General features: G+C 44.1%; 3 protein-coding genes across 8 annotated transcripts; 1 reads left to right on the forward strand and 2 right to left on the reverse strand.

The window, feature by feature from the left end:
- The first annotated feature begins 6,810 nt into the window (after positions 1 to 6,810).
- On the forward strand, positions 6,811 to 50,224 carry ATP2A2 (ATPase sarcoplasmic/endoplasmic reticulum Ca2+ transporting 2). 3 transcript variants are annotated; one of them, XR_005629294.1, is made up of 21 exons: positions 6,811 to 7,128; positions 8,211 to 8,228; positions 8,320 to 8,402; positions 15,211 to 15,315; positions 18,747 to 18,885; positions 29,233 to 29,313; positions 30,744 to 30,829; positions 31,773 to 32,237; positions 34,556 to 34,644; positions 37,826 to 37,928; positions 38,437 to 38,568; positions 38,655 to 38,777; positions 38,951 to 39,169; positions 39,920 to 40,255; positions 40,480 to 40,700; positions 41,678 to 41,880; positions 42,049 to 42,134; positions 42,529 to 42,662; positions 43,624 to 43,741; positions 43,853 to 45,350; positions 49,121 to 50,224. XR_005629294.1 is itself a non-coding variant. In XM_039724330.1 (21 exons), the coding sequence occupies exons 1-21, from the start codon at positions 7,011 to 7,013 to the stop codon at positions 49,132 to 49,134; spliced, it is 2,994 nt and encodes a 997-aa protein (XP_039580264.1). In that variant the 5' UTR covers positions 6,813 to 7,010; the 3' UTR covers positions 49,135 to 49,910. The 3 variants fall into 3 exon arrangements, 2 of the variants coding, with proteins under 2 accessions (XP_039580263.1, XP_039580264.1); XM_039724330.1 differs by having other exon boundaries at positions 6,813 to 7,128; positions 43,853 to 43,973; positions 49,121 to 49,910; XM_039724329.1 differs by lacking the exon at positions 49,121 to 50,224 and having other exon boundaries at positions 43,853 to 45,447.
- Positions 50,225 to 52,148: 1,924 nt separating this feature from the next.
- ANAPC7 (anaphase promoting complex subunit 7) lies at positions 52,149 to 63,372 on the reverse strand. Of its 4 annotated transcripts, none has more exons than XR_005629319.1 (12): positions 63,154 to 63,372; positions 61,574 to 61,760; positions 60,990 to 61,109; positions 59,811 to 59,922; positions 59,429 to 59,582; positions 59,180 to 59,322; positions 58,828 to 58,945; positions 58,268 to 58,464; positions 57,390 to 57,614; positions 56,853 to 57,003; positions 55,529 to 55,987; positions 52,149 to 53,689 (listed from the first exon to the last, which is right to left on the reverse strand). XR_005629319.1 is itself a non-coding variant. In XM_039724651.1 (11 exons), the coding sequence occupies exons 1-11, from the start codon at positions 63,252 to 63,254 to the stop codon at positions 55,798 to 55,800; spliced, it is 1,698 nt and encodes a 565-aa protein (XP_039580585.1). In that variant the 5' UTR covers positions 63,255 to 63,372; the 3' UTR covers positions 52,149 to 55,797. The 4 variants fall into 4 exon arrangements, 2 of the variants coding, with proteins under 2 accessions (XP_039580585.1, XP_039580586.1); XR_005629318.1 differs by having other exon boundaries at positions 52,149 to 52,547; positions 53,501 to 55,987; XM_039724651.1 differs by having other exon boundaries at positions 52,149 to 55,987.
- A 558-nt stretch (positions 63,373 to 63,930) lies between these two features.
- ARPC3 (actin related protein 2/3 complex subunit 3) lies at positions 63,931 to 68,539 on the reverse strand. Its single transcript, XM_039724821.1, has 7 exons — positions 68,387 to 68,539; positions 67,330 to 67,429; positions 66,354 to 66,430; positions 66,014 to 66,082; positions 65,614 to 65,740; positions 65,201 to 65,295; positions 63,931 to 64,440 (listed from the first exon to the last, which is right to left on the reverse strand). Exons 1-7 carry the CDS (start codon positions 68,390 to 68,392, stop codon positions 64,378 to 64,380), a joined length of 537 nt encoding a protein of 178 aa, XP_039580755.1. The 5' UTR covers positions 68,393 to 68,539; the 3' UTR covers positions 63,931 to 64,377.
- Between the last annotated feature and the right edge of the window lie 565 nt (positions 68,540 to 69,104).

Consider the following 69,104-nt stretch of genomic DNA (forward strand, 5'->3'; position numbering starts at 1 on the left):
CACATGCAACATCATTGACATATAATAAATCTATGCATAAAAAAGCAGATGTCTTCTATTGGAAGCTTCTCTTGAGTTCTGACAGACAAAGTGTAAGAATTTCTGTTCTGTGAGTGACCAAAAGCTACCTCAGGTAATTTGGGAGCTCAAACCCCTTCGAAATCCTGTCATTTCTGTGAAATACCTAGATAGATTGTATTAAGTGGTAGAAATGAGGTGAGGAAATGGAAGCATAGGAGATCAATATAACATTTATTCCACTAAAGGAAAACATGTTCAGGTTTGGTTAGAGTCACATTAATAGAGGATGAAGGCAGTCCAGCAGGTTTTTTTCCTCCTGAATAGCCCATGTTAGGAAGCATTTGTGAAAACCTTAGAAAGGTAGGGAAAGGTGACAGACACACTGTAATTGTACCCACTAATCTTACCACAAAAATATTGCCTTTTAAAAAACAAAACCCATGTGGATTGTGGGTTACACAGATTTCTGAGGGCTCAGACTGGAAGACTTTAACTGGTAAACCAAAAAGATCATTTGGTTTCAATCCCTCTTTTTGTCTATTTCACAACAGAGAGAAAAAAATCACCTCAGAAGAATTTTATATTAAACAGAATTTTGGAAATTCTATTTAATATACCCCATAACCAATAAAGGAGCTGGTTTAATGGCATACAAGAATTTTATCAGTGTCTGAAAACTGAAGTGTTCACTGTATTACTAATAACTACCTATGAGTTTGGAGGAAATCCCCACCAGAAACACAGAAACTTCAGCTTGTGTCATACCACAAAGTGTCAGAAATCTAAGAAAAGTGGTACTCATGTGCCATTAGTCCCAAACAATGCCTGAAAATGGAGTCATCTCCATGAGTAAGAAAAGCTGTTCAGTCTTACATTGTTGCTACTCACCTACATGGAGTGCACCTACATCTCTTCCTTTCAATCTTGAAAAGTCAGAGAGAGTGTGACTTCTTGTGATTCAGCAAATACAGGGAATGGCAGAAGCCATGGTGGAACTGTTCATGGCACTGGGCAAGAGCTCTGGAAAAAGGGAAATATTTATTGTTGTACAAACACCTTGATTAATGGCTTTGAAAAGATCAAGAGATTAAAAAATGGAAGTTGTAAAACCAAGTAATTCAGAGTAAAACCAGTCTTACTGCAGAAAGCCTGAGTAACTCCTTAGCTCAGGAATTGGTGGCCCATGACCACCAGTAAAGTAATTCAACTTTCTATTGCACTATTGAGTGCACTCTCAGTTTGAAGTTCTGCAGGGAAGTACCAACAACATGATCACAGCTGTGACACCCTCACTGTGCCACAGACAGAAAACACAGGGCAGTTCTGTAACACCCTACAAACAACAAACCACCATCTTCTGAACATTGTGCCTGGCCATGCAGCCCCCTGGAAGCTCCCAACCCCATCTACAGAGAGCAAAACTGAGATCCAGAAGCCTACAAGGAATATTTACCAAAAAAAAAAAAAAAAAAAAAAAAAAAAGGCAGCAAGCTGCCAAATTAATCAGAATTAGACCGTAATTATATGGAAAAATCAGGTCAGGATGAGATAAGAATTCAAATCATGTGGGCACCAACCAGTGCTTTATTTCTAAAGTTGCTGTGCATTTTTTAAAATAACAGTCCAGCTGATTTCTTTTCCAGGCAACTGACTCACCATCAAAATAAGGAGAAATTATTTTTTCAGATATGTATGATGGACGTTGGTTCTGATAAAATGTTTCTCCCTCCCATACACTTAAATCTCCTACTGACACCAGTATGGGATACACTGATTTTTCCAAGCAGGGAAATGGAGATTTTTGTGGCAAATTCACCAGTGGAGTCTTCGGAGAGGAACCAAATGACTGTGAATAAGATATAGAAATAAAATAAGAAATCTACCAAGCCAAACTGTGATCTCTCATAGTTACTGTCACTGAGATCAGACTCTGTCTGGCTGCCTCTTTACACTTCCAAGGCAGCAAGGAGCTGCTTTGTGCAGGAGCAGAGATCCAGTTCCAGAACTCTCCCAGCAGCAACACCGTTCTTTGTGTTCACAGTCTCTCAGTCTCCGTGGAAGTCAAATTCTACCTGCTGCTGACACAGGAACACACAGTGCCTAGGAATAAAAATTATTCAGAAAAAACTCAGATTATGTTAATTATCAGCATTCAACCTCATATTTTATCACTTATTCCTCTGCTGGGTTTGTGTAACTGTTTCATCTCAGTATTTTTTGCATTTTGCTGTTGAAGCTATAAGCTTCTTAAAGGGGGAGAGAGGGAAAAAACCCCCTTGACATAATACCATGAATTCAAAAAGCAAGCTGACTGGAAAAAATAGTTACTATATTTAAACTGCATTATCCTATGACAGAACTGCAGATTTGAAACCTTTCCACTTTGATACAGCACTTTTGCAGCATTTTAATATGCCTTAGTAGATTTCAACTGGCTGAAACATTTTAATAACTGTAATTTCAGAGGAATAAAATAGTGCTGTGGGAGGAAGAAACAATGCCCCCATTTGTCACTCACAAAGACTTGTATTTGAAATCAGCCAGGGTGATGAGAGCAGTGAGTTTGGTGGTCTCAACATAAGCCCCATTAGGCAATTAGCCAGTCTGCAAAAATCATGACATAATTTGGCACAATTAAGCAGAATATTCTCACTTTGTCTCTGATCACTGAAAGAGATCCTATTGCAGGTCAGCATTCATGTGTTTTGGCTCAACAACTGGCATTTTATGTTGTGCTCTTCCATTCTGAGTTTAGCTCCACTCAAAACTATTAATCTTGTTTGAAAATTGAGCTACAAAACATGTGTTTGTGTACAGCAAGAGACAATTCACATTACGACCAGTAACTCTGCTGTGAATCTGCTTTGCAGCAGTAGGGATGACTTAATGTTATTGCAATTTGAAGGAAAGCATCCTGCAGTCCTCTCTCAGGCCAAATTCCCATTTACTTCAATTAGTAAGCATTACAGGAACTGTTTTAATGCTGCTGCCTGATGTGTTGGCTGCTTCTTCTTAATATATTACAGTGAAAAGAGATAGTAGGCCAAATGTACAAATATACAATTCCATTACGTGCACGGAATCTCAGCAAGGCCAAAACTGCCCCATTTTGTTGTGGTTCTTCCCCAGGTACCACTCTAAGGGGTTCCACTCTAATGACAAACTGCAACTTTGCAGCAGCAAAATGAATTGATTTCCTTCCTTAAAAGTGGAGAATGCAAAGCTGTCTGCACCTGCTGGAAGCCTGGAAGCTTTCATGGGCTTGTTTGATTCAGGCAGAGCTGAGGTGCTGTCATATTGATTTGGGTCAAAATAGCCATCTTTAGCTAACCATGTCCTTTAGATAACCATCTTCTCTAAGAGACAAGACAAATGTCAAGGAAAGCTTTATGAATCCTTGCAGAGTGATGGGAAACAACACTGATTTCAAGTCACAATTCTAAATTTGTATGATCTCAAGCGATGCCAAATTTAGCAGGTACTGCTTCTGCTGCAGTGTCTACATGGGTATTTGTAGCTCCTTCTGCACTGTGCTGTCTAGACCATGAATTGTATCTGCAAATGCTTCTCAAATGTGTAGCTGCCAGAGGATTTGGAAGGCATCACCTGCAAAGGAATCCTCAGCAATGGTCCTGCACTTCCAGGGAAAGGCAGGGAAAGGACGGTGAAGGAAATGCAGAGGTTATTCTGCCCTGAAGAGAAAGAACTGAGAACAGCCCTTAATTCAGTAATTCTTCCCTCAAAATTCACTGAGCCATAAGAAAACACGTGACAGAAATAAACACAGGCAGAGGACTGTGCTTCCAGGTTCTTTCCAGATTTTATCTAGGGTGGAAAAAGGGGGAAGAATCAAGTTCTCTGTACTGAGTGGCTGAGAGAGAAACAACAAACGGGAGCTGTCAGACTGCAGCTGAACTAGTGAACCCCAGAGAATGCCAGGAGTTCTCCAGGATTTGCTAGAATTCAGGCTCTGCCTTCCTAGCACCATTTCCTCCTGTTAACAAGTTAGATAGAAAGAACACAGTAACTACTTTATTCTCCCCTCTGCCAAGATCTAATTGCATGTGCCATGCCTCTGGTATGCTTAAAATAATTTTCCATAAGGACTTTAGGAAACAGGCACAAAAAGGAAACCAAGAATGACATAGGATACAACACAGAAATACAAATAATATGAAATATGACCAGGGTTTCTTTCTAGTGTCATTTTGCTTTGAGAATAGTTAAGTACTTTAAAATAGTAAGAAAATGAAGGCAGGACTTTCAAGTCCATTACATGTGCACTTGTATATGAAGGCTAGTAAATATACTCATGTGTAAAAATAATGCTTGGTAAATGTATTTTAAAAAAAAACAACTTATATACAATCCAGGTTTTATTAATGTGGTAGAATGGAAAAAACTAGTCATAGAGATACATTGAGCTGTCAGTGGAATACATTAATTCAAGTAGCTGGCATTATTGCATATGGAATTATTGTGGAAATTGTGTATTTTTAATGTTGCATATGCACATGTACATGTTTTGGGGATGGTGGCATCACAGGTTCATGCCATATCAAGAAAATTATTAAAACTGGTTAAAAAATTACAGTAAATGGTATAGATTATATGCACCTGTCATGTTGACATTCTTCACCTCTGTAACAGGCTAAGTCTATTTAAGTGTAGTGTGATGTATGAAAAGCAACATAACTGAACTGATGCAACATTTGGCCATGCTGATTAATCCTGCTGATAAGCAAGATGAAATTAATATGGGCATGGCATGGAATGATTGCCTTACCTGAACTAGGTCATCAGATCTAGCTCAGGAATTTTCATTCAGAACTGCCCTGTGAAGTGTAGGCTGTCAAGTTATCCTTCCTTGGACCTTGGCCATTCACAAAGGAGCCTTTTTGAGCAGTTTAACTTTTGTTAGAAAGGATATAGGGCCACACCTACCTTAGAACACCATAATTTTACATGGGCTGTCCCCTCTCCATCCCTTTCCTAGCAGAGAGGTAAGACTTAGATATTTCATTCCAGATCAGGCATGCAGCTTCTTATAGCGTGGTGCTGTGGGTGGTTTGTAAATGGTGGAAATGCAGATTGTAGGTAGGATCTGCATTTATGTAAGCCAGCACACATTGAGGGATCAGCTTTGGTATTTGCACGGGCATATGTACACAGGAACATCGCTTGGAACCAAGTTTTCAAGGTGTTTATGCCAGTCTGCTCGCTGTGTTCTGCGTGTGTGTTGCAGGTGTATTAATGTCACCTGGCAGTGATTTCTCTCTGTGTTCACTGAAGTTCCCGGGTGGGATTGGGTGGATCAGTCAGTTTTCTGTGCTCTCTGTCGGCTCCTGTGCCTGACACGGTGCTGAGGAAAGCCGGTCCCTCACCGCACACCCGCGCTGGAATCACAGCGCGCAGTTCATTCCCCCTCACGTTATCGCCGGGGCTGAGTGTGCTGTCACCGGCATGTGTGCGACGGCAGCTGGGGACACTGCTCCGTGCCAGCGCAGGGCACGACCTCGGGGGAGTGACCCCGGCCCTCACCTCTGCACACCCGCGATGCGTGAGGCTCCTGTCGCGACAGAGCCCGGTGCAGCCCCACAGAATCACAGGGTGCAGCCCCCGTGCAACATCAGGGTTGTACGGGGCCCCCGTACAACGAGATCACCCAGTCCAACCCTCTGCCAAGGCAGGGTGACACAGGAATGTGCCCAGGTGGGTTTGGAATGTCTCCAGAGAGGGAGAATCCACGGCCTTCCCCTCACGCTCTGACCGGATGATGCTCCTGTGGCGACAGAGCGCGCCAGCCTCACAGTCACCCTTTGACCGGATGATGCTCCTGAGGCGGGGGCCAACCCCACACTCACCCCTGGACTGGATGAGGCTGCTATCACGACAGGGCGAGGGCAGTGCCCACAGGACGGCTGGCGCTCCTGTCGCGACACACGCCGGTGCAGCCCCGCGCCAAGACCCCAATGGCGGGCAGCTCCCCTCAGGCCGCCCCGCTCCCCCTCACCGCGGGCTGAGGCCGGGACAGGGGAGGTTCCCGCCGGGGCAGCAGCGGCGGCGGGAAAGCGACCACCGCCCCTGCGGGGCTGTCCCCGTGCGCAGCCGAAGCGGCTGCACCGCGGCGTGAGGCACGGCCGCCGCCGGGCCCCGGGCGGGAGCACGAACGACACTGGGACGGAGCTGCGCAGGGGCCGCGCCGCAGCCATCGCCTCCGCCCCACGGGCGGGGCCGCCAGGCTGCCCGCCCCGCACCCCGGCGCCGCCAATGAGCGGCGTCCACATGCCGCGGCGGCGAGAGAGCGCCGGGCGGCCCCCGAGTTACATTAGAGCCGCCGCCGCCGCTGTGCGACCGGAGCGAGCGGAGGCAGCGGCGGGCGCGGGGGAGCCCGAGCCGTGACGGCGACAGCGGCCTGGGCCGGCCGGGGGGGAACGGGCTGCTAGAGAAGGAAGGAAGGGGGCGAGCCTGACCCTTCGCGGGCGGCGGGGCAACTGCGGCTTTTCCTCCCCCGCGCCGTTACCGCCCTCCGTTACCGGGGGCGGTTCGGAGCCGCTGAGGCGAGCGGAGAGGCCGCTCGGCCACCTGGACGCGGCCCATCCCTGCAGGGACCCGCCGCGGCTCCGAGGCGACCGCAGCTCCGGGAGCCCGCGCTCTCCCAGCCCGAAGTCCCTCGTCCCCGCCGGAGGGGCGGCTCGGCTCCCTCAGAGGCGTGAGGGGTGGGAGGGGGGGTGGGGGCTTTATTTTTTAAATTTTTTTTTTTTAAAGGGCGACTTTTTTTTAAATTTTTTTGCTGCCCCCCCCGGCCTCCTCCGCGAAGAGAGAGGTGTGCTCGGGCTCCTCTGCTGCGGGAGAGGGTCTATGGTGGTAGCACGGGGGTGGTGAGGGCTGAGGAGGGGTCTCGCCGCCGCCCCCGCCGCTGCTGAGGAGGAGGAGAGGGAGGAGGAAGAGGCGAGGCACGGCACCATTTGCTGCTCCCTGCCCCAGCCATGGAGAACGCGCACACAAAGACTGTGGAGGAAGTTTTGGCTTATTTCGGCGTCAACGAGAGCACCGGGCTCAGCCTCGAGCAAGTGAAGAAGCTGAAGGAGAAATGGGGCTCCAACGGTAGGTGAGGCGGCCCCGCCGCGGGGATGCTGCCGCCGGCGCTCGCCCTCTTCCCCCCTGCTCCCTTCCCAGCCCTCTCTCCTCTCCCTCATCCCTGCCGGGGCCCTGTGCGAGGCCTAACGCGTGTGCTCTGGCGAAGCCGGCATCTCTTCCAGGACCCGGAATAGGAGCGAGGGAGAGAAGATGGCTGACTTGAACTCCACCTCGTGGGTTTCTTTCAATCCCGAGCTCGCAGGGCTGCTCTGGGGAGGCGGGTGTCACCTCCGTTCCCTTTCACCGTAACGGTGGGAAACCTTCTGCCATTCTGAAATGAAGCGCTTTGGGGTTTAGGATTTACCTGTTTTTTTCTTTTTTTTTTTTTCCTCCCCGTCTTGACCTTCATTTTCCCCAGCTTTTTAGCGCCTTTCAGCCCCTTATTTTATATTCCTCTCTCCAGTCGGGCCACAAAATTCAGTCGATTTTTTTAAAATCCTCACTGCTTGGGTGTCCTAGTCCCTTCAGAACTCCCTTGCCGCTGTGTAAAAATGGAAATCTATGAAAAGATTACACGGTGAAGGTGATTTTTTTTAGCTTTAACACTAGTTTTATGCCTCTTGGGTTACTAAATCTAGTTGCAGGAACATAAAGGAGACAGCAGAAATAAGGACATACCCTTAAAATGGAGGAAGGAATCTGAAATATTTTTAACCAAGTTTGATGGTTTGTGTTTTTTTTTGAAGTGAATGTGGAAGAAAAGCTTTGTCAGAAAGCATTTGAAAAGCGTTTTAAGCCTTTGACCCTTTGTGTGCAGCAACAGCAGAAGTCCCACAGCTGGCTGGAGTGATGACTTGGCTGAATTATAACCCTTGGCACATTCCCGCGAACCTTTATGTGTCTTAAAATGCAGAACTCTCAGACCCATTCACATACTCTGGTGGAAAGAGCAGCCTTAGTGGGGATTTCAGTGTGTCTGTCAAATCCAACCCAGCTGAGCGTGCAATTCAGGAAGAATATCTGGTGTGGATGCCTGATAATGCTCTAATGTGTTTCTTCGATGATTTCTTTTCTTTCACATGCTTCCTGGAAAAATCTCCCACTGACAGAGCTGCCGGCAGAGGAAGGTGAGCATGGTTATGAAATCATCTGCTAATTCTTGTTGATAATTCATTTTTGTAAATGTGCGTGACTCAATGGCTTTGTTACATATTGCAGGAAAAACCTTACTCGAGCTTGTGATTGAACAATTTGAAGACTTACTAGTTAGAATTTTGTTGCTGGCCGCTTGCATATCTTTTGTAAGTATGATTTATTAATTTTTTTATTTCCTAGGGTTCTGTATGGCAGAGTGACATATTCCAATGTATATGATCTGTACATGCTGAAATTATTCTTTCTTGCTGGATAGATGCAAGATTGCTGTCTCTTAAATTAGTTCCTTGTGACGAGGTTTCTGTGTGCCAGCCAACAAAAATTTTGGGGAGTCTTTCATTGCATGAGTCATAAGTACATAACTACACCAGACAAGTATTTTAAAAAGTGCTTCTCATTCAGTCCAGTTTGCTTATTTGAGGTGGGATTTCCCAATGCTGCTGTTGGCTTTGGAAACTAACCTTGAGTAAGTAAGCGTTTAACTGGACATTCTTCTTGCCTTTGGGTTAATCTTTATCAAGCTCGATGTCTAATCGTTGGAAGACATTTTTGGATGCAATGCAGACTGTAAATAGAATCTACATGGCGAATATTCCAGTTGCCTTCCCTTTCTGATAATAGCAAGGTGACAGTTGCTGCTTTTGACAGTGACAAGAATGTTGACGGCTGTGATGGCACCATTGTTGACCAAATTTGGTAACTGACCTTTGGATAGTCAAGTCATTAAATGGGCATCTTGCTTTGCATACAGGACTAAAAGAAGAAGAACATTTTAAACATTTTTTTTCTAAAAAAGAATGATTAGGCAATCTTCTTACATTATGTGTAAATGGTATGTGCTTGCTGAAAAGCTGGAAAACGGAGTGAAGACTCAGAGAAGGAAGGTGAAGGCTGTGTTTCTTGGGGAGCTGGACAACAGAAACAAAAGCTTGCAGAATATTAAATTGTTTAGGTATGGAGTAAAAGTTTACAGTAGACTTTGCCCTGGAGTTGTAATTAACCACTTGAAAAAAAATAAATGCTGCAGCTCTTGGGGGGAGTGGAAATTGTGGTGACTCTTTAGCTAAGGGCAAGCTAATTAGGATGGGCAGAGGAGAATGTGCTCTGGAGCTGTTGTGTGCTGGGGGAAGGGTTGCCCTGGTGCTGCAGTTTGTGCTGTGCTGGATCTGCTCTCCCCACACCAACACCTTCCAGAGGACTCTGGCTTTGGGTCTGTAATTCACCAGTACCAGCTGAGCAGTGCCTGGTGACATCAGTCCTGACCATGGAGACAGATGTGCTTCACTCACTCCTCTGTTTCCTGGAGAGGAAATCAGGCTGGCTATTGAAAATTGAATAAACAGTCATTCAAAAGCTTTTTTTTTTTTTCCTCCCTCTTCTTTCCCCTTTTCCTCACAGAGGGTGAGAAGGGGATGTCTTTTTGTTCCTGAAAAGTCAGGAGTGTTTGCCATCTCATGAGACAAATGACAGCACAGAAGTTTGTTAGCATTCCGTGCCAAAGTAAATTAGTTGTTTTTATTATAAACAAGTAAGTGAAAAATCACATTTCCCAAACTAGAGCTTTGATTACTGAGTCTGAGTAAGTAGGAGACCAGACTGACAGAGGTCATAGAACGTACACTGCTGCGTCCTCTTGGAAAACTTGATTAGTAGCTGAATTCAGTTGCTTTTTTCAGTATGGTTAATTTTCCTATCTAATTAAGAGGAGACTGTAGTCTAATGGAGTGTGGGATAGATCTGGGTTCTCTGCTTCTGTTCAGCTGACATGGTACATGACCTTGGGCTACTGCTCTGCCTTTTCTGCCTTCTATTTTGTAGTTACAGAGGCACACTAAATTGATGTTAGAAGTAAAGATTTTTCTCTGGTGAAAAGTAAAACCTCTCTAGATATATTATAATTTTGGTACTTTAGAAGTTCTTCCTCTTTGTGTTTGTTTCTGGTATTTTCTTTGCTCAGAAGGTGATCATGTTATGTTTTTCTTGGATTTTAACACTTCTTCTTGATGAAAGCATAATACAGACTTTTGTAGTAGCTGTAAAGCACCATTGGATATGTTGATACAAGGATTGCATTACTGCAAAAATAGGATGTAATTACATCACCTAAGTTCTGGTGTTCTTGACCAGCTGTACATTGTCCGTTTAGAAAAATTAGAATTCAGATATAAGAGAGAAGATCTCAAAGTATATAGGTAATTTTTTGTGTGTGTGTTGAGGGAGTTTTTATGGTGATTGTGTTGCAATCATAAATCATATTAGTTTATTGCTGTTAGAACTGCCTGCCCAGTAACACACATCTGTAACACTGAGACCTGCATTGGATTTTATGCAGAAACATCCCTTCTTATGCAGAGCATAAACTTGTGCTCAGAGTGCCTTTTGTGCCCTCTGCTCCCACACCCCTGTCAGGTCCGTGTCAGTGCAATAACTCGAGCAGCAGCTCAATCTGTGCCAGCCAGGCTGAGTGCCGGGGTCAGATGCTGCGTGTTTGTGGGCTGTGGATCCTGTGTCCTACATTCCAGGTCAGAACTGGTTAGTGAAAGCCTTAAGTATGGCTTTGGAAGAGAAACAGTATAAATAATTTCCGATGGTGAGTAAATGGATCAGTGAATAGACTTGTCTCGGTCTTCTGTTGGATCCGTGAAGCCTCTGCAGAAATAAACCTGTGGAGTGCATTCATGGCTTTTAATTCTTATACTTGTGTAGCATGTGCTCAGATCTACAGTGTCTACTGAAAAGAACAGCTTGCTTTGCTGGATAAGTGATTTTGACAGGTTGCAAAACGTTAACTGCATCTGATGTAGAATAATTCCTTGGTGAAGTGTGGCTGCTTCAAGCAGTGGTGTGTGCTGAACTCTGCAGTCTAAGCTCTGCATCACACAGTGGATTTCCTCCTACAAGGTGCAGTGTAGGCTATAAACTCTACCAAACCTTGAAGTATTTGTACAGCATCCGAAGAGCATTCCCTCCCCTCAATTATTCCTTTGATTCCTAAGCTGACTTAGAAGTGAATGTCCTGAGAATATTTTCTAATAGTGGATATCTGTGTTTAGATTAAAACAATACACTGTGCTTTATCCCAGAGATTGTAATAGCCTGTAAATTAGCATGACTATAACCTAGCTTGTAGTAAAAGGTGAGCAAAGGTCCCCTTGGAAAAGTAGGATGTGTCAGTGTTGCAAGCTTTACCCTGAAGTTACCCCAAAAGCTACCTGTTAAGGTCAGCAGCAGTGAGTGTGTGGCACAAGATAAGGGTTGCTGTAAAACGTGACACTGACATGCTTTTAGTTAAACTTGGGTTGCTCATTAGCATGAGGGTAGGGGTGATAAAATGTGAGAAGTCATTGTGATTCTATTTTATCTTGTAAAAATTAAACTGTGGGTCACAGGTATCTTTTTTCCCTCCTTATTGTTATAATAATAGATTTATTTTCAGAAATACGGCGTAACACTGATGGGTGCTTACAGTCTGTGAACTCAGTAAAATTCTTAATTTTGTGCTTATACACGTGTTGGTTTGTGTTTGAGATTTTTTCCCCTGATCTTGTGTAACAGATAAAAATCTCTACTGAATCATGGAACTAAATTTGGGAGGTTTTTCTTTAATGTTACCTGGTGTTCAGCATAGCTGACATGGATGGAACAGGACTACTGAAATCGTTTGCATCTGCTTATTTTTAATCTAATTTGTATTGAAAGGAGAAATCACTAAAATAGGGGTTTCTGAGCAGTAGTTGATACTCTGTCCAAAATATACTAAAACTGAAATCACATTATCCTGTGAGAAGAAAACTCTTAAAAGCAGCCCATGAGTTTTGTATGACCTGCTTTAATTAATCCAGGACTTCTTTTTGTTGGGATGAGATCTTACCTCTCCCAGCCTGCTTCTAAGTTTCCGTTGTCAAAATGAAAACCAAACAAAAATCCCTGTTTGGTTGCTGACAACAAAGTATTTGCTTTTCCTCTGCTAGTGGAGAGCGGGTACAGCCTGCTGGGCAACACAATTCTGTCTCCACACTCCCATTCTCCAGTTGAATTGTTGTTAATCATACATACTCATCTGAGGTAACTTGGCTCCAGAACTTCCCTGACAATAGAGATCCTTGTAGAAATGGAAAAAAGCTGCAAGGGCACTTGTGCTGTTTCAGCCACTTCCATCACGCTCACCTCATCGCTGCCTGACTTTGGCGTTGTTCCTCTGTCCCCTTTTTGCAAATAACCAAGTGCTGTTTGCCTGTCGTTGTGTGTCTTTTGCCTCAGAGTCCTGCAGGTCCACCCCATTAGGCTTTGTTTAAAATAGGCTCTGCAAGCCAGAGCTCTGGCAGCCCTGAAGCAGATATGCTGAATGGAAGTTGTCCTTTAAGCTGCTTGTGTTGGCTGTTGATATGAGGCTTTCATGTCTTGCTATTATTTCACTTATATTTTTAGACATTTCTCTTGAGCAATTGTCTTACTCTTTTCTTATTCTTCCTACTCTTTCTTAAATACATAGTGATTTTAGCTATTGACAGTAGTGCCTGACCAGAGCATTGGAGATCAATGACCTGGAAATGAAAATGTTCTATATGTGAGTTTTAAGTGATTAGGGCTGAAACATTGTGGGGCCCATCTGAGTAGAAATGGAAAAAAAAATGAGATCTCTCACTGTAAACCTCTCCAGGGTCTTAAAAGTGTGCTAGTGGAAACTTTCTGACAAGGACTCAGTGACTTGGACAAGAATTGTCTAGTCTTTACCAGGCCTCGGCATATGGTCTGTTGTTACTAAAAATGCAGAGTTAAATATTTGTTATTGCTTCTGCTACTTCCTCTTTGTTTTCCTTGCCTTTGTTTTTTTACTTCAAGCTGCTATCAAGTAATAAACCTGATCTGTTACAGAATGTGTTGTGTATCACAAATATCCTAAGTGAAGTGTTAATATAGCTGTAGTCTGCCATAGCAAAAACAAGAACTTGCAATGTATCGGGTTGTTTTATGTCTTATGTTTACTAAACTGTTGTAGAACTAGAGCTTGGATTGTGCCAGTGATAGTAGTTGTGTAGAAACTTCTGGAGAGAGAAACGTGTATTGCTGGCTTCCAGGGTTAACCAGATGCTTCACTTTAGTCACTTCAATTCACTTTAATTTCACCAAAAAACAGCGGTGACAATTTAAACCTTCAGGCTCTATACTCTCAGGATCTCTAATTTGAGTTCATCTGCTCTTTTTGAAATAATGGCTTATTGAAAGAAAAGATCCCTTGAAAACTTAATTTTGGCTCTCCTTGACATACTTGGATCTTGCTGTCCTTGTAGCTCCTTTCCTTACCTCTGGAAGTTTGGCCTTTCTTGATGTTATTTTACAGCACACACAGTCTTAAATCGGAAAAGAGTCTGGTTTAACGTCATGTAAAGCAGATGTTTTATTCCAGTTAACTTTGTAGTGCCTGCTCAGATAAGCACATCACAACATAACTGAATTTATTTGCTTTGTTTGGAAGCAAAGTGGGCTCTACAGAATTCCAATAAATAAAGGGAGGGAAGAAACAGATTCTGCTGGCAGCGTGTGACCTTGTGTACGCTGAGAGATCTGGAAATGCCCCGTTGGCCTCTCCTGTAGCTCCACGGGCAGCAGCAGCTCTGCTGCAGAGGGGAGGCTGCCTGTGCACAGGGGTGTGTGTGGGGTGAGCAGGGACAGCAGGGCCTGTCCCACTGCCCCAGCAGGGCAAATGGCAGGAGCTGTTCCAGGGATTGGAGAGCACTGAGGTGTGGAGATCCCAACTAAATCTGTTCTGCAGGGGCATTGCACAGACCCTCGGAGTGTTGTGTTACCAGTTGGAATGGTGCAGTCCTATTAATCACAACCTGCATCTTACAAGTTTATCTCTTTGTAATAAAAATTTCTTGTTGCCTTGGATTTGCTTGACAGTCTGTTTTCTGCTTGAGGCTTTCATGCTGCTGCTCCTTCCTTTGACATCCTGGAGTGTCTCACAATTGAGCAGTGGCTCGGAGCAGCATGTTGGTGGAATCATGGGTTTGCTTCAGTAGCAGTTTGCTCGCTGCAGTCTTCCAGTGATTCAGAGTGCTGTTGCCTGACTACCAGCCCTAATTATCTCAACACGTTGTTCCTATTTACTGTCACTTTCCAGGCTTCCTGTTGCTCAACATGTTGACGAAAACGCTCTTCCTCTCTGGTCATGTTAGCTTGGCTTTTCATCAGTGACTCCAGCACTCTGCAGAGGCCCTGACACATTCAAGTCAAATGAATGACAGATACCTAACACTGGAGTGCACTTTTAAAACAAATGAATTAAAATGAAATCCATGTGGAGCCTTTTATGCAAGTCCTCAAGTTTGATTTATCTTTTAAAATCCAATTTTGAGTTTTATCAGCTACTTGGTTACAATCCAGCTTCAGATATAACTCTACCATTCGTTTAGATGCTTCAATATGACACTATTTGTATTTAAATGAAAATATGATTGGTTTTTTTTTTTTGTATCTACTCACTGAAAACTTGTAAAGCTGTTTCCATTTGTATGGCTGAGTTACTGGTAAAGGGCAATTAAATTGCTTAAAATTCAGATTCTGGCAAGGTTTTAGTGTTTTAAGTAGTCAAACTAATCCATGTCCTATTTTATACAGTAATTAAATAATTTTTTTTCATTGTCATAACTGTTGTCACAACTTCTCCTTTCCCTTCAGAAGCAACAGTAGCAATTGTTTCCCAGATAAATAGCTTACTCCTTTAAAAGAAGAGCAGCCTCTGAAATGAACTTTGTACTGCTTTAGTAAAGATTCTTTTCCTCCTTTTCCATTGCATTTTGCCAACTCATTAATGAATTATAAAACTGCAAACTTGGTAGATTGAGGGGTATCCAAAACTGGTGAAGTCTGAGCAGTTGAAACTTAGCAGGCATAAAGTTTGCAAGGTGTCTGTGTAAATCAGGAATTTAAATCTCTGTGTTTCTCTTGCAGGTCCTGGCCTGGTTTGAAGAAGGTGAAGAAACAATCACAGCATTTGTAGAGCCTTTTGTAATCTTACTTATATTAGTAGCCAATGCAATTGTGGGAGTGTGGCAGGTATGCAGACACTTTACAGCATCAAATCACAAATGTTTTGGGGTTTTATGGTTTAAGAGGAAGTGCTGTACCCTGTAGGGTTGGGTGTTCTTACAAAGCAAGTAGGATGTGTTGCTAACTTGGGATTCCTGAGAGTCAGCAAACCATAAAGCTTCTCAACAGAAAGTGTTGACTTAAAGGTAAAATGAAAGCTTCAGAAGTGTTGCCAGAAAGGCAAAATGCCCATCAGTGTGTTTGGCCACACACTGCTGAACACATGGACGAGACAGGCCAGGATAAAACCCTGAATTCAGGCAGTAAATCAGGCCTTGCAAAGCTAAGAACAGTTGGTGTGGTTTGCTTCCTGACTAAGGAACAAAGGATGGAGCACTTGAAATCTTGTTTCTTTTCTGTTTCCTCTTGAGACAACTGTTGTGTGTTAGTAAATTATTAATGCAGTATTAATTCTCCCTGTTCAGTCACCTGTTAAGTGTACATCCAAAGACTGCATGCCTGTCAAAAGGCACAAGTTTCTGATGAAAACATCTAAATACTATAAAACTTTTCCTACACTGTCAGCTGTGACATTAATTTGATGCCTTTTTATAAATCATATAGACAGTAGTATCATAACATAAAATCACACTTTGTGAGATGCCAAAACAAAAATGTTCATATCACTTCACTTTGCTAATTTCATCACTTTAGACAGTGGATGTTCTGTTAGAGGGTTTTCCCTGCATGTAAAAGATGTTCTAGGATTTTTATGGTAAGTGCTTTGTATGATTGGTTTGTTTTGTTGGGTTTTTTTCCTAAGTGAGAGTGCTAGCCTGACATAATGACTTGCTGTCTTAGTGCATGAGGCTTCATGCTTTAAAAAATATCAAACTGGCCAAAGTAACAAAAATTAAGAGGAGGAGTCCTGTTACTAGGTGACAACATATTAGAGAGGAACCTGCCTGCTGGAAGAAGTGGCCTTAGTGGCATTGTGCCCATTCCTGTGCTCTGCTTTGTGCTGTCCCAGGTGAGCTGGCTGAAAACTGATCCTCAAAATTCAGTTTTTAGCAGGAGCCACCCTGCTCTAGCAGGTGTGCAGGGAAGAAATAATGTTGGTCAAGGGGTGACAGCACTGCCCCCTTAAATGACATTTTATATTCAGGTCTTCATAAAGTAATTGTGCAAGAGTTAATGTTTAACTAGAAACTCGTGAGTTGCAGTTCTGCAGGTACTAATTTTAAGCATGAAATGGAAGCTAAAACTGTCTGTATAGTTTGAGGATTTTTCTTGTGCAGTTTCCCTGTAGTAGGAAATAATCAGATTTTTTTTCTGATGTCATAATAAGCAAAGTATATCTCTGTGTATATTTCTATATGCATGGAACTTCGTTGTGAAAGAGTTGCTGCCTGCCCAGATGAAGTGACTCATTCCCTTGTTCTAATGGGCATGGAAAATCAGCCACAGTACAGTCTCCACCCATAAGAGTATCTGTTCCTACAGGTACCAGATGTGAGCCCTGAGTCACAGCTCAGCCTTTCCTCTCACGTGCACCTTTCCCCAGGAGCACCTGCCACTGCTCCAGGGCCTGCAGGCTTGTCTGGCTACCAGAACTTCAGGCAAACTGCAGTAAAAAGATTCAGTCTAGCACTGTGAGCTGGCTAATGAGCTGAATCATGGCATTGTTGAGGGTGGAAAAGATCTTTACGATCAAGTCACACTGTTAACCCAACACTGCCAAGGCCACCACCAAACCATGTCCCTGAGGGCCACATGTACATTTTAGATACCTGCAGGCATGGTGATTCATCCACCTTCCTGAGCAGCCTGTTTGGGTTCTTGACAGCCATTTCTGTGAAGAAATTGCTGCTAATACCCATTCTAAATTTCTGCTGCAACTTGGATGTTTGTTCTTGTTCTGTTCCTTTTCTAGAGAGTGACAGGGTCCCCCCTGAGCCTCCTTTTCTCCAGACTGAGTTCCCCACAGCTCCCTCTGGTGCTCCTGGTGCTCCAGACCCTTCCCCAGCTCTGTTTCCTTCCCTGGTCATGCTCCAGCCCCTCCATGATTTGTCATGATTGTCATGAGATGCCCAAAACTGAGCTGGAGGTGCCTCAGCAGTGCCTACCCCTGTGCTCTGATCTTACTGGCTGCACTGCTTCTGCTCCAAGCCATGTGCCACTGTCCTTCTTGGCCACCTGGCCAAAATTCATGCTGAGTTTTTATTTCTCCATTTTGAAGAAAAAGTTCTGTTGAAGTAGCCTTCCTTTTGTGGGGCTTGATGGTTTTGTCTCACAGTGATTCATAGTTATTAGAAAAACAGTGCTGGTGTTCTAGTGCTGAGGAGCAGAATTAATTCACCTGGTGGAATATGGGGCTGGTATTGCTTGCAGTTTTGTGGCTCTGTGCTGGTATCTGCCCTGCCAGACCCTGAGCTGTGCCATGTAAATGTTAGTTCCTTTAGGTAGTTTTGGTAGCAGTCATTTTCAGCTGCACTGTTACAAGGAACTAGTGAGTTCCTCAGCTTTTGAATTTCTGATGGTTTTGTTTCTGCTTTGACATGCAAGGAGGAATTTTTCATTATCTGGAAAGGCTGATGTATATTTGAAGGGCAGATGTTCTATAAGCTCTGTGCACTCTACCATTATCTATAATTATCAGGGCTAAATGACGTTTGTTCTTTTCAATAGGCAGGGAAATGGAAAATAAGTTCTTTCTCCAAGAGCTGGAGAAGGAGCCCTGATAAGCTGCTGGTTTCTGCAGTTGTTCTTTATCCAGGTGGCATCACACTGCTGATAGCAATCTCTGCTAGAGCTCAGTGAGGGCTGCAGCTGAGACAGGAAAGCTGATGTGTTAGTGGAAATCAGAAGGTTTTCCTGCAGGGGGATTCATCTGAGTTTGTAAATTGTTTGGAGATTCTGGAGAAGTTTATACTGTATGCTTTCATTTCACTTCAGCATGACTTGATTTGCTGAAATAAAGTTGATAGTAAGTTGGCTTCATCATAACTTGATCCTTGATTTGTGTCAGAAAATAAAATTCAGTCGTGCTGGTTCAATCGAGGCTGAGTGTAAGCTGCTCCAGCCAAGGTACAGCCAGCACCTACATCCATGAATCTTAATTCTGATTAGTGCTTTTTTAATGTCAAAAAGCATCCGTATGTGACATGGAACTCTGTGTGGCCTCCCTGCAACAACACAGTGAATATTCTTGATGGAAAATGCTGCAGCATTGAAATAAACAATTTCTGTGTTCTAAAGGCCCACAAACACCTGAATTACACTCTAATGATTCCCAGTCAGCAACCTCCTGAGGGGAGGGGACACAAAATGTTCTGTATGGAGAAATATAGCTGAGCAGAGTTGGTAGCATTCATATGATAATGCTTTTGGAAAATCGGATATGACAGGCTTCTTTTCCTTGAAGGCTTTCAAAATTACACATTTTTGCTGTCTTTTAGGAAAGAAATGCTGAAAATGCTATTGAAGCTCTTAAGGAATATGAACCAGAGATGGGCAAAGTGTATCGACAGGACAGAAAAAGTGTCCAGAGGATTAAAGCAAGAGACATTGTCCCAGGTGACATCGTGGAAGTGGCAGGTAAGAGCCACTGATGTGGTGCATGCACGCATTAGCATATTAATGTAAAATTGTTGTGGGGCTTTGTCTTAATGATTTGAGGCCCTGGGGGGGAGTTTTCTAACACTCCTAAATATATGCTTCACTTTAGAACAATCTTGCTCCTGTTCATCTGTAATTACCTTAAATGTGCGTGTGTAAGGAGGGGATTGTTTTTCAAATTGCCACTTAGTTTAATTGGTAGGTCGGAAACTAAGGCATCTTAATTGGAGTTGTGGTTTTAACACTTGTCACAAATTTAAAATTTTGTTTTCTAGTGTCTGGTTTCAGAGTGTCTTAAAGCTTGTCTTTTCACAGAATAGATACTGCTCCTGGTGTTGAAATGTCTGCAGTTTCCTTAGGTTTGGGAGTGTAGAGATTTTTTTGGTCACAGTCTGTTATTTCATCTGAATGTGTTTCTCCAGCTCTTAGACTTGTAGTAGCAGTGCCTTTGAACTTCTGTTCACAAATGTCTTCTGTCCTCTCAGCAAGTGTGACTGGCACGTGACTTCACTGTTTTCTCATCTTTCACAATTCTTTATTGCTCCTTCTGACAGTTTGCTGTATAGATCTCAAATACATGGGCTATGCAGAGTACAGCTCCCTGTTTCTCCTGGGTAAGCGTTAGAAGTGCCAGTCTTAAAAGCCTGGACTTTTGCCTAGAGCTTTGTAATATCTTAGTTTTGCTCTAGAAGCTTTCTTTGTCTGGAAGGAGTGCAAAAATAGAAGGGTTACATACTTCTAGCTAAAACTCCATCGTTTTGGTGATGATGCCATAGTAACTTCTTCTCTGAACTGGGCTTGACTGTTCCTTCCCAGATAAAACTAGGTGGCTCTTGCTGAGTGTCAGGACTGTTGCATGTTCACATTTTGTAGGTCATTATCGACTGTTAACTGAGTGATTTTTTCCTTTGGGAGCAATGCAGGGTGTACATCCAACTTACTTTGCACTCGTGTCACTTTGATTTCAGAGGTGGTAGCTGTCTCAAGAGGAGATAAATATATACCCTTAAACTTGACTATCCTCCTGTTTTAATTAGCAGGCAAAGAGAGTGTGCACTCAGAATGAAGTTGCTGTTGGCTGCCTGCCCAGCTTTCATTCCTTGAGGAACTTTAACGTTGGCTGAGCCCTGTCTCAAGCCCCTTTTTGTGCACAGGGCAATTCAGCTACAAGTCCAAAGCCAAAGTGGTGATAGTGCAGTGAAGGGTGCACTGTGATGCCCTGTCAGTGACTGTGCTCTGCCTCACTGCCCTGCTCTGCTGTGCTTGGCCTGTCCTTTTGAGGCAAACAGAACTGTATCAATTACAGACTGCAGGGGATGGCTGGGCCAAATCCTTATCCTGTTTTTAAATGTCAGCAATGGAATGGTGGTTTTGGAAGGAGTTTTCATCCTGGGAATACGCTCGGGTTGTGTTTTTTGGGACTTCAAAGCAGAGCTGGTAGAATTGGGAGTTGATGACTGTGTGTTTTGCACTGGTTTGGGGTATCACTGAGGAGAAATGCTGGATTTTGATGCTCTGGCATGTATACAGAGCACAGAGCACTTTCTCCTTGATTCACTGCCATTTCAAAAGAGGTGCAGATTGTGTTTTCATCTTCAAATTTAGCTTTGCCTTTATTCTGTATGAGAACACCTGGGGGATGTGTGGGCTTTTACTTACCTGCTGTATATTGTCAGTACCAATAAAATCAATTACTCTGTTTAAAAGGCCTGTGTCTGAAGGAGAAAAACGAGCTGGGAATAACCAATGTGCCTGTACCACCAGGCTGCCTTTAACCAGCATAGTGTCCCCTTTATCATAGGGTTACTATTGCATTATTAAAATCTACTTGTAGAACAATGACTGATAGCCCAGAATATGTAGAATTCTTTTTTTTTTTTAAGATAAGGACAAGCTTAAGCCAGTATGCTCATGTAGAAACCCAAAAAATATCCAAGTTTTATGACTGTCCTTTAACATAGGTGGTTTGGCTTGTAGATGGATTGTAGAAGCTTTTCTGGGTAAAATACTCACTTCAATTTGTGCATCAAACAATACACTTAAATTACCTTCACTTGAAGCTGCAGTTGATTATAAGTCATGTGAATGTTTAAAGAAATCAGTGCTTTAGTGTAACACAACTTCTGGCACTGAAACAATAAATTCTTGTAGCTAGACAACGATGAGTTTTAATTATAATCAAACTGAGAAAAGCCACAGAGCAAACAGAGAAGAGCCACTAAATGCATCATGTCCCAGCACTGGTGTCAAGACCTGGAGGTGAGAGAGACTCTGTGCATGCCTGTGCCTCAAGTGCAGGAGGGCTGCGATGGCCTTTGACATGTGCTTTGCAAAAAGATGGCCATGTAGGGAAGTGACAGAGCCCTTCATGCTGGATACATATCTGCCTCTGGAATTCCTGGCCAAGTGCCAGTGACATTCGTGTGTCCAGGCAAATCTCTTCCAGCCCAGTGGCATGAACAGCCAGGTGATTGGTTTCTCCCCTGTGCTGATAACTAAAAGTGAACAAATTTCTACAAGTCATCCCTTGCAAAATAGTTGTATTTAATGCTGTAACAGCTTTGCTAATTTGAAATAGCTGTGTGTGGGTCTGACACAGAGATAACTTCATTGTTGGGATTGTTAGGTTGCTATTGATACATGCAGATATTTATTTCTTTACTGCATGTTGTTACAAGGACTTTCCTCCATGTTCACTTTCAGCAGAGGTGGTGGAAAGGTATTGTACAATGAGCAGGAGCTCTTAGGGATGTTGGGGTCACAGGTTTGGGAAGTGTGCCTTAAATTTGCTTGCAGACCTGTGGTGGGCATGGTTCTCAGAGCTGTAGTGTGTGGTGGTTACTGAGCTGCAGTCTTTCCCAGAATTGATGGAGTGACAGACAGCCAGATGCTGTCCTCACATGGCTTTTCAGTTTGCCTGCCTTTAAATGGATTATCATGTTGTTGTAGAAGCTGGAGTTAATTGCAGGGTACACTCTAAATCTGTAACCAGGGGCTATCTTCATAGATTAGATACACTTTGATTTAGTTAAGTTTTTTGTCTGCTGGGTTAAAGTGACATTTTAAAGAGAAATTTAGAATAGCATGGCCCTACTTCTTACAGGTTTGTATGAAGTTAGCCTGAATAATTGGGATAAACTGGTTGTAAATCATGTATTCTTTTAATAGAAGCACATTTGGGAGCAGAAATGACCTTTGTTCACTTCCACTCTATTTTCCTGTCTAAAATTTCTGGAGCAGATACTGTGTCTGAGTTTCTGTAATTTAATAAATGAAAGTTCAATAGTTGCAGTCAGTAACTGACCAAAGCGCAGCCACAGTAGTTCCTCTTTTCCCTGAATTTCTGAAGGATGGTTCTTGTCATCTGGTACTGTCTCTGTAAGTACTCAGCATGTTAAAAATATAAACAGAGTTGCCAGAAGCTGTTGCTTAATTAAATTAGTGTATATTCCAGAAAACTTTGCTTTATACCTGGCACAGAGTAGGCAAGAACTACTGCAAGGCTTTTAGTTCCAACCTCAGAGCACTTCAGGATTCTTGGGTGCCTTATAATAAAATAAAGATGAATTTTGGGCTGAAGAAGGTCAGGAAGGAAGATTCTTGATGCGAATTGTGTCACTCCCAAGTGGTTGTGAAGAGCTCCAGGTTCTCCCTGGTGGTACAACTGAAAACATGGATTTTGCAGGTCATATTCCAGAACATCTGGGATTTTCAGACTCACTGCTAGAGATGCAGATTTACTTTTTCTGGGAAAGTACTGAGATTGGAAAAGATAAAGAAAAGGATGGAGGGAGGCTTAAGCCCAGAACAGAGACCTGCTGGAGGCTGTCCTGAAGCAAACAGCTGAGAGCTTCTCTTGGTGGAGAAAAAATTACTGCAAATATTGTGGGTGTTTCCTTGCCAGGTGCAAAATGTTGGGTCTGGGTTTTAAAGCACATATTTTGCTTTTTTTTTTTCCTGAAGTACTACTTTTGAACCAGAAAAGAGAGGAAAGTAAGATCAGTGGTTAATAAATACATGTACAAGTAGTGCATAAATCTGTGAGCTTCAGTGAACATTTTGGCCAGCACATCAGAGGCAGCTTGGGGATAACCAGACACAGTCCAAAGTCCATTCCATACTTCACTGGAGTCTGGAGTTGTGTGAGGTTCAGCTCAGGGCACAGCCTAAACTTGTGTCACTTTTAACACACATTGGAAATATTGCAAAACACATTTCCAATTTTTATCCCAGTTCTTGTAGCATTTTCCTTCAGAGCTACCAAACTCTTCGGTAAAAATAGCAAAACTGATTCTGGTTTAGTTGCTTGAAAATTGAGAACATAGCTGATATTCTGTACTCTGACAGAGCTGATACTGAGTGGGTTTTATTATAAGGACAAATAGTACTGAACAGAAAGCTTGGGATATGAAGGTAATGTTCAGTTTCTCCTGTATTACCCTGGCAAAGGAAGCTCTTTTTTGTGAGTTTTTTTGGTTGTTTTTTTTTAAGGCTAAGGAAAACTTGCACTTGAAACTTTGCTGCACTTTCCAGAATTCTGACTTTTGGTTCTTCTCTTACCCAAATGCAGCATAACTTGGAAACGGCTTCAGCTTTGGTGTGCAGAAGTTGTTGTTCTCTACCTGACCTGGCTTAAGTTGAAGCTTAACTTACCAGTCTGTTCTTTCTATTAGATATTTTTATAGGCTGATCACAAGAGTTTTCCATCTAGTAGGCAGTGGTATAAATAGATCCACTAATTAAAAGCTAAAACTAGACAAATGTGGTTTAGAAATGAGTGCAGACTTAGAAGCAGGGTCCCTGTCCATCAGCACATCTTATCCAATGTTCTGGTGCCCTCTTCAGAGAGAGTGACAAGTCTGTTTTTAGAGAATGAAAAGAAACAAGTTTAAGAAAAATTTGAGTCTTAGGTACTGTTTAACACAATATCTCCATTTTTCTCAACCTTGGTTTTTACCTGGAAATACTTTGCTCCCAGCAAGCAAAGCTTTTCCTCTCCTTTTGGCTTTCCTTTAAAAGAAAACATTATGTATGTGTTGTTTAAATTTTTCTTAATCTCTACCTTGAACAGTTCCTGGGTTAGGATACTTACACCTTGCATACACTCCACAGTAAGCTCTGGGGATATTTTCTGTTTACCCAGAATGTAGAAGGTGGATGATTGAGGCTGTTTCATGCACGTTGTCTGATGCAAAAAATGAATTTAAATGTATTTTTCTGTCTCCTTGTTGTTAAAAGCAAGTGCTGTTTTACTGCTATGGTTACAACTCCTGGACCTTTGCTGTGTATCTGTCTCGATGGAAAATAAATTTTACCTTCCTGGTTTGGAGTGGAAACTCAGACTTAAAATTTGGTTCATAATCTCTCTTCTAATTTTGACACTTTGACATTCTTGGCCTTGTGTGAAAGTGTAGATGTGCTCAATTATGTTCCTGTTTTGTAGAGCTTCTGATTTTTGGTACCATTTTATTATGGCCTGTTCAGGAAGTGTTAAACACTTAAAAGCTGTTACTACAGAAGAAAAATTGTGTTTCTGATGGTCTGAGGAAATCAAGCACAGTGGGAAGATGAGTTTGTACGAGGGGGAAAGAGGAGCTGAGCTTGTCTTAAGCAAGTTTAATACAAAAACCAGTGTTGGTTTGGAAATCAAGCACAGTGGGAAGATGAGTTTGTACAAGGGGGAAAGAGGAGCTGAGCTTGTCCTTAAGCAAGTTTAATACAAAAACCAGTTTTTATTCTGGAGCAGCTCTACCTCTAAATAAAAGCAAACCATTCTGTTCAGGTGTGAGCTTTAGATGTTACTGTCCCCAGCAATACTCAATTCAACACTCAGAAAATCCTCAGTTCTGTGATTGAAGTGTGGAGCATCCCTTATTTTAAATCTGTTCGTTTCAATTCTTAAAATTTGGTGGGTTTTGGCAATTTGGGGGTGCTTTTACTCAGTTGTAAGAACTGTTTGTGTTCAAAAACTGTTCAACTATAGAATGATTGGAGCTGTACTGATAATCTTTATTACAGTAAAGTCCAGTTCCAACCCCAGTGTGCTGATAGCAGATCCAGGGTGACGCTGCCTTTGGTTAATGATAAACATAAATAAAGTGTGAGGTACATGTTGTATGTGAACAGCTCTCTGCTATCTACAGGAGGAATTGCTTCCATTTGCTCTGATCACAAAGAGGGACTTGCTGCAAACAGATCACTTTCTTTGCAAAGAAGAGGAATTGTTCTTGTAACACATGGACATAAAAAAGAAGCAAAGCTTTTTATGGTGTCCCTGCCTGTAAACCTGAGCAGGTCTCCAGGGTGTGAGGGGTCAGAGTTAACAGAGCTGGTGTTGGTGTTCAAAGTACACATTTCAAGCCTCAGTTTTGTTCTGAGGGCTGTTCTGTAGCATAGTGGCTTTTGGGGTACAGTTGATGTTGCTTCCTGAGCCCACTGCTACCAGCAGTTTTGATTAGAAAATCTGGAATATGCATCTCAATAGACTGTATTGAGATGTGGTCTGATAATTTGAGACTTGAAAGATGAGTATGGTCCTGTTGTAGTCTAAGGTTCTTTTTTTAGTACCCAGAAGTAACTAAAAATACTGAAATCCACTCAGCTTTAATAGTTATTTCCCTCCACCTTCATTGTTCACAGAATGTGTCCCATCACTGCTGCCCATCTTCCTGGGCTGCTGAAAGCACAGACTGCCATAGCCTGCAAAATTAATATTGTATTTTGGCTGTAGAGGTCTCCCAGGGACTGTCTCAAACCATTGTCTGCCAGAATTCTGCAATGAAATATTTAATTTTAGTGCTATGCTGGAAACTGGTAAAGTATTGAATCTGATATCAGTGCTGAAATACTGATCTGCCTTTGCCTGAAACACCCAGGTAATGATCATTTCACTGTAGGACTTGGTCAGTGCCAAGGGTAAAATTGGGACTCAGGTTGCTTCATAAAACATTCTGTACTTGAAGTCAAACTGGGACAGGTCTGTGAGAAGCAGGGTTGGACTGTGCAAAAATCAAATATCTGTCAGTGATTGTTCATATGGAAGGAACTGGATCCATAACACTGCCACAGCTCTGGGGGCAGGAGCAAAAGGGCTGGGAGCTTGAGAAGGCTGCAGTGTTGGGTGCCACCAGTGGGAATTTTGGAAGGGAGCATTGCTGGTTAGGTGGCTGAAGAACCCAGTGTCTGGAAGTACTAAATTATCCCTGTTTACAGTGAAAAACCAATTGACATAAACTTGAAATTCCTATTGCAACAAAGTACTGCTCCAGTTTCTACCAAGGAGCAGAAATTGTAAATCGTCTGTTTCAGTGCAGACTCATGCACAGTTAAATAAAATGGATATTTATCTTTTTTAACCCCCTGGCATGACCAGGTTGTTTTTACACAGACTCATTTATTGTGTGCTGAAGCTCTGTATTAAAATTCTAAAATTCTGTGGGTAAAGCTGCAGTGGTTCAAACCAAACCCTTCTCTCCCTCCTGCAAGCAGCAGTCAGTCCTGAGCTGGTGGGGCTGTTTTAATCAGTAGTTTTGTATTTGGCTACATTATGTTTCAGAGCATGTACCTGGGCAGTTTTGAAAGCAGCTTATTTTATTTCTTCAGAGCTGTTGTAGAAATCAAGGGACTATTTAGGATTAAAAACTTGGGTTGAAATAATGGATGAAAATATTTCTGCAACTGACTTTTTATTTCAGATGTCAGACTATGGAATTATATCATTTACTGTAGCAGCTCTGTGCTGAGCTACACAAACACGTAATCACTTTCTCATTTCTTTCAAGCCTTGGGTATTACTTCCACTGGTTCTGTGGACTGAATTGTATTAATTTTTAAAAACCTTCCAAAAAACAGCAGCAACCTCCCATTTTTTTCCTGTTTTAAAGTATATATTAAAAAAGCCTTCTCTTTGTAGATGAGATCTGTAGTACACTGCTCACTGAAAACGTCCTGTGGTTCCTCTCTGTCATAGGATGACTTCCTATTTATATTCAGTTTCAGTTGTGCTCTTGAAAGGATATTCAAGACTACAAATGACTTAGTCTCATATTTGTTATTTTGCAAAGAGCTGTTTAAAATGTCTCTGTAATTGACCCTGACATGCAGCTTTCCTGCCTATTGGAAATGCCTTGAGTATTTTACCACAGCCTTCCCAGTCAGAGGGTGAGTGAATAATGTGTCTTACCTTAAATCGTTGAGATAAATTTATAAAGCTGCCCTGTCATAATAAATTTAACACTTCAGTTCTGGTGATTCAGGCAATTGATAACAGCAGTAGTAGTTTTCATGGAAATAGTGATGTTGAATATCAACAGTCTGTTAGAGGGGTCTCTCCAAGTATTTTAAGTCTTGTGAATATTGAGTTTGAACAACTTGGAGCAGCTCAGAAGTAGGTCAGAAAATCACTTGTGAACTTTGCCATATGTTCTGTCCAGTTGCTTGGCAGTTTGAAGATTGTTTTTTGAACATCTTTCTTGTGTTGTGCATCTGCAGCAGTGCTGCCAGTGGCGGTGGCTGCAGTTCTGCCCTGCTCTGAGGATGCTTGTGCAGGTTGCCAGAGCTCTCAGCACACAGGGCTTGGCCTGTCCAGCCCTCTCTGCCCAGCAGCTGCTTCTGTGTCTGCAAATAACCCTGCTCAGGCACCAGCACAGCAATGGAATCGTTTTGCCTTTTTTGGCCTAGGTCACCGTGTGTCTAAGGCTATTTTCTCTTGCTGCTCAAGGGCATTGTGGCTTAAATTAGTATTCACATGGTATAATGACACATTTGTGGCTGCTTTTTTGTCCCTTCATACAGACATGCTCACAAAAACACACATCAGACTCTACAGACAAAACTCTACAATATTCTGCTGGTTTTAGTGGTTGGAGTTACTCTGAATTTACAGGAAGTCACGTGGGGCAAGTTTTCCTAACGTTTGAAGTAGGACTTCATTCTCCTCTTCAGGGTTTTGTTCCCAGTTTTGCACTCCAGGGTTGGATGAGCCAAGGCTGTGACACCACTGTGGAGCTTTTCATGATATTATTTCTTAATGTGCATTGTTGCTGCTGATTGCATAAGCAGTTCCTGCAGGAATTGCAGCTTATTTTAATTTCACTGCAGGGACACAGATTCCACCTACTGAAAAGATCAGCTGTCTTGAGTTAGTTATTCACCCTTCTTTATTTCTTTGCATTATTTTATAATAATATAGCTGACACTTGAATGCTTGCAGTGTTAAATTACATTAGGAGTGTTCAATCATGTGTTAATTAGCAATATTGACATGCAGAATGTAGAACCCCTTCATGTGAATCAGAAATGTGCCTCATTAATATGCTTTAGCAAGTTGATTTGCATGAAGCCATTTATTTGCGGTAGGCACAAAATGGTAGAGCTTTAGCTTTTTTCTTAAAAACTAGGAAAAGCTGGGTGAGAGGAAGTAGGAAGGGAGAAGAATTAATGTTGAGATGTTAGGGATGCTGGAGCTCAACTGACAACTGGATTTATCACTGCCATTTTTTGGAGTGTGGTGTTAACTTTCATCATCTGCTGCCTTGGTGTCTCAAGCACTTGTTAGTGAATGTTTTTTATGGATTGTTTATTTTTTTTCCTTCAGTATTCTCTTTTGCAAAGTAGAAATGTGCATGACAAGATAAACACAACAGAGATCTGTGAAAATTGTAACTGGGATGTGAATTGTGGTTATTTAATAGAGCAGCGTTACTGGAAAATAAAGCTACTGTGTGATCTGAGGTTAACTTCCAACTCTGAAACATCTGGCAGAATTCAAAGTGTAACATTACAAGAGCATATTTGCAGAAGCACGTTATTCTCACAATTGGTGCCAAAGAAAAGGAAAATACAACTTCTTCTAGTTTTCTAGATAAATAAATGTGGCTAATGTGATTTTTGGAGAGCAGAGGACTCACTTTGGGCATAGAGAAAACAACTAAAAGACTGCAGAGGACCAGTTGTTCTGAAAAGGGAACTTGATTCACCTTAGCTACGGGTTTTGATTGTTTATAAATATGTCTTCTGAAATTGATATCTTGCTCTTGAGAATGTGTTCCCTTTGCTTTCAAGTGGCCATGTGGTTAGAAAAACAATCCAGTGATTTACAGCTCCTTTCTTGGAGGTTAGGTAGGGGCAAGTCTCAATTGCCAAGGTGTATTGGATACTCAGAAAATGGGAATATTGCAAGTCACAGAAGCAGCAATAAGCTGCTGGTGATCTCAGATCTGTGCAGTCACCGGAAAGTCATTTTTCTGGCTGATGGAAGGAAGGGACACTTGGTCAGTCATCCCTCAAACACCAAAATCCTGACTTTGTCTTGTCATTTCTTTGTAGTTGGAGACAAGGTTCCTGCTGATATAAGAATTACTTCTATCAAATCTACAACTCTAAGGGTAGACCAGTCAATTCTCACAGGTACAGTTGCTGTGACTTTTATGTAATTATGTGCATAATTGAAAGTGCCTTTTCACCATTTATTTGCAGTGATCCATTAGAAACAAGCCTGCAGCTATTGAAGTTCTCTGCATTCAAGTGCAGTAAATTTCTGATCTGGTAACTTCTGGAGTGGCTGAATGTGTTGCTTCATCACTGCCATTGTTTTCCCTTTAGTGGGATGCACATTCTTACTGAGTCTTGTAATGCTTTTTTGGCCTTCCCCTTCCCCAACAGGCCCAAGGAATTTGTGGGAAATTAATTCTCTTTTTTTTTTTAAAATGGATTTCTCTTCTAGTTCACGGAGTCTTCTAGGTTTGAACATCATGTCACCACTCCAGTATTAAAGTATGTAAATCTTACTAAATGTCTTCTGCAGCAGCAGACAACAACTTTTGCAATGTTGGCAGCTTTTAAGCTGCTGCCACTAAAGACTCAGTGCACTCGAGCCTTATTTGCTCAAATTCTGTGCACACACATTCGTGTGTTTTCTGATACCAGCCCTCAAATGCAGGAGCTATTTTTAGAGCCCTTTTCAGATTTGTTGAAAACAAAACAAAGTAGCAGCACTTCTGAATATAGGAAAGAAGCTGGGAATCAACCAAGCATGCTACAACAGTTTTCTTTCAGCTGGAACATGGAGATCTGTCTGCCTGTTTTGGTAGCATAAATTATTGTCAACTAGCTCTGAATTTTAAAACAGTAAAGTGTTCATAGGAAGCCTATTTTTTATCCTTGAATTTGTCTTGAAACAGGCTCCAGAATTTCTCACCACAGATCCTGAATAGCACAAGGCTGATCAAGCTTTACTTATGTATATAGCATAGGAAAATGGATGCACTCCATGCCTGTAAAGCTGCTGGAATAAGCAGAAATATCCCATCAGAATTCTGTAAAAAGAGACTATGGCTCCTTGCCTTTATTTAAGGAGCAGAATTCTTGTTTTAATGGAAGCCTTTAAAACTTGCTGTTTTCAGCCAAGTTGATGCTTAAGTCTCCTGTCAGATAAAATAGGACTGAGGTCTGAGATGCTGCTCTACAAAATCCTTTTAAAGGGAGGAAGCTTTGGCTCTCTTGAGCTTGCTCAAAGTGTGTAACTCAGTGACTGAAGCTGAGAGCACCACCTTGTGAAACCTGCTGTAGCAGTGCACACCTGCTCTTAAAGAAAAGGAGCCTTCCTGTACCTGTGTGACATGCTTGCAGAAACTGCTACCGAATTTTTGCTAAAAGCCAGACATTTGGTTTTCTTGGCAGACTGAAGTATTTCCTGTTTCACTTAAACAATTAAATTAAGGTCATCTGAGGAAAGAATTCTGACTTCCTAAAAATTTCAGAGCTGAAGATTGTAACTTTTTGATTCCCTCAGGAGTCCAGATACAAAATCTCTTCTAAGATTATCATCTTTATTTCAGGTGAATCTGTGTCTGTTATTAAGCACACAGACCCTGTGCCTGATCCTCGTGCTGTAAACCAAGACAAGAAGAACATGCTCTTTTCTGTAAGTAAATTACTTTGAGGTTTTCAAAACATTTATAACATAACACTGAAGCTGACAAAAAATGTGCAAAACTTCAGGTCTTCCCCCAAAAACTGCATGACTTTGCTATGTTCTCTGTACATATCTCTGTGTGTCTCCATACCCATTGAACTAAATTAACTTTTAATAAAAGCTGTCCTCAGGGGAAGATGCTGGATGTGAAACCAGTCTATATGAGGAAATTCTTTTTGTCCTTCAGAAGGAAGTCTTGGAGGGTGGAGCACACACATTTTAGTGTTTCTGCAGTAATTTCTAAAGTAATAGTTCTTCAGTGTGATAAGGGCCCACACAGATTGTGGTGTTGAGTAGCTAAAATTGACAACTGGCTTTCTGTATAGGAATGAAGAAATCCATTCAAATTTATTTGAAGGAAGGGTTAAATATCTTTCAGATAGCAAAGTAACTTTTTGCTGGCAGGCAGCTTAAGTTTACTTTTCCTTTCCACGTTAAATATGTTCACACAGAGACCCCCAGAGAACACATCTATTACTCGTAGCAAATAACATTAAATCTGACAAAATAGAGCCCAGATTAAAAAAGAAAGGTGAAACACATTCAGTATTCCAGTTGAAACACATAGTGCTTGCTCAGCAGCTGGGTTTGCCTGTGGTGCTTGTGAGGGATCAATACTGACTTGTTTTGAGCCTGTTCTGGACAGAAAGTCAGACTTGGAGCGTTCCCTTACAGACTGAGGCAGTGTCATCCTCTTCCTCTTCACCCTTCTCCATATCCTGGCTGAAGCACAGTCTGAACTTGCATGAGGTGGTTTGGTTTGAGGGGTTTTTGTGGTGGTTTTTTTTTGTTTTGGGTTTTTTTGTTAAATTAAAACCAAACAAAAGAAACTCGCCCCCAGAACCTGTTTGTAAATTAACTCCAAGCTTTCCCTGCTCCTCCTTTACCTCAGGGTACAAACATTGCTGCAGGAAAGGCCATGGGGGTGGTCATTGCCACGGGGGTGAACACCGAAATCGGGAAAATCCGCGACGAGATGGTGGCGACGGAGCAGGAGAGAACCCCCCTGCAGCAGAAGCTGGACGAGTTCGGGGAGCAGCTGTCCAAGGTGATCTCCCTGATCTGCATCGCCGTGTGGATCATCAACATCGGCCACTTCAACGACCCCGTGCACGGCGGCTCCTGGATCCGCGGCGCCATCTACTACTTCAAGATCGCCGTGGCGCTGGCCGTGGCCGCCATCCCCGAGGGCCTGCCCGCTGTCATCACCACCTGCCTGGCGCTGGGCACGCGCCGCATGGCCAAGAAGAACGCCATCGTGAGGAGCCTGCCCTCCGTGGAGACCCTGGGCTGCACCTCGGTGATCTGCTCCGACAAGACGGGGACGCTCACCACCAACCAGATGTCCGTGTGCAGGGTACGTCCCGTGGCTCTCCTGCTCCCCTCAGCCCCGCTCAGGAGGCAGCACTGCTCAGATTCTCCTGAGCCCGGCTCTTTCGGTTCTCCTATCACCAAAATCCTGCTCTGTTTTCCTAAGATAAGCCTCCACTTTGAATGCAGTTTTTCACTGTGTATCTTGAAGGCTTTTGTCTTTTTCCTTATTTAGTCACAGCCAAAAATAGCTGTACCCACACTCAGGGAGGAGAGGGTTGTTTGTAAGCAGCTTTCATTGACTTGCCTGTGAGCCTTTCAGGTTACTGGCAATTCTTTGGTGTGATTTATGCCTTTTCTTAGAAAGTCACACTGTAGAACAGGCCGTGTGCAAGTGTCAAACACTTGCCTCTTCAATTGAGAAAGACAGCAATGGTGGAGAAACCTACTATGAGAAAAGGAGATTTACTGCAGTAACTTTGGTAGTCAAAGGTGTTTTTACTCTTGAGTGGTTCCACCTTTATTTGGTTGTCTTGCCTTCAGTGGCTTTGCTGGTCTGATGGGGATCACTGCAGTGTTTTCAGTGTGCAGCAGTGACTAATGTGGCAGCTTGAGGTGTAGTTGACCCTGTCACCAGCATTGCCAGGGTCATCTTCAATGTTGGTGTATTTTTAGGTTAGCATGAGTTCTGTGCCTCTCCTCCCTTCCCCTCAATACTCTGTCAGTGTTGGCTAATTTGGGACTTTGATGGCTGGTCCTTAACATAATGCATGTTCAATTTCCAGTTTGCTCTTCTGTGTAGGGATTTAATGGAGAAAACACTGAATTCTTCTGTTTAATAACTTTAGGTGTTCAGTGGCACAGCAACTCCAGCATGCAATGTCCACAGCCTCATTACATTGGGTTAGAATTCCAAACGTGTGCATGTTGGGCTCTGCACACCAGTGCTGAAAGTTTGTAAGCCCTGAGCACTTTGTTCTCATGTGATTGATGGCTTTTTCTTCCTAATTGGTGGTTGACTTGTTCTACTTCCTTAAGTATCGTAGTATTTATACCTAAGAGACACAAAGCAGCTGCTCATCAGTATTCCAGAGGAGGTTACTTGCAGTAGAGTTGCATAACTGCCCTAGTCTTTGCAGGGATTTTTTCATCCTGCAGATGCCAAAAGCAGGAGGCTTCCCTGGTTAACTCATCATTTAAGTTGTGTTTATTTAAAAGCTCAAAATGCTTTACTCCTTATTTAGAGGGCTAAATGTTTTAGATCTTGTCCAGCACAACTTGGTTCCTAACCTCCAAGGGCTGCAAAAGAACATGAATTGAAGTTTGCAAAAATGTAGCAAAATTCTAATACCTGTGCCAATGACTTTATTTTATTGGGCTGTGTTTTGTGAGGATGCTTGTCCAAAATGGAGGGCACACAATGAGGGGAGAGGAGGACATGGCTAAAATGTGATGTGACAAAATGGCCTGTGCTCACCAGTGGATCAGGAGTTCCATTAGGATCCACCAGCAGTAGTGAGAAATTATCTTCTCCAGTGCTGCTCCAGCAAGCCATGAGAGCAAGGCAGCTCCAGGCACTGTGGTTTTTATCTCCATCCTCTCAGATGTGATTCTGCCTGCAGCTCTCCTAGAAAGGAAACCAAGGAAGGACTGAGTTGCAGATCTCTTAGAGGTACAACTGCATCCTTCAGATTAGTGTCTGAATTTGAAAATACCATTTCACCAGTGCTAGAAGAGCACTGGAGTTGGCTGATTGGTTTAAAGCCCCAGTGTCCCATGTGGTAAAGTGACTTGTAACTGGAAACCAGGACAGGAAACACTTTCATTTAAGGCTGGTATTAAGAGAAACTGGGCATAGTCTGCCTCTTGCTAAAACCTGACCTCTTAGATCTCAGCTTCTCCTATTTGTACAGGCTTTTATTTTGATTTTGAGAGAAATTGTCAGTGTCCAAGATGACAGTGTCCAATGAGCAGTGTTTGACTATTCCAGAGCAGAGCATTAATTCATGATTTGTGTCACATGAGAATTAATTCACAGGTGTGAAGCTTAGGAAGAGCTTGGTCTAGTGAGGGTTGTCAGGTGGTGTGTGAATGCTCTTCCCAGCTGAAGTGTGCACAGCTCTGTGGTTTGCAGCTCTGTTTTCCAAAGTGCTCTGTAGCAGAAGGGCTGTTCCCTGTGCTTTGTGCTTCAGTGTATGGGGCTGTTCAAACATATGTGGGATCCAAGTGCACAGAATCAGGTCTTGTCTGGTTTGTTTATTCAGACTGAACTTGCCTCTTGTACCTGCTTGCCCAAGGCCTGTTTAAATCTCTTGCTTTAATTATTGTTCAAAGGTAGTAACACTTCTAACTCTCTAATTTCAGATGTTTATCCTGGACAGAATAGAAGGAGACAGCTGCTCTCTGAATGAATTTACTGTAACTGGTTCAACATATGCTCCCATGGGAGAAGTGTAAGTGTTCAAGTTAAAGATTTGATTGGTCTGTTCATGCTTTCACTGTTCCTTTAGTCTAGAAAAGGGATGCATGTAATACTGGTGATTGTTAGTAAGGGAAAGGTCAGCCAGTGAGAATGCACACTGCAGGGCTGGGGGGAAGTAATAAACAGGAAAACAAAGATAAATTGTAGAAAAGTAAACCTTCATAAAACATAAAAATGTCTCCAGTATTGCAGTGTTCCCATTGTAATCTAAACATGAGTAAGGGGTAGAGAGGATTTATTTTATTGAAATCTTCCAGGACTGATATTAGCTATCTCAGTGCTTTTAAGTGAGATTTACTTTTCTGATGTAAAAACTGGGTAAATCTGAAGAGGGTGAGCATTTGTGAGCTCAGTGTTCCCAATTTGCCTGCCTCAGAGAATGGGGAAGTTGTTTTTTTCTGAGGCATCTTCTGAATGTGTTGGGGTTAGCTCTTAAATTGACTGTAAATTCCTGTCCCTGGCCCTCAGTGGTTTATTGGTGCATCTGTTGGTGTGTGTTTGTCCCAGCCTTTGCTATTTGAGCTGCTGTTAAAGCCAGTCCTTTAGGAAAGGAATGAGGTTTGGTTTACTTTATCAGCTGCAAGTCTCTACTGGTGAGGCGAGTGGTTCATCCTGGAACCATCCTGGAAACTTCAGGAATTTTTAGGACTCTGCTTCTTGAAGAAAAGCCTCTTTTTACTGGGTTGCTGCAGCTCCTTTTACACCTCCATGTGTTTTATAACTTTATCAGTTCAGTTTTACTTGTGCAGAGTAGAACTCTGCTGTGGATGATGTAGAATTTAATTTCAGTTATTGTAAACATCTCAGCCTTGTGCAGTTTCACTCGTGTGCCTCTGACTCCTGCAATCTTGCCCATCTCAATAATGATTATCTCTGTTTAATTTCCATAGCAGTTAAGACCCTGGTGTTCCCAGCAGCTGGAAATCTTAATTCCCCAGTTCTCTTTTTCTTTCAAAGCTAATTGCTGTCAAAAGCTTATGCTTTCATTTCAGGAGGCAGCATTTGCTCAGACAAGGTGACTCCAGACCTTGCAAAAGTCCCAGCTATTGCACTTTATCTGGGCTCAGAGGAGCTGCAGATAAACAAAAGAATAAAATAGAGTGTGGTGACAGATGTGGGGGATAATGAGACACACAGCAGTGTTTGTTAATGTGCTGTTTTCACTTGCTGAAGTTGAGGGAATGTGAACAAGTGTGTGCAACTCACTTCATTAGGGGACACAAAGGATTCTGAGAGAGGGAAATTGCCTCAGAAAGGCTCTCACTGGAGCCCAGGGAAACTCAGCTCAACTGCAGCCCTTAGGGCTGGTTTATTTCTGCATTTATGGACAGCTTTTAAAGCAGTGGCTTTGGAGGGATTTTAATTAAGGTGACTGACTTCACCTTGGATTGCAAGCTGTCACTGAAAATGGAGTTTGGGGGTTCAGAGGCAGTTTTAATGCATTGCACTGCCCCAGAGCAGGACCTGCTCCAGAGATGAACCATTTCTGACAGGTCTTACTTGCTACTTCAGACACTGTTGGCTTCCACAGCCTATTCCATTTTCCATTCCATAGCCATTAATGTTCTTGCACAAAATCAGTAATTCTTCACTTACTGTTAAAATGTATCATACCAAACTTTCCCCTATTCATTCAGAATATAAAATCACAAGTATTTCTTCTAAAAACCTCCCAAATTTCATACTGATTTGTTTTCCAGGGATATTGGGAGATTGTCAAAGTTTGGAGTAGTTTTGCCATGTCTCAGCACACTCAGTCTTACAGCAAACTGAGAGCACAAACCCAACAATAATTAAGAACTGCAGCAAAAGCTGCAGATTGCATCTGACCTTCAGATTAGTTCATCTTGAAAAACCTGAAGCTGTAAGGAAAAAAAAATCCTTTATCCATAACTGATCCCAGCACCTTAGGCTCTGGATTTGTTCTTCAGAAACTGTTGATAAGGAACACAAAAACAGGGGCTGTAAAAAACACACCCTGGTATAACAAGCTATGAATATTCCAATAAACTTGTGTTCTTTGAGTTCAGAGCAGGTGAAAACAAAGTTTTGGATGGGATGGATGAGGTGACAGCCTGAGAGCTGGACTTTAAAGCCACAGCCTGTGGCTGTAGGATTGTATGGCAGATGAAACATTAAAAACATACTTGTTTCCTTAAGATTCTTTTTGTTCTCATGCTGTTACACAATGCTGGAGTTTGTTTGCAGTACCACAAGTGAACAAAAGCTTACATAATGGGACATGTCATCATCTGTGTTGTGAATTCTTGGAGTCATGATCCACATCTTTCCACCATCAGACCTTTTTTCCCCCCTCCTTCAGAGCTTTAATAAAAGATGTTCTATATTAGCTCAGTCTTGGTAATTTAGCTAGGGGAAAATAACAGTATTGAAAACTGTCTTGGTTCTCTTGTGCTTGCTGTAGAAGTCTGGGAATGTTCCAGAAAAGGAATCAATTCACTGTTTCAAGTGTGAAAGCAGACAAGTTGCTTCTTAGTTGGGATGTCAGAATGGTGCTTTCCTTCAGGAAGATGTACCTTCCCTCTCTCTGAAGCCTTGAGATATTGATTATTGAGGGTGTTCCACTACTAGAAAAGAGCATTTATTTTCTAGTGGAGTTAGTCTTGTGAAATGACTTCACTTTTCATGGCTTTAGGAGGCTCATATATAATACAAATGAATTGTTAGGAAATTAAAGAGGAGAATCTGCTTTAATGCCTGCCCAGTGCATGCACTTCATGCACTGCAGTAAAGCTGCAGACCGTGCAGCAGGAAGGAAGCTGAACTCCTCAGGTGTCCTGCAATATCCCTGTCCTGCTTGGATCTCCCCTCAAGCCCTGCACATGGCCAGGCAGTGCCTTCCTGTGCTCACAGTGAGCCCTTCTGCAGCCTGCTGTGACACTGCACTGGGGGACGTGAGGTTTTGTCACTCACTGATGTCCTCAGTGATCTTCTCGTTCCATTCATGATTCTGATCCAAACTTCAGAGCTCTCCTTTATCAACCCTGCTCTTCCCAACAACTTCTGTAGTTCCAAGTCCATAACTAATGAGCATTGTGCCAAATGGAAATGCAGTAAAGAGGATGAAGAAAACATGAGATGCTAATACTAAATAATTAACTTCAGTCTCCCTCTTTTCTTCCTCTGGAAAGGCATAAAGATGACAAACTCATTAAATGTAGCCAGTATGATGGTCTTGTGGAACTTGCAACGATCTGTGCACTCTGCAATGATTCCTCTTTGGATTACAACGAAGTAAGTTCATATCCTGGGACAGAGGAGAGTGTGGGCATGAGGATAAGTGTTCTCATCTGTCTGTGTAATACCTTTCAGTGGTAAATCCCCTTCTAGTCAGGGGGGGAGAGTATTTAGGCCCTCTGAAGTATTAATTCTGACAAATACTTGTTTGTTGAGTACTGAGAACTAAATCCAGCAGCAAGTGTAATCTGTAATTTGGAGATCTCCTGGTGCTGCTTCTTGCTTTGCCTCACTGCCTTATGGTTGCTACCAAGTCTCAAAATGTCTTAAATGCTTAATGATAAAATACTGACATCTCTTTCTGCTGCTCTTGAGGGTAAAGGCTTCAAATTCCTACAAATCAAACTCCTCAAAGCTGCTCTTTTAAAATAGCTTTACTTGTTTCATGAGCCACATGAAATCCTGTAAAGCTTCCCCCCTGCTTTGTGATACTTGTGCTCTTGTCTGGTAGGTTCCAGGTGAGGTTTAAACCCCTGTGCTTTTGTCTGCTTTGTGTTAACTCAAGGCTAAGGGAGTTTATGAGAAGGTTGGTGAAGCCACAGAGACGGCGCTGACGTGTCTGGTGGAGAAAATGAACGTGTTTGACACAGACCTGAAGGGACTGTCCAGAATCGAACGCGCCAACGCCTGCAACTCGGTGAGTCCTCCTCTGCTGCCACTGCTGGCACACAGCTCTGAACTGTGTATCACCTAAATGCAGTTCATGCTTTTTGCTTTTACAAGGTGATAAAACAACTGATGAAGAAGGAATTCACTCTGGAATTCTCCAGAGACAGGAAGTCCATGTCTGTCTATTGTACGCCGAACAAACCGAGCCGCACGTCCATGAGCAAGATGTTTGTTAAGGTCAGTCCCTCACTGGAGAGAGGGTGATGGAATGGCTGCAAAGTATTTTAAATACTTAAAAATTATGGTGCGACTAACTGAGCTTGGAGTGGGAGGAAGGATTTGGTAATTTAAACAAATACTGTAATGGAAAGGGATTTATTAAGCTAAATTACTTCTTTTTGCCTCTGCAGGGTGCTCCTGAAGGTGTGATTGACAGATGTACACATGTCCGTGTTGGGAATGCCAAAATACCTCTGACCTCGGGAATTAAGCAGAAAATAATGTCTGTCATTAGAGAATGGGGAACTGGCAGAGACACACTGCGTTGCTTGGCTCTGGCAACCCATGACAATCCTCCCAAAAAAGAGGAAATGAATCTGGAGGACTCCTCAAATTTCATTAACTATGAGGTAAGATCAGTAGCACTTTTTCCTCTCCCAAACTGGAGAATGGTGGCTTCTTCTGTTTGATTATTCCTCGAGGAAGTTACATCTGAGAATTTTCTTTCTGGGTATTTTTAGATGTCAGACTCAACAGTTCCCCACTTGCACGGAGGGAATGCTCAGTCTAAGAAGAGACTTTGTGTTTTAGAAGAAATTGTTGATGGCAGGTAGCTTTTTTTGGCTAAAAGCAAAAGAAGAAATCAGTTGAACAGTCCAAAAATTGCATTGTGGTTTCAGCTTTTATGGTTTTTCAGTTTGGCATTGCTCAACTGCAAGACCATTGTGGGGATTTTGTGATGGAACATACCTCTCTGGGAGTCAGGTTCACTTCCCTGCCTCTGTGCTGTCAGCTGCAAGGGCTCAGTCCATGATTATCATCTTAGCTGCTCTGTAATTTTCCAATGAAATCTGTATCTGCTATTTAGGAGGAAAGTAATAACAGTTGCATGAGTTTTTGGTTTGTGCTTTCTCTCTTCCTGGCACTGATGCTGAAAATGAAAGACCCAATGCTTGCAGGTTGAATTTGCAAGGCTGGCAAGTAGAACACGTTTTAACTTCAAATAAGTGCATTTGAAGCAAAATTTGGTAAGGCAGGACAAGGAGTTATCCCAAATGTCGCAACACAGATGTAACACGCAGGGACAACAATTATTTCACTGCTACCAGAGGAGAAAATCTGCAGGATCTTGCACTAAAACTCACTGTATCTCCTTTCAGACCAACCTGACATTTGTGGGCTGCGTGGGAATGCTGGATCCCCCGAGGATTGAGGTGGCCTCATCCATAAAGCTGTGCAGACAGGCTGGCATCAGAGTCATCATGATCACTGGTGACAACAAGGGCACGGCCGTGGCCATCTGCCGCCGCATCGGGATCTTCGTGGAGGATGAGGACGTGTCCACCAAAGCCTTCACGGGCAGGGAGTTTGATGAGCTGTCCCTGGCTGCCCAGAGGGATGCCTGTCACCATGCCCGCTGCTTTGCCCGGGTGGAGCCTTCCCACAAATCCAAAATCGTGGAGTTCCTTCAGTCTTTCGATGAGATCACAGCCATGGTGAGTGATGGGTACTTGGTTAGAAAGGCAAATGAAGTTTAAACCCTAATTAGGCCTTCTCTGAGTAATTCCCCTTTCTGGAAAACACTTGCTTCCATGTTTCCCTGCATTTAGTGAGTTTTGAGGATCCAAAACCACAGCCAGTGCAAAATTCTCTTCTGGATCTGTATGTTAACACCCACTTGAATTACTGATTCATTTCCAACCCTGAATTCTCCTTTTAGACTGGTGATGGTGTCAATGATGCCCCTGCACTGAAGAAAGCAGAAATTGGAATTGCCATGGGTTCTGGTACTGCAGTGGCCAAAACTGCTTCTGAAATGGTTTTAGCAGATGACAATTTCTCCACGATTGTGGCTGCTGTGGAAGAAGGACGTGCAATTTACAACAACATGAAACAGTTCATCCGATACCTGATCTCCTCCAATGTTGGGGAAGTTGTTTGGTAGGTTTAAATTTATTTTTTCTTTGAGCTGGAGTAGTGATGATGGAGTCTTCCAGTATTTCTCACTAAAAGCAGAGGAGGAGGTTCTCCAGGCAGTGGATCTCTGTGGAAGTTGCATGTTTCTGGCCTTCAGTGAAGAATTGCAGCTTGCCACAAAAGTTGCACATTGTATTATTTAGAATATTCTAGCTCAGTAGGTAATGCTTTCCAGTTATTTCTATCATTGGAATAATTCTCTAGAGAAGGAAAACCAAAACCTTAATCAAACAGTACAAGATGTGGAATTTCAGATAACACAGTCCCAGGCATAGCTTAGCTGTTTGTTTAACCCCAGGTTCCAGGAACATGTCTTGTGTTCCTCTGGGAGCAGCAGTGGTGACCCAGCACCACAGAATGCATTGCTGGTGACAAAATGTAAATATTGATCTCCTCACAGTCCTTACATCAAAGCAGACCTTTCCCAGAGTGGGATGAAGCACAGCAATTGTCTTTGCCTTGTTTCTTGTCAGCTTTAAGGCTGCCCTTCACATGGCTCTTGCTGCAGCCCCTATTTCTGTTCTATTTATTCACACAGGCTTGGGGCCATGAAAGTTACAGGCTCAATAAACTTCTGCAGGGAATAGGAGTAATCTAGGGAAATTAAGGTTGGTTATTTGAGCCAAAATGTCTTTTAGAAAGTGGTTTGAAGCCTTTATCCATGTGTATGTATATATTTAGCTATACAGACAAGTAGAGTGGAGAGAAAACAACCCTAAAGTCAAGTCTTCAGTTTTTGAAGTTATCAGAAGACAGTGCTTCAAAGCTTACATGCCAGTGGTTAGTCTTTGCTCTTGGGTATGTGTTGAGTTTTCTGATTGTGAATATTCAGCTTGTGATCTTCAGTGGGTAAGAGAGAACAGAAGTGCTGCTGCAGGTTTAGGCTTAAACATTTCTGATATGCACAAGAATAAGCTTGTAACTGGTGGATTTCTTTGTAGTATCTTCTTGACTGCTGCCCTGGGTTTTCCTGAAGCTCTGATTCCTGTTCAGCTGCTGTGGGTGAACCTTGTGACAGATGGTTTGCCTGCCACTGCCCTGGGCTTCAACCCTCCTGACCTGGACATCATGAACAAGCCACCGCGCAACCCCAAGGAGCCCCTCATCAGTGGGTGGCTCTTCTTCCGTTACCTGGCTATTGGCTGTAAGTACCAATGGCTTTTTTCCCCTTAAACAAACTAAGACATGAATTACAGCTTGCTTTTTTTCAGTACTGGAAGTCTTGAGGCCTTGAGAAGTTCAAGTGTGGCAAGTGAGGTCTTGTCTTGCACACAGCTCCCAGCGCTGAGGAAAGCTCTTTGTTTTCTTGCAGGTTACGTTGGTGCTGCCACAGTGGGTGCTGCTGCTTGGTGGTTTATTGCTGCTGATGGTGGTCCCAAAGTTTCCTTTTACCAGCTGGTATTTGCTCAGTTTAATGTCTTTGGGGGGAGAGGGGAGGTTCCTGCTGCTTTCATACTTGAAATGACTGTACAAAGCTGGTAGGTTACGGGAATTTGTATAATTAAACATTTTCAGACTTGTTCCTGTAAAACTTGATCATGATTAATTAGTCTTGATAGCAGAGCTCAGAGGTGGGATACCTGAGCTTCTAACAATTTGAAGGACAAATTGTTGTCTTGTAAGTGAAAGCCTAAAGAGGATTTTTCTAAAGCAGGCAAAAATTTGTAATCATTAATTTTAGGAGTCACAGTAAAAACTTGCCTTTCTATAATTCTGCTTTTTTCCTGGCTGCCTGTTTTACATTTGAAAAGTTAACAAGCTGTGGAAGTGAGTTGACTCTGTTCTGTTCCAGAGCCACTTTCTGCAGTGCAAGGAGGACAATCCAGACTTCTATGGGGTGGACTGTGTGGTGTTTGAGTCCCCGTACCCGATGACAATGGCTCTCTCTGTGCTTGTCACCATAGAGATGTGCAATGCTCTCAACAGGTTCGTATGTGCCCTGCACAGCTTATCCAAAATCCTGCTTTTTGTGCAATTTGATCCTTGGTGAGCAGCTCAGCTAATGAAGAGTGAGTCACATTTCCCTTCTGAGTCCTGGTAGTGCAAACAAACTGACTCTTAGATAACATTTGAGATCTCTTATCATAAGGTGTATTTTTAAGTCTGCCAATTCATTCTGGTATTTTACTAAGCACAAGCAACTGAAATATTTTCCATTATTTTTAATCTAAGCTTAATCAATCAGATTATCCCTACTATGTTGGTATAAAGTGATATCAAGGAGAACTAAAATAAGAATGCTGAAGATATGGAAAATAGTTTTTCCTGCCCTAAGGGAGTGTGGGTTTAGCCAATTAATATTAGATTATAAATGGAAACCACTAAATAGCACAATGTCAAGGGTATTTTTCTTCAAATAGCTCAGAGGTCAGTTAATTTAAAAACAAATAAACTTGAAATACAAGTGCACTGGGGTAGTCCTACATAAAGATACTGCTCTACATCTGCTGCTCTGGATCTCAGCCTCTTCTCCAGCATAGCCTAAATGCAGATGGAATCAAGAGCCAGCATTAAGAAGTTTTTGACCCTCTGTGAGTCTCTCAGTGAACTCCAGGAGAAATGGGTGCACCTGGGGCCCTGGTAGACTCAGCTCTCTCAGGCTGCTGTGTCCACACTTCCCTTTCCCTCCCATGGAGAGGATTTTGGGGTCACAGTGAGAACAGACCAGGTCAGGAACAGGCAGAGCACTCGGGACTTTGCAGAGCAGAGCCGAGGCTGATGGTGACTGCTGTGCCCAGCTGCCTTCCAGGCCAGTTTCAAGTTGCAGCATCCACACCATGTCCTGGGCTGCTTCCTGCCTGGGATCCCTGTGCTGTGCCAGGCTGCCTTGTGGTTCTCAGAGCTTCCTGCTGGTGTCAGTCACACATGAGCCATGTTTCTGTTGCAGCCTGTCAGAAAACCAGTCCCTGATGAGGATGCCCCCGTGGGAGAACATCTGGCTGGTGGGGGCCATTTGCTTGTCCATGTCCCTCCACTTCCTTATCCTTTATGTGGAACCACTGCCAGTAAGTGCTCAGCCTTTCCCCCACCCCTGAACTTCAGACAGAGCAAAACCTTGGGTGGGGCTCGAGGCCAGGCTGCAGGGGGAGCTTGGTAACCTCTGGCTTTTCTTTCAGATTATCTTCCAGATCACACCTCTGAACGTGACACAGTGGCTGATGGTGTTGAAAATCTCCCTCCCTGTCATTCTGCTGGATGAAACACTTAAATATGTGGCCCGTAACTACCTGGAACCTGGTAAAGATGATAGTGTGCGGCCTGCCAGCAAACCCTGTGCCCTGTCAGCATGCACCGAGGGAGTTTCCTGGCCCTTTGTGTTCATTACTCTGCCCCTGGTTATCTGGCTGTACAGCACAGACACTAACTTTAGTGATATGTTCTGGTCTTGACTGACATGGTGACGAGTTTTACATTCAAAGGAGAAAAAACAAAAAAGTTTAACTTAATTTTTTTATTGTTTAGAGCAACTGTCTATTTCTGCTGAATTTTCACATGAACATATTTGCCGGTGATGGAGGTTTCATAATCTAGATTTTGGTTTTTTGCTTTTTCTGACTTCAGTGGGGGCAATATATTCCTCTTTTATACACAGTTAAAGTGTCCATTGACATGTACAGAGAACTAACACTATTTTATGCAAATATTTTTTTGTAGATGAAAAGCATGTACAGTGTTCTGTTCAATAGTCTATCATCATGTAAAAAAAAGTCAATTTTTTTTGAGCCAGCGGACACTATCAAACTAAATTGGCAGCAGATTTTAGGGAATGAATGTGTGTTGTCTAAAACTAAAAAAGCATGTAACTGTTTGTCTTCTGCATGATCATCCAAACTTAATTTGTCATAAAGTCAGGTTTTGTTCACAAGCAGAACTTTCTGCTCCCTGGGTCAGGATTTCTTCTCGGTCCCTCTTCCCTCACTCTCGGTTCTTGACTGTCCTTGTTTACACCACTTTCTGTATGAGGTATGCCTGATCTTGCTCGTGCAGAAAATACCATTCCAGGTGCAGCCTGCTGGGGTTTTTCCATACTCTCCACACACATAGGGTTGTTTTTTTTTTAAGGATTATTTATTTGTCTATTGTATTTTACTGTAACAGACCTTACTTTGCCAGTGTTGCCCATTTTGCAGGGATAGGGAGGGCTACTTCTGTCTCCTTAAATCTAAAGCCTTTTTAACACACACAATATGTTTCAATTCAAAAGAGGGTTTAAGTTGGGGTTTAATACCTTTTTTACACATGTTTTCCCCCTTTAAGATCAAAATTTGCAATGAGACCTGAAAAAAATGCACTGCATAGCTAGAATTGGATTTCCTACACTTAGGGCACTAATGCTCAGCTGTATACATGGAGTTACTCTGCTGGCCTGTTGTTAGCCTGACTTGAAGTAACAAGCTCGTGTGTGTTTTTTGTAAAATCTGTAAATAGCACATGACCAAATTGAACATATTGTATAGAACTATTTTTATTTTAATGTGGCACTAACCACCTTCATTATTACGGTAAATGTTAAAGCATGTTTTCAAATTCAGTCCTGTATCAACAATGTGTAAGTCATTAACAGTCCTAACTGTGGTGTTTTTCTCCAATGCCTTCCAACTTTCATCGACTAAAGTGAGTATTTTTCTTCCATTTCACCCTGCCAGTGGTGACTTGCTGTAAAATAGCATATGCTGTATACATGTTGAAGAATAAATAGTAATTTCCTTCATTCCCATGCTGTGTTTTGTCAAACTCTGCTGTGCTACATTATTATCACCACTTTAGACTCTTGTTTTGTGGTCTGAAGCTCAAATTACTGATTCCAAAGGCAAAGCACTTGCTTTTGGTTTAGTGTATTTTAGGGTCTTGTTTTATAGCACCTGGGAGCCTTAGTGCCCCAAGGTCTTACAGCTTTTGGTCTTAAGTTACAGATTTTTCTGATTCTATCTCAAACTTAAGACCCTGACAGCTGTTACCGTGAATGTTTAGTGTCCAAAACTCTCTGGTACTCGTGGTCAGGTGCTGGTTTACTCCAAAGCTTTTCCCTGCTCTGAAACAGGGGCTGCCCCTCTGAGCTGAGCACCTTCCCTGGTCCCTGCAGTGCAGGTGCTGCTCCTGGCAAAACCAGCTCATTGTTCGTTATTTGCCATCTGAGAAGGCAAAAGAACAGTCTCAGCTTAACAGGGCAGCCTTTGGAACCTGCCCTGGGGTCACTGTGTCTGTAGAGCAGCAGCTGCTGTTATCTTGTGCTGGCTCAGGCTGCTTTAGTAACCAAATTCAAACAGCTTTGTGATCCCTCTTGGAGGGGAAGAGTTCCAGGCTCTGTTCTCTTGCTGCCAGCTGGAATCCAGCGAGCACACATAATTCTCTAGGTTTAAGCTCTCCAGTGGGGAGGTGCTCCTCAGAACACAGAAATTCCACTGCTTTGTGATACTTTGTTTATAGAGACTTTGAGTTGATGCTGAAGTGGCTCAGAGGAGCTGACCTGATGATGGAGCAGGTGTGTTGCCAAACTGTGAGCATTGAAATCCCCTCAAATGCCCTTTTTTGGTGTGGAAGAGCCAAAGTAAGGTTTTGCATTCCACAAAACCACTGGCCTTCACTGGCCTTTAGCTCTATCAATAACAAATGAGCAGCGTGAGACTCATCCCTGTTCCTTGAAACAAAAAATAATAGTTCTTATGATGTAGGATTCCTTGAGATCAAAGTGTGCACCAGTGTGTCATTTGCTGGAAACAAATGAGCAGCTTAGTTCTGTGTGCTCCCACTGTTATTGACAGACATTTCCAGGGCAGGAGTGCCACTGAATCCTTGAACAGGGGTTCTGCTGAACCTCAGAGCACCATGTGGTGGCCTTTTTGAAGCCACCTGTCTGGCTGCCACCATGAATAATTCTGCTTCTTGTACAATCCTGTTCCTGTCTTCTATACCAAATAATCCTGCCATACCACCCCCTTTTTGCCTCTCTTAAGAAGCTGAAGGGGAGAATGACTGTCAGTAAGTAGAACTCAGAATATTCAGAATTCAGCACCTTCTCTGTTGGATCTGTCAGTGTTGAAGATGAATCCTGCTGCTTGTCATGGATTTCCACAGAGATCTGAGAGCTCATTCATGCCACTGTCTCAGAGGCACTTGGGGTAGGGCCTTGTGTTCCTTGGACTTTGCCTTGAAATCTGGAGGAGTGGTGGGCAAAGGAGATGTTGGGATCCATCCCTACAGGCTCCTGAGCTTCCAGGAACAGTCAGGTTTTAAAACAGAGCCCAAGCAATCTTCATCTGCCCTGTTCTTCTGTTCCTCCCAGTCTTGTCCAAGTTCTCTGCAGCAATGAAGCCACAGGGTTCCCCAGGACCTGCAGCTGCAGATCTCAGGTTGGATGGCAGCTGTGCTGTGCTTTCAGGATTCTGTTCTCCAAGCTGTAAATCCCACCCTTGGCTGGTTGGGATTGGCCAAATGTTCAGACCTACCCTGGGCAGAGAAGCACCCTGCCCTGGAATCACACCCTGGTGCTCCTGGAGCTGGAGTGCTGGGTCTGGGCCTCAGCCCTGGCAGCTGAGCAGGCTGGGGGGCTGCAGGAGGAGCCCGAGGAGCTGAGGGCTGTTCTGTCATAGAAAGTACAGAACTGCAGTGCAAAGTTGGTCATTTCTGCAGGAAGTGTCTGAACTAAAGTGTTTATCCTTAGTTGTATAGATCCTGTCATCTTTCAGCCTCAGTCTTTTCAGCTGGAGAAGCCAGGAAGGGAGGACTTTTCAGGACAGACTCATTTGCCAACATCTCAAAGTCCAAACTCATTTGTTTGGTCCCAAATGTTTCCTCTCCAGCCTCCCCAGTGCTGGGGTTGAAGAAGGTAACTCCTGTTGAACCATGTTAGCCCCACAAAGAGCAGCCCTTGTTCAAGCAGGACTAACTCAGAATTCCCCAGGCTTGGTCTCCCACTCCATTCTTACAAAATAACTTCATATTTTTTGTTTCTCTTTGCTCCCATCTCACCAAGCTTTTTCATCTCTGCTGTTTTCTGGATTCCTTGGTGCCCTCACACATCACTGCTTATTCTCTACTGTGAGAGGGGAGTGTAAGACCAGGATCAATCGTGGGATTGATGCTGCCTTATGCTGAGAACACCAGGAAGGAGATTGGCTTGTGCTGGGAACCCGCTGGGGTTTGGAACGAGAGCAGCTCCTCCTGAGTCCTGTGTTCTGTAGCAAGGAGGATGCTCAGGCAGCTGCAGTCATGCATTGAATTTTTAGACAGGAGCTTTTGTCTTTGCAGTGCCTTGGGCTCTCTCTGCTTTCACGTGTGAGCAATCCAAAGTGCTGAGCTGCACAATGAGCTGCTCCTTCTTGCTGGCATCCAAGCAATAAAAATAGTTCATACTTGGTTTCCCAAAACGTTACTGCAAATAAATGAGCACAAAAGAGGCTGCAGAAGAACATTTCTGCCGGTGTGACAAAGAGCTCCCAGGGGTGTGTTGGTAGAGAGGCTGCTGGGGAGGCTCCTGGTACCAAACTGAGTTTTTAATCTGTTGATAGAATGCAGTACAGCAGTGCCAGCCCGAGTACAGCTCGAGCCCAGAGCTGCTGCTACACAGCCCGAGGGGGCTGAAATTGCTGAGATGAAGGGAGGTAAAACAATGGAGTCGTCTGTCTCTTGCACCTGTCTTGTTTACTTTTTTGCACTTCTAACCATTAACTGTTTCCCTAATCTCTGCTAATTACATCCTTAATTGCATTAATATGCATTTTCAAATCTTAGCAGGAGAGCCCAAATTTTAGTGTTGAAGCAGTGTTTGGAAGAGCTTCCCTGGAGCTGTAGGGACTCAGAGCAGTCTCTGCAGACACGAGGCTGCCCTTATGCTGTGGTAGGGGTGAGGTGCAGCAGGAGCTTTAGGACCTTGTACTCTACTCTTTGCCTACACATTAATCCGTGTAGCTTAATGACTTCTTCAAAGCTTTCCTACTGCTTCCCAGAACAAGCTGCCTGCTTGGAAAAGGGACATTGTTAGGTCACTTTGGGGCCAAACCTGCCCTAATGCCTCGACTGGAAAAAAAACCAAGTGCGCAGTATGGAACTTGAAAGTAAAAATTCCAAAGAAGTGAGAATTGTCTGTTGCCACTGGTCAGGCAGAGAAAGGCAAAAGCTAATTAAATGTGTCTTAATTGTTTTTCACTGCAGTCTTGAGTAGGAAGTGCTGGCTCTCCTGATAATCAAGGGAGGTGAGCCTTAATCCAGAGGATTCTGAGCTGGAAGAACAAAGTAACCTGAGAGTGTCCCTTCAATGACAGAGCAGCCAGTTACCAAACTTAACATTCTTTCTTCTGTCACTGTTGATCTTAGTCTTGCTTGTATAATGATACTTAGCATTCATCCTTTCATTAACTGATGCCTTTTCTTTCTTTCCTTTTCAGCAATACTGGAGTAATCGCTTCCTAAACAATTTTGCAGAAATGTAAGGTTGTTTTGTTGCGTGCATGTGTTTTTAGCAACACATCTACCAAAACTTCTGCATGTATCGTGTAAAGATTCTTTGCTTTCCCTTCAAAACAAAACTCATTGTGTTCTCTGTGGAAGAAATGTGTGGTACCATTAGGACTTCATGATACAGATGTACAAACGTGCAATATAGCTTACCAAGTGGGAACTCTCTCCAGAGAAGTTGGGTTTCTGTGCTGCATGGAGAAGAGTTTGGTTATCCTTGAACAAGAATTGCGGAGCTGTCAGCCGATTTCCATATTCCTGTATGTAAAATGTCAGTTTATACAATGTACAATATCAGATAATGCATGCCTTGGGTTGTAGACTGATCTCTCTCTGTATTGTATCATCCAAACATCCTACTCCAACAGCTTCTGTACAATGCTCTCCTATTTATAAATCCATGGAAACGATTACAGATGAATGTTAAACCGTAAGCCTCCACTTCATAACGTTGGGTTTTTTTATCATCCGTGCAAATCAACCTCTTTTGCACTGTAATGTAACTTATTTAAATCTAAGGCAGTAAGACAGATGTTGGTGCAATACAAAATATCGTGATGCATTTATCTAAAAAGCAACAACGACGTAGCCAGTTCCCACAGCTGCATGTGTGACCTTTAGAAGTTGTAAATAAGATCAATTGTCTATTGACATGCTGACAGTAAAGGAGCATCACACCTAGTTTCATTTGTATCAGGTAAATAAATTTATTCTACAAGACGTGCTCGGCGTGTTATTTGATGCACTTTGTCTCCTGCAGGTCCCTCCGGGCTCTGCAGCTCGCTCTTATTTTAATGCCAGGATGACACTTTTAGCACCAACACCATTGCAATCTTTCCTCCTAGAACTATGCAGATGCAGCTGCTCCTCAGCAGTATTGACCTCCTCGCTGGTGTGATTTCCTCTGTCCAGGGGCTTGTGTGTGTGTTTAAGGGACACTGTCAAGTACTTTATCACTCAGTTTTTTTAAAATGCTCCATTGTTTGTAAAATCCCTCTGAGAAACGTAAAATAAACAATTCTTTCCCAACTACATCTTTATATTTTTTGTCCTTTTCTGTTTTCTAAATTGCCCCAGCCTAAAGTAGCTCCTGGTCTCTTCCCTTTCCATAGGCAAAAGGAAGATGAGCCAAATGTGTTTGCTCCAAAGCACAGCAGGAGCATCCTGCTGGCAGTGCTTGGCAGTTTGGGCTCACTCCCTCCCCCAGACCCGGGGCTGTTCTGTCACGAGGCTGCTGCTGGGCAAGGCTAAAGCACTCCCAGGGTAAAAGCTGGAATTTCCAAGTGTCCTGTAATGCTCTGCTCCGAAGCCCAAACACCAGATTTTGTTTGGAATAAGAGACAACTTAGGAATGTGTTTTACATTAAATGTAATGCCTCTTAGGCTCCAGCTCCTGATAGCAGCACCCTGCTGGCAAGCAGCCTTATCCAAATGAGGTGACACATCTGAGACCCTTCAAACGCAGCGTGTTCAAACCAAGTGTGAGGTTTAAAAATACAGGGGTCGAATTCTTCGGTCCAGCAGCTCTGTAGGATGGTGGAGGTGTGCTAACGCTTCGGGCTGAGCTGCTGCCGGCTGCTTCCCGCTCTGGCAGCGCGGTGCCGGGCGGGCCGAGCCTCCAGGGCTGCCGGAGCCTCCTGATCTCCCGCAGCCGGGCTTAGAGCCGGGCCCGGGCACACGCGGGCACTGCCAGCACCGCCCCCAGCTCTGTAGGATGGTGGAGGTGTGCTAACGCTTCGGGCTGAGCTGCTGCCGGCTGCTTCCCGCTCTGGCAGCGCTGTGCCGGGCGGGCCGAGCCTCCGGGGCTGCCGGAGCCTCCTGGGGCTTAGAGCCGGGCTTAGAGCCGGCCCGGGCACTGCCAGCACCGCCCCTGGGCTCAGCGCTTCTCAGGACACCTGAGCTGGGCACGGGAGGGAAGAGCCCACGAGCATCTCCGGCCTTTCCCAGCCTCAGCCTGCCTGGGAAAAGGGAGCGTTCCCTAGAGCTCGCTCCAGCCCGGCTGCTCTCCTGCCCTTTTTCTGTGTCCCAGCACGCTGCCAAAAGGAAAGCTCAGCCCTGATGGGAAGATGTTATTGAGCACCCAGCTCGTGCTGCTGCCACTGCGAGCTGCATTCCTCGGGCTGCATTCCTCGGCTGCTGAGCAGCTCCCGAGCCAACTCACACCTTATACATTTCTTTAAAGGATGATCTGCAAGTTGAAGCAGAATGAGTCCCCCAGCTGGAGTTCAGCCATGTGAGGAGAACGTGATGCTCAGTGGGTTGCCAAGGTGCTCAGTGCAAGAATATGTGGTAAGAGTTGCTGAAATAAACAGCTTCATCTTCCCCCTCCTCCTCCTCCTCTCCCTGCAAGCCCCCAGCTCTAAAGCAGCCCGTGGATGAGCCCCCTGACAGCTCAGAGCAGAGAAACCACTCCCCACAGCTCAGGTTATGAGGCATTAAGGACATATTACATTAAACTCTAAATACAGAGGGCAGGAATGCCCCTATTTTTACCTCGAGGTGAATTTGAGTATGATTAGAGCCCACATCCACCCCCAGGAGAGTGGGTGAGAAATGAGAGAAGCTTTGAGCAGCTGAAGAGGTTTTCTAAAAGATCTCATCCCAACAGTTTACCCACATGGAGGTGCAGAGAAGACTTTGGGCATCAATTTATCAGGATTTTACCTCATACCCCAAACCATCACCCTCTTTGCCACACTGCTGTTTTGATGGGATGATAGGTGAGGAAAAGGAATCTCACCTCCAAACTCATGAAATCCTTGGCCCCTCTGGAAGCTCTTGGAAGGGAGAGGCTTGTCCAGAGTAAACATCCACTGGGGACCCAGTCCCACCCCCCAGACTTTGCAAGGCAAAGGCCAAGCTCCAGCCAGTGAGTGAAAACAGAGATTATTCTTTCTATTTTGTTGTTCCATCAAGTGATAGGGACTGGCCAATTTAATACATAAATTTACACAGAAGTTTCCCAGGTGAACATTTTATTTTTTCCCTCTTTGCACAAAAATAACTGTATTTTATTATCAATTTCCTCCCCAAACACCTAGTCTTATATACATCCTTGCCTCCTCTTTTCCAGCTTCCAAAGCACATTTTAACTAACTAAGACTATTTAGTTTGAAATCATAGGTTTATACTGAGTTTAAGCTCTCCTAAGGTCTCTGAATTTAAGACCCATGGAGACTGCAGATCTGGGTTTTTTAAATATATTTGGTTGTGGTATGTTTGTGTAATTTGAAATGATAATGGCAGACCCAGCCTTTCAGATTTCTTACCACTGAGATCTAAATGAGGGAATAAGGTTTGCTGAATCAGAAATCCTGCTTCTGCCCTGCATGGATCAGTTTCCACATCACTGAGCTCCTGAAAAGCAAGAAGGGAAGAATCACCACACAAAGAGGCTTAATGAGGAAGACAGTTACTGAAGGAGGGGGGGAAGTCCTAGTTAATCAAAAATCTCTCTGTTAGCAGCAGCAGCAGTAAAAGAAGCACCTCAGTTCAACAGAGAACACTGATATTGGTCAGCAGTCCTCAGTCCCTCCTTTATTTCTGCTTCACAATTCCAGAAGTCCCATGATGTAGAAGTCTTCAGAACTAGAAACACTGCCAGTATTGCAGGTGCTATCAGCACATAACAGGAGTAAATGCATTATTCAGGCAATTTCTAACCACACCATCAATGTGTGCTGCTTTTAGACTCTGTAAATTCAGCCTTTTAGCCCTTAGCCAAGTCTATGCACAGTTTGAACAAATTCTGTCCCCTTCCCATCACTTCCTGTCAAAGTAGGAACGAATGCAAAGTTAGTAATGAAATATGTGGTTTGAATTCAAGGATTTCAGGCACACAGGGGCACTCTGCCCTCACCCAGCACCTCAAACACCAACACTCCACAGTACAACTGCAATGGCAACAGATTTCCTGCCTCATGTCCAAGCTGTTTCACTTCCATCACTGATCTAACACAGCCTGAACTTCAGCTCTTGGCTTTGTGATCTTTTCTTCTCGGGTGCAGAGCATGTGACTGAGGCAGGGAATCAGGTCAGCTGCTTATTAAGGGCTAATTGTTATATTCCCTGAAATAAATGCCTGTAACTGCACTGGAGAGTACCAGACCTCTGCAGAAGCAGAGATCACATTCTAAAATTAAAGCAGTAATGAAGGCTCATTAATAGCCAAGCAGAATCCCTCTACAATTCTGAAGTGAGGGCCAAATGTATCCCTCCATACAACCTCAACATGCATGGCACCTCAAAGTTCACAGCCACAGTGCAAAGATCACACACAGCTACGTAGGCCCAACACATCAGGTACTCACCAGGCCTCATCTGCACACTCTCACAACTTCCCATTTCCAGTAAGGAACCAGGTTCTCAGAAAACCAAAGCTGTGAGGATACAAATCACTTTGGACAGCCATCTCCAGGTGTCCTGAGCTGTGCCTACACTTGTTTGCTCAAGCTGCACCCAAGGACTCATCCTGAAGTAGTTTTAGTTTCCTGCCTGTTCTAAAAGCAGAGATTATCAGATTATCTACAAACAGAATGGTTTCAATAGAACTGTGGCTCTCCTGTTTCCTCTTCCATGTAAATACTCCAGAGAAATGTGCAAAGCCAGTGGTTTCCACCCGAAATGAATGACCTATTCAAAGGAACCATTAGAATAAAATGGCTGAAAAAGACAGCACATATCTCATCTACTCCTCATCAATTAAAGGTATCCTCTCTTTAGTTTAGTAACAAAACTCAATTTTCATTCTCAGCAGAGGTCTGGAATACAACTAGAAAGCTAATGCAGCTACCCAGCTTTCAGCTACTGAATGCTGAGTGTGAGGAGAAAGCAAAGCTTTTTTATATAAAAATAGATGCTTTGAATATCTTGCACGTTTTTTCTGTCACGAGACACGTGATGAGCTGAAATCCACTTGAGCTGAAATCCATTCACTGCATCCCACAGCAACAGCAAAGACAAGAGCAGGACAAGGCCTCTCATGTGCCAGAAAGTCATTAATGAAATATTTGCTCTCCCTGAGATGTTACACATTTGGTGAATGTGCTCACTGAAGAGCAGGAGCAGCTTGTGCCAACCCAAGTGCCACGACAGCTCTGCTTTGCTGCTCTTGCCCAGCACCTCCAAGGAACCATAACTCAGTTTGGTATTTTGGAAACTCTAAAGCCCACAGAATTCCAGAGGGAACAGACAAGCAGCTGTTTTCTTTGCTTAAATGGATGAACTATTGGACTCCTCCTCTGTAAGCCATGACACACCAGAACATTTCCAAAACAGACAATAATCTGCCTCTTTTGTTGTGCATTTTTGATACAACATCAGGGATATTTTACCCTTATCTGCCTTTCAGATAAGCTTCAGAGAAGCTTCTTTTCCATGTCATGTGTCTGTAACAAACAGCCATTTTTCCTCCAACTGACACTCAAAACTAATCTTTTAGCTTTCTAAAAAGTCTGTGTGTTCCAGCATACCTGTGGTAACAAAATAAATACAAAAGGAATTAAGCTCTTGATATAAAGATTATAAAACCACATTTTGGTAAAGACTAAGGAAATCAGAACTGCAAGAAAAATAAGTAATTCCTCTTCCCACACATCAAGCCCACAGAACTGAAACAGTTTCTAGATTACCCAAAGCAATTCACCCTTGAAATGCTGACTTGGAAATTTGTACACGAAGCAAATTTGTTTCAAAATACGAGGGAAAAAGACATGAATTTAAAAATTACCTGACAAAGCCAGGAAGTCTATAAACATGGAAAAACCAGGACAATATGTGTATTTGCATAATTTAACATTTCTCCAGCAGTGCAAGGAAAGAGGGATTAATTCTTTTTATAGCAATTTAAATGTCAGTGCTGTACACAGAATGTAAAGTGCTTTGAGTCACTGCTGCAAAACCTTCCAGGAACATACTGAAATAAAACTAAACTGCATTTTAAAATAAATGCTCATGTACAGGCTTTAAGTGAATGCAGGGTTTAGTAAGGGCTGAAGAAATTACTTTAATTCTCCACCACTGGCTCAATTCTGTACACAGAGAAATCAGCTACAAAAAGTGTCCAGTGAGTCCAAGTTGCTATTGTCCCAAATTTATCCTGGACAGCACAGGTAATGCCCTAGAAAAAGACAAATTAATTCAACAAACAGCAAAAGAACAGTGCTGCTTTCAGCCACACTCAAGTAGCTTGCCCCAGACTCAACTGGCTGCACACAACTGAGCAAGGCCTTTCCCACAAAGGAGTACAAACCACTGTATTTACAACCTGGCCAAGCACACTCTGGCCTGGACAGAACTCAGACATTGTTTTCATCACAAACAAAAGGCTCATTACACACCTCAGATTCTGATGGTTTTAGTTTGAGCAGGAATTTTTCAAAATGGAAGTTGTAAATAACCTCGGATGCAGTTAGTCCCTTACACTTAATAAATAAGAAGCATCAAGAATCTCCACAGTATTGAGATGCACAGAACTCTTAATTGGTTTCAGAGTCTATTAAAACAAAAAAAAAATCCTTTGTTACTGAAAAAGAATAACAGTTTCTGTTCTTCTAGAAGAGTGGCCCTAGTGGTGTGTTCAAGTGCCCAAACAAGCAGCAGAAGGCTTTCACTGCATCCCAAACCACTGCTCTTGATCTGCCCACTGAGCTGCTTCACTGTCACTGCCTTCCAAGTCCCCCTCTTCTCCACTTCCCTCCATGTCATCCACATCTTCTTCCTGCGTGGCATCTGTTGGACTTTCCTCTTTTTCCATTTTCTGCAATCCTTCCAGTGACTTCTGGTCATTTGGATCCAAACTGAAGAAAGGAAGAAAAATAAAGCATTGTCTTGAAACTTTTTTCTCTTTGTGGCCTCAGTGTAAAGAGTAACAATGCAATCTCATCCTGTTGTCTGCACTTCCTGTTTAACATCATCAGGAAGCTTATTTCAGATGATGATGCAACTTCCCCCTGAGCTGCTGTAACAGTGAGTCTTAAATCTCTTTATAAAACAGTTCTGATCCCCAAGAACACATTTATCTAAACATCCCACTCTTCCAGAAAACTTGGTCACCTCTCCCAACAGTACTAATTATAAAGTAACATGAAAGCAGTAAAAATTTAAATGACTCTGACTAAATATAATCTATGCAGGCAAAAACCAGCTGACCCATTTAAGCTATGCAAGTTTGCAGGGGACATAAAGTGCTGGGTTTAAGGCAAATTGAAGATGTTGCAATCAAAACATGGGAATATTTTAAAAAGTAACAACCTAAAATAGCACTTAGGTTATGTTAAGTTGAATCATACTCTTTAAATTTATCAAACAGCTCATTTTTATATGCACCTTCTAGTGTAAAGGAATGAATCCTAAAGCCTGACTATAAAATAATTAATAACTATGTATAATTCCATATCTTAATCCTTCTGTTAGTCAAGGAATCACAAGCCTAGTGACATATTCAGCATTAATACAGTCCCTACATTTTGCACTTTTCAGTTTGAAATCTTCAGACCAACCAATTCATGAGCAGGATGCCATTTGTGTGGTTTTGCTTGTTTTAAAGGAGAATGATACAAAGCCACCTCTGATTCTCACCCTAATCAATCAGTAGCTCATGTTTTCACTCAGTGAAGCTGACAGGCTCTCACAAAGGCCCTGCAGTGGCAGGGTGTGCTTTACCTCAGGGCTATGCTGTACTGGTCCATGGCCTCCTGGTACTCGTTGACAGCCACCAGGAAGTCGCCCAGGATGCGGTGCAGGACACAGTCACTCTGGTTGGCCAGGGCATTCCTCAGCAGGGCAATCCCATCCTCGTACTTCTGCTCTCTGCCTGTTCACAGGAAAAACCACTGTTTAAATCAATAGCTGAGACAAATCTATAAAAAGTCACAGTGTTCATGGTCTTCCTATTTGTCCCTCTAGACCTGTCAGCAGAGCAGGGCTCTACTTCTTGCAAGATTAACTCTGAACAATGACTTTTTGTTGCAATAGCTGTTACATTCAATTACATCTACTCTGAAGTCAAAACATTTTTGTTTGCAATTGCTCTAAGTCTAATATCATCTGCTGGATGCAATTAATTCCTGTGATTTTTCCTTCAGGACAGACCTGATAAAGCCCTGGACTGTATCATCACTGTCACATCCTTCACATGGATGTGGCTCCATGTACAAGGGTATCTTTAAAAAAACCAACACAGGGGGAAAAGAAACTTACTGAGAAGTTCTGCTTTCTTCACCACAGCTTTAATGTAGTCAGGTCTTTGTGTGAGAGCTTTGTCCAGCAATGTTTTTGCCTTCTCCTGCGTGACTGGGTCCTCCAGGCAGACTGTGGCCAGCAGGGTGAGGGTCTGTGCGTTTGCCCCCAGGGTTTTGTACACGTTGTTTGCCATCACCATGGCTTCTCGGATGCTGTTGGATGCCAGGTAACACTCGATGAGACCTGGTGGTGTCAGATGGAAACACTTCAGGGATTGAGTCAGCACCACAGGCACTCAGCCCTTCAGTATTATTTGCACTTAGCAGCACTCAGGTGCTGAACAGCTGACACTCCAATAAGCAAATACAAATTGCAATTGAGAAAGTGAATCTATGCTTGTCAACATACTCATTCTACAGATAATTGACTTGATGTTTATTAATGGTCAGGCACTGAAAAAACCTCCAACCCTAAGTAAACCTTATCTAATGTTTTTGTCCAATTACACTACTGAGAGAATTAACACTTCACCTGGACTCTTCACTACATGGAGCTGCTGTTGAGATCAGCCAGATTTAAATATTTAAACAAATACGACAAAACAAAGCTCCCAGCAGAACTAACCATCAGTTAACATCACCATCCAAAAGTGAGCTGCTCAAAACACCCAAGTTTGTTTACCTCCAGATTAAACAACACAAAACCCAAGAAAACCCCTTCCTGAACATCATTCTTACAAACCCACACATTCTCTCACATCCCTCCCCGATCAATCGCAGGTCTTGGGGTAACAATTATTTACAGCAGCAAAGAACTGCTCCCCATCCCCTCGCCTCACCATCAGCATGGCAGCAGCCCTCCCAGAGAGCAGCTGGGAGCAGCTGCCCAGGGCTCACCCTCGTAGCAGTCGAGGCGGCAGGGCGCCAGCCTGATGGCCTCTCGGAAGTGGATGATGGCCTCCTGCACGCGGCCCATGTTGCGCAGGGCAGCTCCCTTCAGCAGCAGGGCCTGGACACTGTTGCTGTTCAGCTGGATTGCTTTGGCTCCCAAGTACAAGGCACGGGAGTATCGTTTGCTGTAGAAACTGTGACACCTACAGAAAAAGGAGAGGGATTGTAAACATGCGCTGCCTGTGCGCAGTCACGGCGGTTCTGAACTTCTCGTGTTTGAAGGTAAGAAAAAAACTTCTTCAGAAATTTAAAACACCCTAATATAGATATTAAAACTGTTAATATTTAATATATTACTGGTATTGCACAGGTCTGTAACTCTAAATTTAACATAGAGAAAAAAACACAATAGATATTTGCAGAGAGCTAATGTAAGTTACCCAAGAACAGAACAGACAGGGAAGAAAAGCACCTTCTGAACACAACAAGCTGAACCCACTGGGTCAGCTGTGACCCAGCACATTCAGCAAACCCAGAGCTGAGGTGAGAAAGGAAAGAAAACTCACCCAGACACTACCCAGGGCTCTGCATGTTGGTCAGAAATGTTGAAGAGCCGGCAGCCCAAGTTCTCCACATCCTCCAGCCGACCCTCACGTGCCAATAAATAACCATAAACATCCATTCCTAAAGAGACACGTTGGGAGGATCAATCCTCAAGAAACAGAAAGTTCATTCACAAGAAAAAAAAGCCACAAAAACCACAAACACCTACTTTAAACTGTGCAACTACCTAGAAGGGCTCAAGACATGCAGCTTCTGAATGTCAATTCTGAACTGAGAGCTGAGGAAACAATATACAACATTTCACTGAATGTGGCTGTTACTCCTCAGGTCAACCTTCTCTCAGGATTTACTCACCTTTTATTAGGTAAGGATCCAGCATTTGTGCCTGTTCAAATTTTAGGATAGAGTTTTTATTATCTCCAGCTCTGAAGTACAGGTCTGCTAAGCTCCCCAGCAAGTCCACATTATCCCTCAGCAAAGACTTCTTCTCTAAAGAGCTTAAAGGGAAAATAAATGCATGTTATTTATAAATGACATTTTGAATATCTTTATAGATAAGAATTTATATATGATTTGATTGCACCACGCTCTGCCAGCTCTTACCAAATGGTGTTTATTGCCCTGGTGTTGTCTCCAGTATGCACAAAGGCGTATGCCTTGATCCACACCGAGAGCCAGTCCAAGTTGGGAATGCTCTGGATTATGTTGATGGTCATGGAGGCCACTTCTGCTCCCTTCACCGACAGCGAGAGCAAGCCTGTTCAGAGGGGGTCACACATCAGCCTCAGCCACCCAAAACTGCTGCTGATACAAACTGCCTGAGGAGCAGAAACTCCAGCCCCTGACAAGCACAAACAGCAGGTTACGGGGCTTGCTACAATTTCCATAATGTGGATATGACACGCAAATCAAGACAGCTACAGAAGTGTAATTAAAATTTTAACAGGGCTGAACACTGCAGTGCTGACAGAGTGCAGGTACCCACCTAGGATGGCATCCAGGGCCAAGGGACACTGCCTCAGCACCTCTTTGTAGCTCGTCACCGAGGAGCGCTCCTGGCCTGCCTTCTTGTAGAGATTTGCCAGCATCATATTGATCTGCACACAACAGAAAGGTGGGGACAGTCACTGTGGGCAGGAGAAAGAAGCACTAAGAAAGGTCACAACTCTGTCTTCAAGCCTGCCTGCCTCTGTTCTGGGCAGAAGACAACATAACCTGCATTTCTGAGAACACTCCAAGGTACCAAATAGGACAAAATGGAAACTGTGGCTTCTTTCTGAGCGCAGAAATAAAATCTACATTCTTTTGTGCACCTTGAAATCCTGCAGCAAAGAAGTCAAAAGATGGGCAAGTACACGATGCCAAGAAGGATCTGTACATCCATTAATCAGTCCCTTCCAGGAAGTGTCCATGGAAGTGTTTGAATTAGCTCAGCAAGTCAGAGAGTTTCCATTCAGCTTCTGAGTGAAGCCATGACTGACCAAAGAACAGAAATTATCTGAGCTCCTCACAACACAAGTAGCTGGTTTCTGCTGCAGCACTTCCATTTACTGGCCTATATAGGCAAAAAGTTTGCTTTCCTCATCTTTTCTTCTTTTTCTGTTCTGCAAGTTGGTCAGAACACTCTGACATTAAGTGCAGTTTAAGCCTGTACACTTTTAGGACAATTTAACATGAAACACAGTTGACTGATCTGATGTGTTAATCTTTTAAGCCCTTCTGAGCAACAGAGCCAGCAAGCAAAGACTCCACAGATTTGGCACTGCAGACCACAAAGGGATCTAAATATTTAACATTATCTAAACTGTTGTTGAAAAGGATTAAAAGATTTTAAAAGATGGAGCACTAGCAAACCTTCTACTTGCCAAAGTCTCCAGCCTTTCAAAGATTTGTCATTGCTCCAACTATACAAGAAGTTAATAAAGATGCACAAAACATTTAACTCCTTTCTTTTTTTTTTCTTTAAATTCTTTCTAACAGAGAAAATACAAAAATGGTATTATTTTAGAGAAAAGGGTCCAAATCAGCTAATTTAAAATTAGGAAATGCTACCAAACAATATTTCACTAATGAAAAAGACATAATGCCACTAAACCTAGATAACATGTTCTGCCCTAGAGATACACTGACCACGAGGCTGTGACAAAAACCTGCCAGAATTCACCTTTGGAGTCCTCTGCCTGGAAGGAATCCCATCAAGAATAGCAATGGCATCTTTATCTTGCTTCAGCATTGTGTAACACTCAGCCATTTTGTATTTCACTTCAATTTCTGACGGTAAACACTGAAAGAAAAGAGAAAGATTGAAATATGATGTTGGTTTAATCAGGTATGAAAATTTTAATAAGGTTTCCTCGAAAATATTTATACTGTGTTGAAAAATAGCTGGTGCATGTAAGTTAACAATGCAGCTCACTGCTAGCTCACATTGTTCCTGTCTTCAAATCAGAAGTATGATGTACACACAGAGAAAAATTTCATGCTGGAGACCATTTTAAGTTTTGCATTAGAAAACACCAGAGATATTACCCAACTAATTAGCCTTAAATGTCAGCTTTATTTGACATGAAAAATGCACAATCTAAGGTGATTAAAAGGTGGTAAAGGTGATATGGTTAGTGATGGACTTGGCAGAGATTCAACCTTAAGGATCTTTTCCAGCCTCAGAGACTCTGTGAACATTGAGTCAGCACACTAAATGGAAGGGGAATGTGATCACTTGATGCAGCATTATCAATTCTTAAATACCTGGCTTTGGGGCGTTGATGCAGCACTCCCAGTAGAAGGCCTGACTTTGGAGGTTTTACTCAAGGCTTTTTTCTGCTGTAAGGCCATGGTGTACTTGCTGACAGCATTCCTGTACTCCTTGTCATGGAACAGGGAGTCTGCATGATACACCAGGAGCTGGTACTTCTGAGAGGGAGAGAACAGCTCCCTGCGAGAAACCAAAGGCTGAGATCAGGTGGCTGCAAAAGAATCCAAACCTTACAGAAACAAAGTATTTGTAGCTTTGGTTTGTCTGGCTTCAACCTGCAACTGCTGCAGCTCCTTCACTGCGCTGGAGGGACCATTGAGCAACAGCACAGGGCTTATCTCACAATTTATTTTATCTGTGAACAAACAAATCCTGCAGCCACTCCTGACACCTCAGCAGCAACAGCAGCTCAGTGTTTGGCTGCTTGGCCACTGTCCTCATCCTTTCTGTAACAAGCCACAGGCTGTAAACATCCATTGCATCAACTTTCTCCTAGGATTCATTCACCTTTTGTCAGGTAAGGATCCAGCATTTCGCCCGTTCAGATTTCAGAACACTTTTGTTTGAACTCAAGTTTAAAAGAATAGAGTTTTGTCTGGACTCAAGTTTAAAAGGCAACCCAGCTCCTTGTACAGCTCTTCTGCTGCTAATCCCTGTTCCTGCACTATAAAAACCCCCTTAATAAAACTCCTAATATGTGTGCAGACCAAATGACCCAACCGTGGCCTTCCAGGACCTGAAGGGAGCCAACAAAAACCATGGAGAGAGACAATTTACAATGGCCTGGAGTGCCAGGACAAGGGGGAATGGCTTCATACTGACAGAGCGCAGCTTTAGACTGGATATTAGGAAAATTCTGACTTGTGAGGGTGGGAAGGCCCTGAGGGTGCCCAGAGAAGCTGTGGCTGCCCCATCCCTGGAAGTTTCCAAGGCCAGGCTGGACAGGGCTTGGAGCAACCTGGCATAGTGGAAGGAGGCAGGAGGGGTGAAACAAAACCCTCAAGGTCCCTTGGGTGATTCTGTGATTCTCTGCCAGGACACCAGTGTTGTGGCGGGCACCCCAAAGGGACGCTGATGCTGATCCCCGAACAGAGGCGGGCTCCATCCCCGGCAGGGATCCCTGGAAGTTTCCAAGGCCAGGCTGGACAGGACAGGGCAGGGGCAGAGCACAGGACAGGGACAGGACAGGGCAGGGCAGGGACAGAGCACAGGGCAGGGACAGCCGGGGCGGCCCCGCTCCCTCACGGCCCGCGCCCCGCGCGCCCCCTGCCGGCGGGGCACTCACGGGTTGTTGCCGCTCATGGTGAGGAGCAGCCCGCTCAGCAGCCGCACGTTCGAGTGCAGCCCGGCGGCCGCCATCAGGGACGGGACAGGGCAGGGGCAGAGCACAGGACAGGGACGGGACAGGGCAGGGCCAGAGCACAGGGCAGGGACGGGACAGGGCAGGGGCAGAGCACAGGACAGGGACGGGACAGGGCAGGGCAGGCACACAGCACAGGGCAGGGACAGCCAGGGGCGGCCCCGCTCCCTCACGGCCCGCGCCCCGCGCGCCCCCTGCCGGCGGGGCACTCACGGGTTGTTGCCGCTCATGGTGAGGAGCAGCCCGCTCAGCAGCCGCACGTTCGAGTGCAGCCCGGCGGCCGCCATCTCGCGCACGTGCTCCACCACGCTCATGCTGCCGCCGGCGGGACGAAGGGGACGGGGCCGGGAGGGAACCGGGAGGGAACCGGGAGAGAGCCCGAGCAGGCGCCGGGCACGGAGCCGCCGCCGCCGCCGCTCCAAAATGGCGCCACGCAGGGGTCCTCGCGCGCCGCCGCCTGCAGGCGGCCGAGGCGCTGCCGGCCCGGCCCGACAGGCGCGCGGAGGGCAGCCCGCGGCGAGGACCCCCCGCGGCGGCGGGAAGGGCGTGAGGGGAGAGCGGGGTGAGGGCGCGGCCGTGAGGGGACCCGCTCCGCTGAGGGTGCTCTGGGGCGAGACACACACTGCCCGTGCCTCCACGGCCCCCGAGGCCGGCCCCTGGCCTTCTGCGAACACGCTGATGGGTGCTGCAGCTAAATGTGGCTGAGCTCTCTGACATAAGTGTGACATAGGCTATGTCATAAATGTGACATAGGTCTCTGACTCCTGCCTATAAAAATTGGTAATGGAGGAGAAAGACCGTTCAAAACCTACATTTCTTCTGGAAAATCCCTCACATTTTTTCCTCAGCCTTCCCTCAGCTTGAAGCCATTCCCCCTCGTCCCTTCAAGTCCTGCAAGGCCACAATTAGGTCACCCCAAAGCCTTTCACCAAAAAGAAAAAAAAAAAAACCCTTTGATTTCTTTACTACTGTCCATAAGACACACAGTAGTTACCACATTAATTACAAGCAAATTTTATTGAAAACAAGGTAAAAATCACCGCACTGGACAACACAGCGTGAGAGGTTTTTTTTCCCCAGACATTCCGACTCCAGCCAGCAGAGCAATGACACAGCTCCCCTGCCCCACAGCCAAGCCCATTTCTTCTCTTAAATACAAGCCCTGTTTTAAATGCTGTAGCCACAATTACAAAGCAGCTTGCATCTGAAACAGCACGTTAGAAATCACTTATTAAGCACCAGCTTAATAATATTTGCTTACACAACTTATCTTTTTGCTCTCCCTCTATCACTCATTGACAGGTTTGGTTTTTTTTCTCTTTTTTTTTTTTACTTCATAAGCACTTAATTCTTTCTTGGTACAAAACGTATCCAAAACAAAGGCAAAAGACTCAAACATCTTGCTGTGGAAATGCTCAAAGTTGTTGCCACTTTGCTTCACTGCCCAGGGCCTGAGAGACTCTTGTTCATGAACTGCCTCTTCACAAAGCAGATCCACCACTGCAGAAGGAAGTAGAGTCAGAAAATCAGAAGTGGTTTCTACTGAATTTAAAGTATTCAATCTCTGACACATAACAAATATTAAGGCTCCAGTTTTACAGATAGTTTTCCACGCTGGTTTCCACTGGAATTGAGGTGAACAATTCAACAGGAATGGACACAATGAGCTCATATTACAGGACTTTGAATTAAAACGGGAACTCTACTTTCTCTTATTTTACTTTGGTTATATTTTATTCCAATACAATCATAAATGAGGGATACATCAAGAAGCTATGCCTTTAAAAGTAAATTAGCCTAAGTGATTTTGACATTAAATGCAGTCACATTTGCACATGAAACATGAACACTCAGGAGGTGACTCATTCATTGATTAGCGATTTTTTCAATCAGGACACGAGGCAAAACAATCGACTTCAAAGCAGCTCTCAAATCAGAGCTGCCTGGGAAGAGAAACAGCTCCTCTCGTGCTTGTGAACTCCCTTTGCAATCCAGCCACGAGCAGATGTGCAGTGCTTTGAAGAGCTGAACCAGACACCTCCCATTACTGCCCTGCTTTTGAAAGCAACCCAACCTGGCATTCACTGTCACATCGCATTAAATTAAATTTATTGATAACTTGCAGCTGCCATTTCACTGTAAAATCAGGCAGGCTTGGCTGAAGTTACCCTCACCCCATCACCTCACTGCTCTCCACACGTGGCTGAAGAAACAGCCCCAGCCTCTCTCTAAGCCTGTGCTGATGCCACTGGGCTCTCACCTTGCTGGGCTTGTCGCTCTGAGGATCAAACACTTTGTCACAAAGGCGAAGGCCGGTCTCTTGCCTCAGCTGCTGCAGGTAGGCCCTCATCACCTCTGAAAGCAGCACAGCAAAACCAGGGTGAATGGGCAGCACCAACCCAAACTGGATTTAACAGGGATTTAACACATCAGACATCCCTGCTTAAAGCAGAGAGGGAGTTTCACATCTGCAGGCTGCAGCTGGCTGAGCTGATAAGCTCGGTTTATCTACGGAACATGGGGGATCCTCAAGGTCAGAAAATCCAGCTTGTGCTGCCTTCAGAAGACAGACTGCAGATTTAGAAGATTTAGGTTTGAAGTAATTTGTCTAACTGCAGTCCCAAAAGTGCAGTTAATGAAGTGTGACCCTCAGAAGCCCTGGGTCAGCCTTACCTTCCTCCTGCTTGTTGGCAGGTTTGGCGTAGATGGCGTTCAGCGGAAAGCCAGGCTCCCCTGGGATTGGGAAGTTTGTGATTCCCAGGGTGTACATTTCCTTCTCTCCCTGGCCTTTGGAGTTACACTGGAAGAACCAGGCAAACAGAGGGTGAGCAGTGATGAACAAAAGCTGACAGAGCGTTAGACCCAAATATTTTACAAATCTGGAACATGAAAACTCATCAAGAAGAGCAACACAGCACACCCACAGCCTTGGAGTATTTGAGGCTCTGACAACGGGGTCTGGGGTGAACGGGATTATTTGTTCCCCTGGAAGGAGAATATCAGGAAATCCTTTCCTTAGAACAACCCTCAGAAGAGACTGTTTCCCACCTGCACAGGAATTCAGCTTTCTCACCTTTTGCAGCTTCTTCAGACACTCAGAAATGTAGAGGGTCACATAGATCAGAGTTCTGTCAGCCTCGTTCTGCAAAACAAGAGCAGCAACTCTTAGATTCCAGGACTTTGTGGAACTGATAAAGTCTGAAACAGGAATGAATTCAAATCACTTTGGGCTCTAGTTTCCCCATGAGAGAGAGAGATTTGCAATTCATGACATTTACCCAGCTTTAAAGATTAAGTGGGAGGGGAAGGGGAGTTTTTGTGATCTTCTAGAATTACTTCCTTGAAAATAAATTTATATTCACAGCACCAACCCTCCAAAGAACTAGAATATGCTCAGGATCTCACAAAATTACCTTAATTTCGTAATTTTTGAAGAAAACATTAGCTTTGAAGTAGTAGATGGCTTCATCTATAATATCTGTGTCCTTAGCTATAAAAAAAGAGATAAAGAGTTAAGCAGTGCACTATTACACTACATTTGTACTTTTACTCACTGAAGTACATAAATAAGGATTATTGCAAAAGCAAAACCATGGTATTTACAAAAAGCAGAAGTCAGCACCAGATAACAGAAAACTTCTGAAACACCATGAGTTTAGACTGTAATATTTGAGCTTCCTACTCTCTTCTCCTTCCCCTCTGACATGTCACTTCACAAACAGCAGCAGTTCAGCAGTTCCCCACTTTTGAGTAACTCATCAGAGTTTTAACATCATAAAAGGATAGAAAAATAGTTTCTGGAGAAAGCACAATCACTCAGATGCCATTATCCTCCTCAAATAAAGGAGGGGAGCAGAACACAGCCACAATCAGTGACAATCTGACTTCTGCTACCATCCAAGACTGCTTAAATCCAGAAACACTCCCTTTCCATTTCCCTGTTCAAACTGAACCCACATTTCTGGGGAACACCAGGCCTGGGAAGCTCAGGACAGAAGGGGAATCTGTCCTGGCTGCCTGTGGGCCTGTCGGGGTGCCTGGAACTGCAGACTTTGAAGCCCCACACCCGTCAGTGCTGCTGTCCCTCAGAGCACGAGCTCTCTGTGGCTGAACCTCCACTTCCTCTGCCACAGAGGCTTCACACCTCCTCAAAACCCTGCTCGGGAGCACAGGGGGAAGCACCACAACAGCAACCAGAGGCTTGGTTACTGAAACCACTAACTCAACACGAGGCACAGTTAGCTGTGCATAATTATTTTCTACGATTTGCACAGCTGAAGTGGTTGAAAACTTCCACTTCCCACCAGTGACTCTTGCTGGGGCTGGCTTAGATCAACCCCTGAGGTGATGAGCTACATCCAGTTAATTCAGAGATTATTATAAACTTACTTTCTCGAGGTGCTGGGCCCTTGAACTGGCTTCTGATGGGTAACAGTGCCATGTTCCCAATTAGCTTGGTGTCTGAGTCCATTAAAGTGGAGTGGTAAGCCTAGAGACAGGGAGAGCTGGTTATTGATCCTACTGAAAATAGACATTTCCATATCCAATCATGTGTCTTCATCAAGCAGGAGTCACAGCCTAGTTCATTATGATGCTTCCAGCATTTTTTCCTTGCACAAACAACTGCTATTTTCTATTTGGGTCCAGATCTTGGTGCTATTCTGGTGAAGATCAGGAAAGCACTGGGAAATGGGATAAAATCTGTATTGTTGGTCTGCAGGCACAGTGCATCCCCAGGCTGCCTGACCCCATCCTGGCAGTTCCAAGGGGTAACAGCCCCACTTACCCACCTGAGTTTTGGGGAATTGCACTGAAAGTTAGTTGGTCATTAAAAAATATGTAATTTATTTCCATGTCTGGCTATTAATAGTAGATAATTATAAATAAAGCCAGGCTTAATGCAGTAAAAAAAAATCCCAACAAAACCGATTTAAGTGAAAAACAAACCAGCTTTCTGCATACAACAAATCCTTCCTGGAAAACCGATTCTAAACAACTAATGAGCTCAGTTTCAGGCACTTTCCAAGGCGCTGTGCCAGGCCACGGGGAACCCCTCACCTTTTGTGGGGGGCAGAGGAGGATGTGACTGCGAGAGGCTGGGTGTAAAAAGCAGTTTATTTCACTGGGAGGAAGGTGGTGCGAACACAGGCAGAGCAAAGCCCTGCTGCGGCCGCCCTCTCCCCCGGGTGGATCCCTGGCAGGAGAGGAGGAAGAGGAAGAGGAGGAAGAGGAAGAGGAAGAAGAGGAAGAAGAGGAAGAGGAAGGCGCCGGCCTTGCAGCAGCCTCCCACGCAGAGCCGCTCCCCGCTCTCGGCGGCGCTCCCCGCAGCTGCAGCCCCTCTTTGCCCCCGCAGACCCCGCGGCCAGCAGAGCCCCTTCCCCGGCCGGGATCGGCCCCGCCGCCCCGCGCCCTCCTGCCCGCGCCGCGGAGCCGCGGAGCCGCTCACCGGCATCTCGAAGGGCAGCAGGCGGCTCGGCGGAGCCGGGCGGGAGGGGAACGGGGCGAAGCGGCCAGCGAAGCGGGCACAGAGCTTCCTGCTCCGCCTGCGCTGCAGGAAATGAGGCAGCGGCAGAGGCGGTGCGAGGAGGGGAGGCGGGAGCCGCGCACCGCCCCGGAGGCAGCGCTGTGTCTGTACGGGAACGGCCGGGAGAGGCACTGCCGGTACCGGGAGGAATCCCGGGAGGCAGAGCTGTGTCTGTACGGGAACGGCCGGGGAGGCACTGCCGGTACCGGGAAGGAATCCCGGGAGGCAGAGCTGTGTCTGTACGGGAACGGCCGGGAGAGGCACTGCCGGTACCGGGAGGAATCCCGGGAGGCAGAGCTGTGTCTGTACGGGAACGGCCGGGAGAGGCACTGCCGGTACCGGGAGGAATCCCGGGAGGCAGCGCTGTGCCCTACAGGAACGGCCAGGAGAGGCACTGCTCTGCCAGGGCACTGCCGGTACCGGGAGGGGAACGGCCAGGACAGGCACTGCTCTGCCAGGGCACTGCCGGTACCGGGAGGGGAACGGCCAGGACAGGCACTGCTCTGCCAGGGCACTGCCGGTACCGGGAGGGGAACGGCCAGGACAGGCACTGCTCTGCCAGGGCACTGCCGGTACCGGGAGGGTCCCGGGAGGCAGCGCTTTTGGCGGGGCAGGGGTGCCGGGATGCTGCGCTCGCAGC

The sequence above is a fragment of the Passer montanus genome, unplaced genomic scaffold, assembly GCF_014805655.1.
Source record: "Passer montanus isolate IOZ18808 unplaced genomic scaffold, ASM1480565v1 scaffold53, whole genome shotgun sequence".
NCBI lineage: Eukaryota > Metazoa > Chordata > Aves > Passeriformes > Passeridae > Passer > Passer montanus.

What these genes read in the sequence shown, in the direction of transcription:
- ATP2A2 (XM_039724329.1), top strand. Translation starts at nt 7,011, where the DNA reads ATGGAGAACGCGCACACAAAGACTGTGGAGGAAGTTTTGGCTTATTTC. An exon ending in AGAAGAACATGCTCTTTTCT is followed by an intron (nt 30,830 to 31,772) that starts GTAAGTAAATTA and finishes CCTTTACCTCAG; the next exon opens with GGTACAAACATTGCTGCAGG. An exon ending in AAGTTTCCTTTTACCAGCTG is followed by an intron (nt 42,135 to 42,528) that starts GTATTTGCTCAG and finishes GTTCTGTTCCAG; the next exon opens with AGCCACTTTCTGCAGTGCAA.
- ANAPC7 (XM_039724651.1), bottom strand. Translation starts at nt 63,254, where the DNA reads ATGAGCGTGGTGGAGCACGTGCGCGAGATGGCGGCCGCCGGGCTGCAC. An exon ending in GGCCCTGGATGCCATCCTAG is followed by an intron (nt 59,583 to 59,810) that starts GTGGGTACCTGC and finishes CCCTCTGAACAG; the next exon opens with GCTTGCTCTCGCTGTCGGTG. An exon ending in CCGCCTCGACTGCTACGAGG is followed by an intron (nt 57,615 to 58,267) that starts GTGAGCCCTGGG and finishes TGACACCACCAG; the next exon opens with GTCTCATCGAGTGTTACCTG.
- ARPC3 (XM_039724821.1), bottom strand. An exon ending in GGGCCCAGCACCTCGAGAAA is followed by an intron (nt 66,431 to 67,329) that starts GTAAGTTTATAA and finishes CTTTTTTTATAG; the next exon opens with CTAAGGACACAGATATTATA. An exon ending in TGCCAACAAGCAGGAGGAAG is followed by an intron (nt 65,296 to 65,613) that starts GTAAGGCTGACC and finishes TGCTGCTTTCAG; the next exon opens with AGGTGATGAGGGCCTACCTG.